Source organism: Gopherus flavomarginatus, chromosome 2 (assembly GCF_025201925.1).
Source record: "Gopherus flavomarginatus isolate rGopFla2 chromosome 2, rGopFla2.mat.asm, whole genome shotgun sequence".
Taxonomy (NCBI): Eukaryota; Metazoa; Chordata; order Testudines; family Testudinidae; genus Gopherus; species Gopherus flavomarginatus.
Genome location: NC_066618.1, coordinates 264,088,669 through 264,160,757, shown reverse-complemented (window position 1 = coordinate 264,160,757; position 72,089 = coordinate 264,088,669). Strand labels below are relative to the sequence as shown.

The 72,089-nt window shown below is 42.4% G+C and overlaps 1 protein-coding gene across 1 annotated transcript; it reads right to left on the bottom strand.

Moving 5' to 3' along the window:
• Positions 1-22,183: 22,183 nt before the first annotated feature.
• BAALC (BAALC binder of MAP3K1 and KLF4) lies at positions 22,184-69,377 on the bottom strand. Its single transcript, XM_050941437.1, has 3 exons — positions 69,097-69,377; positions 30,831-31,000; positions 22,184-25,540 (listed from the first exon to the last, which is right to left on the bottom strand). The coding sequence occupies exons 1-3, from the start codon at positions 69,272-69,274 to the stop codon at positions 25,430-25,432; spliced, it is 459 nt and encodes a 152-aa protein (XP_050797394.1). The 5' UTR covers positions 69,275-69,377; the 3' UTR covers positions 22,184-25,429.
• Positions 69,378-72,089: the final 2,712 nt, after the last annotated feature.

Here is a 72,089-nt window from a genome sequence, read left to right as displayed (position 1 = left end):
GGGTCGTGTATACTGACCCAATGGCATATCTTGAAAACTAGAGCCAATCAACAATTTTAAGCATCATTTTCGTTCTCAGTGACCCAGAATTAGTAAAGTTGGACTATATTTATTTCAGAAGCATTTTGGCTGTAAAGCAGAGTTATTAATACCTTTAACATGTTAAAAAGGGATAATCAGATAGAAAAAATAGTGGCAGGTGCTTGTTACTTTTTTAAGCTCTGGCAGTTAAAGTCTGATATGAAAGTGCAAAGATATGTATACCTATTACATGGTTTAAGAACATCAGAATGGCCAAACTGGGTCAGACCAAGGGCCAACTTAGCCCAGTTATCCTGTCTTCTGACAGTGGCCAGCAGTTCAGGTGCTTCAGAGAGAGTGAACAGAACAGGACAATTTATCGAGTGATCCATCCCCTGTCATCCAGTCCCAGATTCTAGCAGTCCGAGATTTAGGGTTTGATTATAAAGATTACCATTTGGTATCAATTCTGCAAATTAAATATTTCATAGAACGCCAGAGCATGTTCTTGAAGGCATGCAAGCATACTGATGGTATTATTTGAAGCACCGTGGATAAGAACACAATACTAGATTTATGAAAGAGCTTCCAAGAATTCAGTAGTATGGGCTTTTATTGAACTGGAAAAAGTGTCAGTAACACTCTTAAGAGAAACCGTTTACACTGCTAGGAAACAGCTGAACAGGAATACCATACGTGGCAATATAGACCAGAGTGCGCGGAACTACAAATAGAGGAAGACTGAGGATGCATTGGACAGACACAATGAAGAATGACATTGAACAAAAAGGTTTAGAGGTGAACAAAGCTGTGAAATTGGTACAAAATAGAAAGCTGTGGCCAGACTTCTGTGGCATATTCCTAGGGCACTCAAAATCATAAGCCACTATGTTACCCCTCTGCCTCAGCAAGAATGAGTTTTGCTGGGGTTTGAACCATGTGTCAGCTCCCTGCCACACCAGTCTATCCGCCTCACCAGCAAATGCCTTGAGACTCTGCCAGTCTCTTGTCTTGCAGGTAACAATCAGTGAACCCCAGTCCCTAAGGTCCCCAGAGATGTCTTTCTGCAGTGGCCAGTCCCTATCACTGGAACTGTGAATTATGTGAATTATTAAATTCACTGTCTCCAAAGACAGGGTGTTCTTTTATGTTCCAGTGTTTTTGAAGGGCCAGACTGCACATAGTCCTGCATGGGGACACAAGGTGTGGGAGAAGGCATGTGTGACAGTACCTCCCATAAGGCTTTATGGAAATATGCTTATGTAACCCTTCTGCCCCTCTGAGTTGGCAGCAACAAGGTCTGAGTTCAGTATCCAGGGGTTCCGTTTCAGTAACACAATGCATAACCGGCTCGAGCCCCCACCCAGTGACCTGGGACACTCACATACCACACCCCCCTGGTTGCCTCTAGGAGGCAATACTTCCCCTCTCGCAAGCACGGAGTCTGAGTGTAGCAAAATCTTTTTAATAAAGGAAGGAATCAATGCGGCATCCCATTGGAGAAACACCACAAACAGGGTTATAACACAAACCATAAACAAAAACCCACCTCCAAGTATGTTTAGCAATGTCCTTTTTCCCCAATCACCCCAAAGTCCAACAACCCAAAAGTCTCTGGTCAATGCCACCCCAGAGTTCAAGAGTTTATCTGTAGAGGTCCCTCCCCCCAGCCTGGGTAGAAAGGGGCACTTACGTGGTCCGGGGCCAACTGCCCTGCCTCTCCGTGGATTCTGCTTCTGCCTTCTCCACAAACTGCTCTGCTTTACCAGCCGCTCCACTCTGCTCCTCCAGCCGTCCTCACAAACTGCTCCGCTCCACCAGCTGCTCTGCTCCATGAGCTGCTCCAGTTCTCCCTGCAAACTGCTCAACTCCGCTCACTCTGTGGGCTGCTCCACCCATCCCACAGCTACTCCGCTCTGCCAGTCGCTCCACTCCACCAGCTGTCCCGTGATCCACTCTCCAGCCATCCCCACAAACTGCTCCACTCCGCCAGCTGCTCTGTTCCGCAGTATAGCTTCAGGCTCCCCCACTAGTTAGCACAGTACTCAGTGCTCTCAGCTCAGTAATTTCAGCTCTTTAGTGATTTCAGCTCTTAGTGATCTCAGCTCTTAGTAGGGGAGCCCCAGTGCTAGTGCACCATTAGCCCAAAGTGAGTTCAGCTCAGTCACCTGTATCTAGATTCTTAAGGGAATAAAAAAATCAACTCTGACATTCCACAGTGGAGAGAGGAGGGGTGGAACTGGTGCTTCTTGCTCCACAAGGAGACTGCACCACCAGGCACAGATACCTGTCCCCAGCCTCTCTCAATTCACTGGGTTTTGGAACCCATGTCCCTTGTCTAGCAAGTACCACCCAACTGAGGTTGAGTCATTTCTGTCACAAAGCAGTCCCACAGCTCGGCAGCCTGTGGTGGGGTAGGCATGCCTATGCAAAAACACTCTCTGAAATTCTTTCCACCAGATGTCAGGGTAGAGCTCATCCTGACTCTGCTTACATCCTGTAGGCGTGCCTACGCAAATACACTCTCTGAAATTCTTTCCACCAGATGTCAGGGTAGAGCTCATCCTGACTCTGCTTACACTTAAAATGTGTTTTATGCTACATATGCCATGTAACATATCTCCGTAAGGTTATGATCTACTCAATGTATTAATCCTATTTATATGCATGTATCATTTTTGTATTCGAAGTTATGAATGTTATGAATGTTGGCTGTGTACTGGCTTGATTTCTAAATAACCTTAGTAGAGCATTTGGTCAGTTCCTGGAGAAAGGAATGTTGAAATTAAGTACCTAATCAAGAAACACTTAAAGGATAATAGATCTTGGAATGCTCCAATCCACATGAGAAATCTACTGGAGGACTTTCAAGGTAGCATGTAAACAATGGATGCTACCTGTAAAAACTGTGAGTCATGCATGGACATGTGACTTGCCCAGGTGATTCCTAAACTCCATCTTGGAGCTGGACTTTGCATAGGAGTGAGGAGGAGGTCTCCACCCACAAGAGAAAGTCTATTTAAACCCCTGGGAGATCCCTCCATTTTGTCTTCAGCTGGCTAAAGAAGGAGCCTCTCCACCCCCTAGGATACTTGGAAGAAACTGGAACAAAGAGCAGTGTGCAAGGAGTGTGAGTGATTGCTGGACCCAGGCTAAAAGGAGATTAGCCTGTAAAAGGGAGCATTCTGGAACTGGTGAGGATCTTATCTGTATTCAGTTTGATTAGACATAGATTTGCGCATTTTATTTTATTTTGCTTGGTGACTTACTTTGTTCTATCTGTTACTACTTGGAAACACTTAGATCCTACTTTCTGTATTTAATAAAATCACTTTTTACTTATTAATTAACTTAGAGTATGTATTAATACCTTGGGGATTAAACAACTGTGCATATCTCTCTATCAGTGTTATAGAGGGCAAACAATTTAGGAGTTTACCCTGTATAAGCTTTATACAGGGTAACACAAATTTATTTGGGTTTAGACCCCATTGGGAGTTGGGCATCTGAGTGTTAAAGACAAGCGCACTTCTGTTAGCTGCTTTCAGGTAAACCTGCAACTTTGGGGCAAGTAATTCAGACCCTGGGTCTTTGTTGGAGCAGATGGGTGTGTATGGCTCAGCAAGACAGGGTGCTGGAGTCCTGCGCTGCCAGGGAAAGCCTGAGCAGAGGTAGTCTTGGCATATTGGGTGGTAGCTCCCAAGGGGGTTTCTGTGATCCAACCTGTCACAGCATATTCCCTCTTATGCATTTGTGCAGGGGCTAGCTACAATGTACCTGAGGAGTGGACATGCTGTTCTGTTAGGGTTGCCAACCTCCAGGATTGGCCTGGAGTTTCCAGGGATTAAATGTAATCTTTAATTAAAGATTATGTCATGTGATTAAATCTTCAGGAATACCTCCAACCAAAATTGACAACCCTATGTTCCGTGCTTTCCTCCGCTAAAGGGGGCAAAGAGGGGTCAATGGGGCACCAGGTTCCCTTCTGGTTCTACATTTTTATGATTCTATGTTGCGCTCATTTAAAGTGTGCGCAGAGCTGCCAATGCTCCAGGTTCTCCCCGGGAGACATCAGAGGAATTCCAAACAGAATCTGTTCAACCAGACTTCCTCTCGGACTCCCACTGCTGTGGGTCCCCCTCTGTCACTCCCCACCACACCACAGGCCTCTGCTCTTAGGGCACAGTGTAACCCCAGATATTCAGAACATTCTGTTCTCAGAATCCCATGTGCTGCTATGTGTCCAACTGCTGAACGCTGGTTTCACCGTGCCCCCCAAATTCTTTATTTTTTGGCACATCTGAAAGCCATTTATTTCTACTGTTATTTCTTTTCAGCAGGAAACAAACAAACCAGTTGCTGTGTCAGCATCTTGGCTATGAATCAAAAAGGAAAAAGCTAGTTGTTGAAGAACCCACTAGGCATAGAGAATTAGGTTGGAGATGATATTTTAGCCACAAACTCTTTCAGGCAGTAGGGGAAAAAATCTCAACAACTCACAGTCTAATTAAAAGGAGACAAAAGTAGGAGTTACCACCAAGAGTTCTGCCGTAATTTCTATAGCAAGGGTTAAACAATTCAGTACCACATTCTTATCATATCTACAGCAGCAGTACTATTTCCTCTGGCTGAATCGATTCTGTATTTCATGGGCAACCCCCCCTTGCCAATGATGAGTGCATTATAGACTGCAGTCTGTCCCAGGGAGCAGGGGCTAGATAATGACTGGCAGTAGCCACTGAGACAAGGTGGGGATAGGAGGTTGGGGGTTCCCCTGAGAGGGGAGACCCAGACAGAAGGGGTACTGCGGTGGGCAGAACCCCTGGGAAAAGGGCACCAGGGTCCAGCAGGGACATGGGGCCAGCGGCAGGTGAGACATCAGCCAGCAGAGGGTGCTCCAGAGCTGGAAAAGAGCTAATTCCCTGGACCAGCAGGACGCACCTTGCCAGTGAGTTGTCACCCCACAACACTCCCCCAGAACACCGTCTTTGCCACCATGGATGTTACCACCCGACACATCAACATCCCTCACAATGACTGCATAGCTGCCTGTCTCAAATACCTACAAGAGAATATGCAACACTCAGAAATCCACACCAAACACATTGCCAAACTCATCCATTTCTTTCTCACTCACAACAGCGTCTCATCAGACAACAAACATGTTGTCCAAACCATCAGAACAGCCATGGGTTTTAGGATGGCTGCTCAATATACCAACCTCCTCATGGGCCACCTTGAATTTTTTTTTGGAAAAATACACCATAAAACCAATGATATACCTGAGATACATTGATGACATTTTCATTCTCTGGAGAGGTGACCTAAACTCCCTCAGAGATTTCCACCACAGATTCAGTAACCAACCATCAATCAAACTCTCTCTAAAACACTCACACCAGCATCAACTTCCTGGATACCATGACCACCTTCAACCCCAACCCCAAACTTTTAAAACCACTATATAAAAGAAACCTCTGGATCACCACACTTACATCGACAGATCCAACAACCATCCTAGACACAACAAGAAATTGATTATCTACACCCCAGGCACTTAGATACCACAGAATTTGCTCCAAAAAGAAAGTCCAGGATACACACCTAAACATACTTAAAACCACCATCACTAAATAAGGACAGTCCACCAGAGAAATAGATCACATCATGGATCAGGCTAACCAAATACACTGGGAGAACCTGCTTCAATATAGAACCCCCCCCCAACAACCTTGACTGCATACCCCTAATTGTCACCTACCACCCCACACTGGAAATCATTTTGGGTATCATAAAACAATTACAACCCATGCTTGATGAGGACCACATCCTGAAATAAATCTTGCCCGAACTCCCTATTTCAGACCTTCAACACCGCCACCCCTAACTTCACCAAGCTCATTATCAAAAGCAAGTTCCCCACAGACCTGGACACACCAACTCCAGGCAGCCCCAGACCCTGCCAGAACAACAGATGAAAAACCTATCTCCACTGCTGCGATGATCAATACCCCTTCACAACACACCTTTCAAGATCCATGCATATTACAACATATGGTGTACCTTGCCTTGTGCATCAAATGCCCCAATAACAACTACTTGGGTGAAACCAAACAATCACTATGCTTGCAGATGAAATGTGCACAAAAAAATTATAAAAGACAAAAACATCATATCACCAATAGGTAAATATGTTTCACAACATGATAACGCCATATTTGAACTTTCAGTCCTCATCCTCAAAGGAAACCTGCGTAACATCTTCAAAAGACAAATCTAGGAACTTAAATTCATAACTTTGCTGGACACTAAAAATCATGGACTTAACAGAGACACTGGTTTTATGGCTCATTACAACAATTTGTGACACACCCTGCTGCCTATTAAACCTTAATTGCCCACTACATACTTTATTTTAAGTGGTCTTCTATCGCATGTGTAACCTCTTATGCTTAACAATCTATCTCACCTTGTATTTAGCTCACACACTCTAGTTACCTTCTCCAGACTTGAGGAAGAGCTCTGTACAGCTCACATCTTGTCCCTTCCATGAACAGAAGCTGGTCCAATAACATATTACTTTACTTTGTCTGTCTAATATCTTGGCACCAACATGGCAAACAAAGGTAAATTTTGTTTTTCTGTAGTGGAACTCACATTCTTTCCATTTTCTAATGAGGCCTATATTCCTTTGTTCACAGCAACTTTTGCACAAGCTTTCTCTGAGATTTCAGTGATGGTACTTGCACAAGAAACCATCATATTGTACAGATGGCTAATTTATGTAACCACACTATCTTATCCTCATCCCCTTCCCTCTCCACTTTCCTGCTACTGTCTGCTACACTCACTTCTTGTATCTTATTTCAAAGTAAATTGCATAATCTTTGGGACAAGGACTGTGTCTTCCTGTGTGTTTATTCAGCACCTAGCATAATGGATCCCTGATCCTGATTGAGGCTACTGCAACAGAGATCAATAGCACAGAACTAAAGTTATGGAAATCTAATATCAAATATAGTCTTTCATTCACAAAGGAATGAAGTCATTCACTTGTTATTTCAGGAAAGAGCCATTCAGAATATGGCAATAAAATAAGCTTTTCTGTAATTAGAAAATTCTTCAACTCTCTAGAAAATTAAATAGAACACGGTGTGACACTGCATCCCATATTCTTCATAGAGATATTATTATGATATGATTGACATAGTTATGATGTATTTTATGCAAGATAAGTCATGTGAGATATCATTGGAAAGGTTATGATTTGCTGAATATGATTATCCTATTTGTATGCATATATCACTTTTTTATCTCAAGTTATTAATATTGACTATGTATCTATATTTTAAATGTAGTTACATCTGAGTAATGCCCACTAGAGAAGTTTTCATTCTAGACAGTGAGTGGGGAATGGGCCATTAGGAATACAATAGGCCTTAGAAGAAGCTTATCTCCCGCCTGGGGAGCCTACAGAAAGCCTCTGAGTAATGGCTACTAGGACTCTGCAATGACATGTGATGAGACCACATGTCTCTAGACTCCATCTTGGGATGCCAGTAATTTTTCACAGATGGTCTGGGAACTAGGAATCAAGCTTTGAAACAAAGTCTTCCCACCATATGCCAAAACTATATAAGACAGAGAGTGACAAATCTGGTGTTCTTCACTCCCCACACAGAGAGACTCCTGAAAACACCTGAGGAACAAAGGGTACGTCTACACTATGGGATTATTCTGATTTTACATAAACCGGTTTTGTAAAACAGATTGTATAAAGTCAAGTGCACGCGGCCACACTAGGCACATTAATTCGGCGGTGTGCGTCCATGGTCCGAGGCTAGCATCGATTTCTGGAGCGTTGCACTGTGGGTAGCTATCCCGTAGCTATCCCATAGTACCCGCAGTCTCCACCGCCCCTTGGAATTCTGGGTTGACAGCCCAGTGCGTGATGGGGCAAAAATCATTGTCGCAGGTGGTTCTGGGTACAGTCTCATCCCTCCATCCCTGAAAGCAGCAGACAACTGTTTCGCGCCTTTTTTCCTGGGTGAACTGTGCAGACGCCATAGCACGGCAAGCATGGACCCTGCTCAGATCAATACCACAATCGTGGACGTTGTAAACACCTCGTGCATTCTCGTGCAGTCTATGCTGAACTGGGACCTGCAAAGCCAGGCGAGGAGGAGGAGGTGGCTATGGCAGCATGGCGACGAGAGTGATGAGTACATGGACACAGAATTCTCTCAAACCGCAGGCCCCTGCGCTTTGGAGATCCTGCTGGTAATGGAGCAGGTTCCAGCTATTGAACGCCAATTTTGGGCCCGGGAAACAAGCACAGACTGGTGGGACCGCACAGTTTTGCAGGTGTGGGACGATTTGCAGTGGCTGCGAAACTTTCGCAGGCGTAAGGGCACTTTCATGGAACTTTGTGACTTGCTTTCCCCTGCCCTGAAATGCCATAATACCAAGATGAGAGCAGCCCTCACAGTTGAGAAGCGAGTGGCAATAGCCCTCTGGAAGCTTCCAATGCCAGACAGCTACCAGTTAGTTGGGAATCAATTTGGAGTGGGCAAATCTACTGTGGGGGCTGCTGTGATGCAAGTAGCCAAAGCAATCATTAAGCTGCTGCTACGAAAGGTTGTGACTCTGGGAAACGTGCAGGTCATAGTGGATGGCTTTGCTGCAATGGGATTCCCTAACTGTAGGGGGGCGACAGATGGAACTCATATCCCTATCTTGGCACCAGAGCACCAGGGCACCCAATACGTAAACCGCAAGGGGTACTTTTCAATGGTGCTGCAAGCACTGGTGGATCACAAGGGATGTTTCACCAACATCCACATAGGATGGCCAGGAAGGGTTCATGACACTCGCGTCTTCAGGAACACTACTCTGTTTAAACAGCTGCAGCAAGGGAATTACTTCCCAGACCAGAAAATAACAGTTGGGGATGTTGAAATGCCTGTAGTTATCCTGGGGGACCCAGCCTACCCCTTGATGCCATGGCTCATGAAGCCATACACAGGCAGCCTGGACAGTAGTCAGGAGCTGTTCAACTACAGGCTGAGCAAGTGCAGAATGGTGGTAGCATGTGCATTTGGCCGTTTAAAGGCGCGCTGGCGCACATTACTGACTCGCTCAGACCTCAGCCAAACCAATGTCTCCTTTGTTACTGCTGCTTGCTGTGTGCTCCACAATCTCTGTGAGAGTAAGGGGGAGACATTTATGGTGGGGTGGGAGGCTGAGGCAAATCACCTGGCCGCTGATTACGCGCAGCCAGACACCAGGGCAATTAAAAGAGCACACTAGGAAGCAGTGCGCATCAGAGAAGCTTTGAAAACAAGTTTCATCACGGGCCAGGGTACGGTGTAACTGTTGTGTTTGTTTCCCCTTGATGAACCCCCCCCTTGATTGACTCATTCCCTGTAAGCCACCCACCCTCCCCCTTCGATTACAGCTTGCTTAAGGAAATAAAGTCACTATCATTTAAAAATCATGTATTCTTTATTAAAAAGTCATTATAAAAAGAGGGAGAGAAATGACAAGGTATCCTGGGTGTAGTTTGGGAGGAGGATAGGAGGGAAGGAAAAGGCTACTAAAAACATTTCAATGTAATGACAGCCTTTTGGTTGGGCTATCCACAGGGGTGGAGTGGGCAGGTGCACGAAGCCTCCCCCCACGCGTTCTTACACGTCTGGGTGAGGAAGACATGGAACATAGTGAGTGGTGAGGGTGCAACGGGGCTGCACAGGGGCTGCAGTGGCACTCTGTGACCCCGCTGCCCTTCCGGAAGCTCCACCAGACGTCGGAGGATATCAGTTTGATCACGCAGCAGCCCCAGCGTTGCATTCCGCCACTGCTGATCTTCCTGCCTACACCTCTCATCTCAAGCGTCTCTCCTATTATCACGTTGGTCCCTCCTGTCCTCACGTTCACTGGCATCTTTCCTGTAATTTGATACCACGTCCTTCCACTCATTCAGATGAGCTCTTTCATTGCGGGTCACTTCCATGATTTCCGAGAACATTTCGTCTCGCGTCTTCTTTTTCCTCCACCTTATCTGAGATAGTCTTTGGGATGGAGTAGGGAGACTTGAAAAATGTGCAGCTGCATGAGGGAGGGAAAAAAGGGAGAGAAGTATTAAAAAAGATACATTTTACAGAACAATGGTTATACTCTTTCACAGTGAACAACACTATTCACCTTGCATAGCACATGTGATTTCACTACAAGGTCACCTTTTGTGTCTTAATATTGAGTGCCAGTGGCTCTGGTGTTACAGATCTCACAAACGCAGGCCCAGGCATCAGAATTCAGCTTGCATGTGGCCATGGTAAGCCATTGTCTTTCGGCTTCTGCAGCCTTCAGATACACAGTGCCCTCCTTTCCCAAATACCAAGCAAATCCCGTTCAGTGATGCTTCTTTCCTGTTAACATGCACCAGCAGAAGCCACCCCCCCTCCAATTCTGTGGGATGATCGCTTTACCCCTCCTCCCACCGCATGGCTGGTATCATAGAAGATCACTGCTAATCATCTCCCTTTCCCCCGTCCCCCGCGTGGCTGGTAGCAGGGAAGATCCCTGATAGCCAAACGCAAAAAAGCTCAGCGCTATTCCCCTCCTCCCACTTGGCTACGTGCAAGGAAGAATTTCTTTTAAGCAACAGGCAAACAGCCCAGTAGGAATGGCCATCTCTGTCCCCTTATTTAAATTCCTGAATTTCAACCAGGTTACCCTGAACGATATCACTCTCCTGAGGATAACACAGCGAGATAAAGAACGGATGTTTCTTGAATGCCAGCAATCATTGGGACCATACGCAGCTATGCTTTGTCATGCAATGATACCCGATTACTTGCTACATGCATGGCGTGGTAAAGTGTCCTACCATGGTGGATGGAATAAGGCTTTCTTGCCCAGAAACCTTCTGCAAAGGCTTTTGGAGTACCTCCAGGAGCGCTTCATGGAGATGTCCCTGGGGAGGATTTCCGCTCCATCCCCAGACATGTATGTCATAGTATAATTCCCAGATTTGAACTTTAGTGTCCAAAATATGGGTACTAGCATGAATTTCCCTAAGCTTAATTACCAGCTTAGATCTGATATGCTGCCACCAATCAGGATTTAGATAGAGCGCCTGATGGACTCTGGTCTCCCCCAAAACCTTCCCTGGAGACCCCAAGACCCAGATTCCCTGAGTCTCACAACAAAGGGGAATAAACCATTTCCCTTCCCCCTCCTCTCTTCCTCCCAGCTTTTCCCACCCTGGGTACACTAGGGGAGATAGACAGATTCAAGCTCCGTGAATCTAAACAAAGGGATTCCCCCTTCACCCTTCCTCCTTCCCCTCACCCAGGGGCAATACAGATTCAAGCTCCGTGAATCTAACACAAAGAGGAAATTTATCCTTCCCTTCTCCCCTCCAATTCCCTGGTGAGTACAGACTCAATTCCCTTGAGCCTCAACTGGGGAAAAAATCAAACAGGTCTTAAAAAGCAAAACTTTTAATAAAAAGAAAAAAATACAAGTTATCTTTGTAATTTAGATGGTAAATATTACAGGGTCTTTCAGCTTATAGATAATAGAAAGAAAGCTTTCTCCAGCAGAAATACAATTTAAAATACTTTCACCCAAATACACATTAAAACTCTACCAGCCAGATACACAGTTGCAAATACAGAAAAATAATTAAAAAGACTAAACTGTCTTTCTACTTCTGTACTTACAAAATTGGAACAGAAGATTAGAGAGCCTGTACGTATGTGTGGTCACTCTCAGAGCCTAGAGAGAACAAAGCAAAACCCAAAGCTACAAAAAAGGCTTCCCTCCACCGAGATTTGAAAGTATCTTGTTTCCTGATTGGTCCTCTGGTCAGGTGTTTTTTTGGTTCCCTGTTTGTTAACCCTTTACTGGTAAAAGAGACATTAACCCTTAACTATCTGTTTATGACACATGTTAACAAACTTTTCCAATAACTGTACTGGCCGTGAATGCATCCCAAGTCCTCAGGGCAAATCAATCATTAAAAAACGCTTGCTTTTAAACCATATTTTATATTTACAAAGGTACACTCACCAGAGGTCGCTTCCATGGCTTCACTGTCTGGGCTAGTGGCTTGGGAGGGTTGGGAGAGTAATTCTGTCTGGGTGAGAAAAAGCTCCTGGCTGTTGGGGCTAACGGAGTGCTGTGTGCTCTCTGCAAGCTCGTCCTCCTCTTCCTCCTCGTCATCTTCCCCGTCCGCAGAATCCTCAGGCATGGCTGAGATTACCATCCCCACCTCGGAATCCAGGGACAGGGGTGGAGTAGTGGTGGCGGCCCCCGCTAGAATTGCATGCAGCTCAGTGTAGAAGCGGCATGTTTTCAGCCCTGCCCTGGACCTTCTGTTTGCTTCTTTGGTTTTCTGGTAGGCTTGTCTGAGCTCCTTAACTTTCACTCTGCACTGCACTGAGTCCCTGGTGTGGCCTCTCTCCATCATGGCCTTGGAAATTTTTTCAAATATTTTTTCATTTTGTCTTTTGGAACAGAGTTCTGTTAGCACAGAATCCTCTTCCCATATAGTGATCAGATCCAGTACCTCCCATGCGGTCCATGCTGGAGCTCTTTTTCAATTCTCAGGAGATTGCATTGTTACCTGTGCTGATGAGCTCTGCGTGGTCACCTGTGCTGATCAGAGCTCCACGCTGGCCAAACAGGAAATGAAATTCAAAAGTTTGCGGGGCTTTTCCTGTATACCTGGCCAGTGAATCCGAGTTGAGATTGCTGTCCAGAGCAGTCACAATGGTGCACTGTGGGATACCGCCCAGAGGCCAATACCATCGATTCGCAGCAACACTAACCCTAGTCCGATATGGTAATACCGATTTTAGCGCTACTCCTCTTGTCGGGGAGGAGTACAGAAACTGATTTAAAGAGCCCTTTATATCAATATAAAGGGCCTCGTAGTGTGGACGGGTACAGCGTTAAATCGGTTTAACGCTGCTAAAATCGGTTTAAACATGTAGTGTAGACCAGGCCAAAGACTGAATGGGGGGAAGTGTTGGAGCCAGGCTAAAGGGATTTTAGCCTGTGAATAGAACACCTGGGGATTCTAAGCTGTAAGCAAATGCAGCTTGCCCTTTAAGAATCTGCAGCCTGCTTGTATTATCCCTTAGGGTGAGAATCTGCTATTCATGTCCAATCTATTTAGTGTATTAAGTTTAGTTTGCAATTTTGTTTATTTGCTAGGTAATTTGCTTTGATCTATTTGCTATCACTTATAATCACTTACATTCTATTTTTTATAGTTAATAAACTTGTTTTTGCTTCATCTAAATCAGTGTGTGGGAATCAAAATTGAGGGTCAGAAGGCTGTTGCACATGCCTCTCCACATTGAGGGAGGGGGTGAATTTTATGAGCTTACGTTGTAGTTCCCTGTGCAGTGCAGATAGTATAATTTGGGGTTTATACTCCAGAGGGGGTGCATGCCTGAGGAGCTGGGAGATACCCCAGCTGGAGTCTTCCCATGCAGGGGCTGGTCAGAGCACCTGCATGTAACTGCAGCTCGGTGTGTCCCTACCTGTATGTATGCTGGTGAAAGTGCAGGCTGGAAGGCTCTTTAGCTTGTCACAGCAGTACAGTGTTAAAGAGAGCCCAGGCTGGTGCATCAGGGGGCTCAGTGGTACCTCAGTTCCAGATGGCACCCCGGGGGGGACCCATCACACAGGGTTTCTCAAGCTTTGCCATATCATGGATAACAATTTTCTCAGGGGTCTCCTGCCTTCCCAGTTTGCCATCACAGGCACCCCCATTCTCCATCTACCAATCCTGTGAGCGACTTCCCTTCTCACTAGCAACTGCATAGCATCTCTGTGGCAACTACAGCAACTGCCTATGTGGAAAAGTATTAGGAAAACATTTAATTTATTTTAGCTGATTTTAATGTGAGTGGTCCATGGATCACAGTTTGAGAACCTCTGAAATAGAGTATTCCAATTTTATAAGAGGGGAGGGACTATTTGTATCTCCCTAGTCATTACTTCTATTTCTGTAGTATCTATCTGCCAGAAACAATATTACTGTACACAATATATATGTATATATATATATATATAGCTACATTAGTCTATTTTTGTTTTCAAATTCAATATAAATATTTAATACACATTTGTATATATATATATATATATATATATATATATATATATATATATATATATATATATAATTTGTATACAAATGTGTATTAAATATTTATATTGAATTTGAAAACAAAAATAGACTAATGTAGCTATATATATAAACCTCATTTGCAAATAAAATGCAAGTACAAAAATGCTCCTTTTATTCTAGTTTACATTGCTGTTTAACTAGATTTTTCATTATTTCCAAATAAAACAAAGCCTTCTTCTTCAAACAATATTTATGTGCACAAATTATACATCTCACTCTTTTCATATGGCATGTTAAACAGATTTCAGTTAAAACATATTAGACTGGTATCTCAGATTTAAGAACTCACAACTAAAAGGTTCACAAAAACATGTATGTTCTGCATAACATAGCTGCACATTAAAGACATTACATATACATACACAACATATATATATAACAAAGTTACTAGGAATATCAACATATCTTATTTTATATGAGACCTTAGTCAGACAATTTAAAAAATGCAAGTTAACCCTAGTACCTGTATATTGCTTACAAAACAATCATACTTTCCTCCCTTTTCTATGAATGTTCAGCTTTGTAGCACTGTAAAGGTGTGTGCCTTCCAATCAGCAGTGTTAATGGTGATGAAATTACTAAGTATTTTGAGAAAGCATATGCCTAAATGAAGCAATGATGTAACTGAGCATAACCCCACTGACAGTTGGGCTGAATTTTGATACTGGTAACTGTGAGATCTCTCATTCTGCATTATCTTGATGCAAATTCTACTGCAAATTATAGTTTTGAAATTTTCTCTGAGCAACTCTGTTTCACTGTTCAGAAAAATGTAAATCTGCATCTTGGGTAAAATCGCAGAAGAAAATCCTATCTGTGTGTTTTCTCTGGATCATGCAGTTCTATAACTCACAGACCAACTTGAGCTAATTTCCAGGGGAAATTAAACCTGAATTAATACAAGTAATAAAAACTCACCCCAGAGACAGGAAAGTAATTTCTTCAGAAGGGATGTTTTTCAAGTGTGATTTGATTCTCCTGTACAACTGCAGATTGGGGAATAAACTAAGTGGAATGATTCCTTGCAGTTGGAGTTAAAGAGAGGTGTTGGGAGAATTAAATTCGAAGCTTCCTGTCACAGGAGAAACCAGAAGTAGTTGTGGCAAGAGAGGGGAAGTTCTTTTATTTTAGAGGAGAATGCCCTCTACCGCAATCATTTTGTGTTATAAATTTGACCCAGTTAACATTTAAAAGACCCCCTTTGATTAACAGATTTGCTGAGAATGTTCATTCATCGAAATGATACCTCTGAGTAAGGATGTCAGGATGTCTTTCTGAGCATGCTCACTGCAATCACCTCTGATCATTGGCAGTTGACCTCAATGGCTGTAGAAATAGGAACTCCTATTTAAATGAATTACCATAGCACTGACTACAGTAGCCAACAGTCAGATTAATTATTGTCTTCCTGCTGCCTATAAACACATATTTGATATTGACAGGAAGAAAAATATACGCAATTTAATCAGAGCACGTAGAAATTCCAGAAAGCTTAATAAATAAAGCTTAATTAATAAAAACCCATCCCAGAGACGAGAAAGTAATTTCTTCAGAAGGGATATTTTTCCAGTGTGATTTGATTCTCCTGTACAGCTGCAGATTGGGGAACAAACTAAATGGCATGATTCCTTGCACTTAGAGTGCAACCACCAATAGTACACAATGGTCAACAACATGGTCAGAGGCAGCATGTAAATTTTTTAAAAGATGAAAAAACAGATCTGTACTTTTTTAAATTAAAAAAATGAACACTGTGTTTCAGTTATTATTATTATTTATTATTATTATTGGGAGTAAGTATTAATATTATGGTTAGCATTCACAGACCATAATCAAGACCTTTGTGATCTGCTTCTCCCCACCCCATTCATTTCCTGTCATAACTGCATTGTTGTTCTTTTTCTGTTTAAATGCTCTCCATGCAATTCCAAATTATCACTTTTTTATTGAGAACTGTGTATCACCCTTTACTCCATAAACTGGCTTTTGATTTTCTCATCCTTTCCCCGACCAACTCTTTTGCCCAACAGACACTTTAGGATATCACTACAGCATAGTTTCACCATTTATCTTTTAAAATTTTAATACAAAAAGGCTATATTGTATATAAATTCTGTGACAGGAAATTCAGAGTTCCTGGCAACACTGCATCATTAACTCAGACTACTGTGCAATCAGCATGAAATAATGGGTGGAAGTCCATATGCTTCAGTGATACGCACTCTGTGCAGCCTTATTGACTTCAGTGGCATTGGCAATGAAGTCAATAGGGTTACGTGGGGTGTAAATCATGACAGGTTTAGCACAATGGATTTTTGGCTTATATTTCAATGTTAGGGATAAACTCTGCTCTCAGTTGCACCTCTATAAATCAGTGAAACTCCATGGGTCTGATCCTGGTGCCACTGGATCCAATGACAAAACTCACACTGACTCCAGCGGGAGAAGTTACTGGGTCCAATAACTTCAAAAGAGTTCCTCGGGATTCATATCCCTGCAACTGAGAGCAATGTTTGGCAACTGCTGAACAGTGTGTGACTTCATAGCCATGCACTGGAGGTTCCTCAAGGTAGGCATTGCTTATCTTATTGTAATTCAGATACAGAATAAACTTTATCCACCATAACCAGCTGCTCTGACTCTGAGAATGCCTTTGCATGTTGGTTTTGCTTCACTACTTTTAGGTATGCCACAGTAGCTAATACTGGGTCATTAGTGTAAACAAGTTATTAGTGGCCACACCATAATGGCATCAGTCTTCTGTACCATTTTCTCCCCACCTGCCCATAAAATCTGGGTCCTTATGGAGTTCCTATTTCTACAGCCATTGAGGTCAACTGCCAATGATCAGAGGTGATTGCAGTGAGCACGCTCAGAAAAACATCCTGACCTCCGTACTCAGAGGTATCATTTCGATGAATGAACATTCTCACCAAATCTGTTAATCAAAGGGAGTCTTTTAAATGTTAAGTGGGTCAAATTTATAAAACAAAATGATTGCTGTAGATGGCATTATCCCCTAAGAAAAAAGAACTTTCCCTATCTTGCCACCCTGTGATAGGAAGCTTCAAATTTAATTCTCCCAACACCTCTCTTTCACTCCAAGTGCAAGGAAACATACCACTTAGTTTATTCCCCAATCTGCAGCTGTACAGGAGAATCAAATCACACTGGAAAAAACATCCCTTCTGAAGAAATTACTTTCCCATCTCTAGGATGCATTTTTATTAATTAAGCTTTATTTATTAAGCTTTCTGGAGTTTCTGTGTGCTCTGATTAAATTGCATATATTTTTCTTCTTGTCAATATCAAATAATTAATCTGACTATTGGCTACTGTAGTCAGTGCTATGGTAATTCATTTAGATTTTATTGAGTGCATGTTTTTAAATATTTTAATTATAACATTTGCATAGCCACTGTAAGCTAATAACAAATAAAATAAATCACCAACAAACATAAAGCACCTTTCATTTATGTTCATTTATATTAACTATTTCTGAAAGTTAGAATTGTTGCTTGATAAATATTTAAGCGGGCTATCAAAATATAAGTGTTTCATTTAAATATGCTCTTTCTGTTTAAAGTTACCTACAATAAGAGACACAAGAGAAATTGTCTCTGCCCTTTCAGAAATATCAGCGAAATAATAAGGGAAATGTTACTTTTAGGACTTCAGTTGTATCTATCAATATGGGCTGGACTTTACCATCTTCACACACTTTGAGTAGTACCTTACTCCACAAGTAGCCCCATTGTCCTCAGTGGGGCCACTCGTAGAGTAAGGTATTACTCTATATTAGTAAAACCAACAGAATCTTGCCCTATGTGAGCACAAATGCAGTAACTCATGTAATACTCCTCAAGAGCCCAGTCTTATTCCTTCTGAAGTCAATAAGAGTATGACTAAGTCATTAAAGAACAAAACTTTTGCATCAAATTTCACTAAAATTAATGCAGCTAGCTTAGGAAAGCAAACACGTACTGTAGGTTCTTTTCAAGTTACCCGTTACATTCATGAGAATTGTCATATGCTACGTAAGAGATTTTACAAGTTGCTTGTAATTAGACATGGATTCAGACCACGCAATCTGGATCCAATCTTCTAACCTGCTAATGTGGAGATTCAGAGTTTGATTTGGTTCATGAGATCTTGAACTAACCCAAACAAGTCATCATCAGTAGGGATGCTGAAGTCACTCAGAACAATCAGCCTTGATGACTCCTCCACTACCACCACCACAGTGAAGAACTTGGTTAGCTTAACAGGGACTCCAGGATGCTGTAGGAATAGCAATAAACTAACAAAAGTTCCATCTTAGCTCTGTCCCAGGACTTGCACACTAAAGGGATGAAGACTATTAGATTTAAGAGTAGCAGCCATGTAGGTCTGTATCCACAAAAAGAACAGGAGTACTTGTGGCACCTTAGAGACTAACAAGTGCCACAAATACTCCTGTTCTTTTAGATTTAAGTTTGGAGTAGAAGCCCTCCTACATTTGAGGGAAGCAACCAACATGGCTACATTGTCTTCTCCACTCAACTATCTGTTTCCTATGCCAATTCAGCGGCATACCTGCTTATTTTGTGAAAAAAATATGCTTTTACTATTTTACACTCATATTGACACTACAGAACCAACATAGTTCAAGAAGAGTGAGCTGAGTTACATTCTAGCTTGTACATTATCAACAAAATTGTTAACTAAGCTCTGGTTGCAGAATTTTATAATCGATAGTGATATATGTGCTAGGAAAAATACAACCTGACTTTCAAATCCCAAGTCTGAGTGTGACAGATTGACAAATAAGGGAAAACAGATTTTTACCTGTAAACTGTTTAAATTTGATGTGGAATCATTGAAACACAATGCAGAAATCCAATCATCATCACATGATCATTTTTCAAAGAGTAATTGCAATTTAGCCATTGAGGTTGTCCTGATTAGACTGGTAATATCTGGATTCTCTTCCCGAAGCAGTTTCTAAGCCGTAGTGTTTGTAAAGTTATTTTGACTACAATTCTCATGTAACAGAACTAAGCTGAATTTAACCACCGTTGCTGTCACAGGTTTGACTGAATATGCTTTTCTTTTGCACAGATTTTCTCCTCATTCATTACTCAAGGGTGAAAATCAAGGCTTTTCTCTTACACAGTCTCTCTCTCTCTGCTCTGTAGCGTGATTACTGCCTCACCCCACTCTGCAGCATGTCTGAGCCAGCTTAGACACTTGTTCCTCCTGTGCAGCTCTGCTTCAGGCTACAGTAGGGTGACCAGACAGCAAAAGTGAAAAATTGGGACAGGGGGTGGGGGGGGGGTATAGAAGCCTATATAAGAAAAAGACCAAAAAATCAAGACTGTCCCTATAAAATTAGGACATCTGATCACCCTAGGCTACAGCCTACTAGAAATTGAGCCTGTCTACCTTTCAGCCCAAGGACTCTTGCTTAGCCAGATCGGAGGCAGCAGCAGCATAGGATATGTGCCTTCTGATCATCAGCCATAAACCACTTCTCTGCCAGGGAAAGAGGATCAGGCTCTGAAAGGCAGGAAATAGGTCTCTCTCCACCCCTCCCCCACTCCACAGGCTGGGTCCATGTTAAAGTCTTAGGAGCACTTCAGAAAGTCTGTGATGAGAACAGAGGCACATGAGGATTCCACTCCCCATGAAGGTGTGCTGTCATGGGATTACAGAGAGGTAAGTGAGAAATCCCTTCCTAGTTTCAAAATTCACAATTATCCTGATTTATTGAATAAAACTCTGGATGGTACTAGTTTACTATTTACCTATTTACTTGGGTGCTAGCCAGCCTCAGGGAGCAGACAGGCAGCCTTTCAGGGACATTTAACAAGCTACTCCCACAATCAAGTTATGTGTAGCAGGACCCTTCCCCCATGCCAGCTGAGTAGTGTGCCATCTCCCCCCTGTAAACAGCTAGGAGAACAAGTACCACACATACATCACAAGAAACAAAAGCAACCTACCGGACTTTTTCAGGACAGGATGTCAGTCAAAGGCTTGCAAGGAACTCATTAATATTAATAAAATATCTTCCCCTTCCAGCCTTATTAGATATGATGCCCTCAAAGAAGGGACCTTTGTAGGAGCCCAATAAAGACATCAGATTAAACTAAATCATGATCTAAAATGTTTATATAAAATAAAGAACTTTCATGAATTGGGGGAGCCTAAGGTTGGTGCCACGGTATCTCCACCAGTCAAAAATATTGTCTCAACTTCAGAAGGGAAATTCCTTCCAAAATACCCCATAGACACAATGACACACTGCACAGCAATTCCAAAGCCTCAGCTATAGCCTTTCAGACCAAAGGTTTTTCATATATTAAATAAAGAAAGCCTATTTTGTGGCAAACAAGTGGCTCATTGTCTAGAGGTATGATCCTTGTTTGGAGTGAGGTGTCTTGGGTTCTGTGCTGGTGAAAACCTTGATGTGATTTGTGAGCAATGGATTCCAACTTGGTGACTACAACGAAGCCATGTTACACCCATGGATAGCCATTGCTCATCCTAAATGATTATCTTGTCTGTGTGAAAATTTACTGAAGAGGAGCTACTGGGGGAAACATTGAGAAATTACTGGGATTGCAACCCTCACTGTTGAAACCAGCATAGCAACTCTTCCTTTGGATCCACCCTCTGCACCCAGAGTCTAAGACACAGCAAGGCTCAGGTCACATGTAACATTGTCTATATCAGAGATAGTCAATTTATTTTTTGTCAAGGTCCAAATTTCTTGGTCAAGGTATAGTCAAGGGCCAGACTCCAGAGAAAATAATTTAAAAAAACAAATAATGATAAGTGAATACAAAGATTTCAGGTCCATTCAAAAGCAACTGGTGATCTGGATTTTGCCCATGGTCTGCCTATTCACTACCCCGGTCTATACCCATGCATAGACATTATACCAGTCACTTCCCAGTCCAGAGAAACAGATCCATTCATAAATGAATAGCTTCTGGAGTGGACTCATAACCACCAGTTCCTCAAAATCAAGAGAAGCTTTTATCCCAGTGTAGAGAATTGCTCACTCAGAGGTCAAAACTGACATAACTGGCTGTAATTTTACCATAATGTTAAAGGTTTGCAAAGATTGAAAACTTCATTGCATCTATCATTTCCTGAGAGGTCATCAGTAACCAATTATTTCCAGTGACTAGGATTCTGATGCCTTTCATCAACTTCATCTCAAGTGTGTTTCTCAATATGCACCTGCTGAAATTCCTTCGAATGATATAGAACCATGCACTTTATGAATGACACCTAATTTTGCATTGCATCTAGTTGCACTTTAACCATTAAGGTTGATTTTTAATTATAGATTGGGAAAATTTGGATTCTCTTTCTGATACAGTTTCTAAGCAGGTATGCAAACATATTTTATGAACTCTGGGACTGCAATTCTCTTTTGTGACAGAACCATGCTGAGTCTGGCCAATGTTGCTGTCACACATTTGACTGAATATGCTTTTGTACCTCTTCTAAAGAACAGCAATGAAAAATTCAAGGGGACAACCACACGGACACAATTCCTTAGACACAGACTAACCCAATGTGCTTCTGACAAAAAAGACAAAAAAGCTAGATATAATTTTCAACGAGCTTTGGCCAGAACCTAGCACTCTCCACCCTGAGTTTACCAGTATCTAGAAGTACATTAATAATAGCACGTCCCAGTGCTGGTACCCTGGCAGAAGGTTTACATTTATCAAAGCTTTCTACATACATCCCAAAAACAAAAATAAACTGCTTCTGGACTAATAGACTAGATATAAATTATTTTCTTTCACAGTTTCTTGATAGGCTGAATAATCTGCTGAATGAACCGTTGTAAGATGTTCTGACTTTCACACTCTTTCATCTATAGAAAATATGCATCCTGCTTTTGCGTGATAGATAGATAGAATACAGGCAGATGGATCCAATACTGGGCATTCAGAACAAAGGCAAAACTTCTCCATCGGAAACTTTAAACTTCCCTACCAGGAACAGTGTATCTGTAGAATGCTTTCTCTTCTCCTCCTGTCAACAAAAATCCTATCATATTATGTCCACGGTGTAAAATAAAGCAGTTAAAAACAAAGTATCTCACAGAGTTCAGCTCATCTCACATTGTCAGAAAGTGAATGGATAGTTGGGGTTATAATCTATTACCTTATATTCTTTGAAAGTCACACATGGACTGAAGATTTCTGAGACCGCCCCAGTTTGAGCGTTTATAGTAGTTGTCTTTCTGAGGGCTGGTCTACACTATGGGGGAAAATCGATCTCAGATACGCAACTTCAGCTATGTGAATAACGTAGCTGAAGTCGAAGTATCTAAGATCGAATTACTCACCATGCTCACAGCGCGGAATCGATGTCCGTGGCTCCCCATGTCGACTCCACAACTCTGTTCGGGTTGGTGGAGTTCCAGAATTGATATAAGCATGTTCGGGAATTGATATATCGCGTCTAGATGAGACGCGATATATCGATCCCCGAGCGATCGATTGCTACCTGCCGATACGCCGGGTAGTGAAGACATAGCCTAAGTAATAACCATAAGAGTGTATGATCCAAAGGGTATCCAGCCTTTAGAGAAATTTTTTTTTTTCCATAGGCCTTTATGAAACAGTCGTAACTTAGTGAATAGCACAAGACACAGAATTTGAATCTGGATTTCAAAAGCCATAAAATTCATGGGTGTTTGGATCAAATGTTTTAGTTTGGGCCCATCTGTAGAGAAAAAGATGTGTGGAACAGTTTACACATATTCCCAATACATATACAAGGGTCACAAAAATCAAGTAATGCTTGTGGTAGAATCTTCACACAACACCTAGATTGTAACCTTTCTTTTCCATGTCTTGATTTCCTGTTATGCTGGGTTTAGTCATTAGTGAGTTCCACATTTAAATTGTAGTACTATGAGTAGCTCCAGTTATTTAATACAAAAAGTTCCTCTGAACTCAGTTTACTGTTATTGGACAATAGATCTTCAGTTTCTGAGTATGGTTAACACAAGCTATACAGAATTTAAAAAACCCCAAAATAATAAAAACAGTGTTTCCATTTAAATTATTAGATTACAAATTATTTTGCTACCTGAAATCCTTCTCTTCACTTTGTCTCCTTTGCTCACACCCCACTCCTTACTTTCTCCCATACCAGTGGAACAGCAAACGTGCGTAAAGCAACCTCTCTCTTCTTCAAAAGACACTTTTAAATCTATTTGTTCCCTGACGCACCACGGCTACACGGGCCACCAACTGCTCCTTTGCTGGATTGGATTGTACTATACTGTCTCTGACTGTAAGCCCTGTGAGTCAAGAACGTTATTGGTTTGGCACAGCTGTCCCACGGGCAATACCATCTATATGTTATGCTCTACATAAATAACAGAGAATCATTCATTTGTACTTTCAGTTAGATTTGTATACTGCCAAAGACAACAATGGCCACCCATTGCTAAGGAAGAATATTGAGTTACAACAGCCACTGCTTATTTTAAGGAGTGAGTCTAAGAGGTACAGAGCAAGATGGCAAGTTCCATTAAGTAGGTGAGATAAATGTGAGTAGCAGCTGTTTTCACCTACACCACTCAACTTTCAATGCTGCTTAGTTTATGGTACATAAATGCACAGCTCAGGTAAAACAATGAGTTGAAAAGAGTTGCTAAGAATGGGATCTTTGGCCCCCTCCTTTGAAAATCTACATATTATAAATGGTTTTAAAACTATACAAACTCTACTGCATGCAACATATTTCTGGCAAAGACTGGACTTCACTTTCTATAAGAATTATAAAAACAATTACTTATTTAAACATTCTTTACTGCATATACTTGCTGTATTCCAAGTAAAGTAATACATACTCATAAACCTGATGTTGACTTCTTAAAAGACTTCTCATGTGGAATACATTAGGATGCCATTCCAGAAATCTATTTATGATTGTGTTTGCCTAGGTATAAAAAAGAAGTACCTTATGCAGCTCAGACATTGATCAGTTTCTGCCCACCTCCACCTATTATAAGTCATGAGCGTTAACGGTTGCTGAATAGTTTATTGTAAACGACACCTCAAGGATGCTCATAGGTGTATAATGAGTGAGTAAAATGATTTTACTGCTCTTATCACCATAAAAGTCCAAAGTCAAAACCACAGTGGGTTTATATCAAACTCATTACTTTGTTGTTAAGAGGGTCTTATATTAATTAGTGGTCTGTACAAAAGTTTACATTGATTTCTTGGGAATATACTTATGCTAAATATACAGTACAGTGACACAGGATATAATGCAATTAAAATGTATGTTCTGCCCATTTTCTATATATTGAAAGAACAAGAATATAAGCTAAATCAATTAAATTTAATTATCAAATAAAGATAATCTTCTTGCAGTTGTAATCATTATGAAATTATTTGGGGAAGTCTGCTTATTTATATATAAAGTTAGAAAGTGAAGAGTGTCTTACAAAATCTTGTAAAACAGTTCTCAGTTTGGTGTTTCTGAAGGGAGAACTGAGCAAGAGCCAAGACAGAATGTAAACTGAACACTACCTGTGAGCTAAAACTGGGTACTTTGGATTCATTAGACTGGTAACAACATGAGTATTATTGCTTTCAAGACCTAAACTCTTCTGATATAGAAACTAACTTGAAACAAGGTAATTTAAGCAGAAGACAATATGACTCATGGATCACATATATAGTTTAAAATTGGAAGCCATTTGTGTTTCTTTACTTCTGAGATATCTGGGTTTGAGTTTTTATGAAAGTCAGATCTTTAACTTTATAAAACAGAAGGTAACACATTCAGGCTACTTACTAGTAACACAGATTAATTATTCTTTCTCTGTTTTAAAGTGAGATGAACTGCAGCTCTAATTGTCCAATCCCTAACAGCAATGCAGCATAGAAAATCTACAGTTAGATAGCACAGGGCTTGGATAGAAAAATGGCACATATTTTGTTATATTTTTGTACAGTGCCATTGCAATAGATAAATACATGTCTGAACATCCAACAGTGTTTGCAGCTATTTACTGCTAGTTAAAACGTTTCTCAAGGCACTCAGCAGCCGCTGCCCATTGCTTTCAACACAGAACATCTTGAGATCTTCAAATCTTAAGTGATTAGTCATAGTTAAAGTGCAGCAAAGTATTGTTAGGTCCATCTTCACTTTTGCTTTACTCCTTTAATTGACACGATTCTTTGTGATTCTTCTGTCGCTGTCAATTTGTCTGATGCTTTTTGTAACGTTAATAGTGACTTCTTTTGTGGACATTTTCTTGGTGTCCCATTTAGCCTGTTAAAAAGTTTAAAACAATATAATGAGTTCAACATTTGGCAGCAAATTGTGAGACATTTACAACAGCTATCTGAAGTTTGTCAAAATAAATATGTTAAATACACAGAAAGACCAAGTGTTCTCCACCCACTTTTGTGATTTGGGGTATATTTTTTAGTTAAGCACAATAGATATATATCTGGCCTCATCCAAAGCCCGTTGACATCAAGGGAAAGACTCCCATAGATGTCAGTGGGTATTGGACCAGGCCAATAAATCCTTTTGACCGACATTAACCCTGCTGCGCATGCACCTCTATGCACAGATTGAAAAATGTATCCCTTTCAACAATGGGGCTAGTTTTAGTGAATGGATGGCATTGGGGGGCTCCCATTGAAGCCAATGGGATTTGAACATACATTGCTCAGGGCAAAGTTTGGCTTGAGTTTTCTTTAGGTTTCTCCTGCTCTTAAACCAGAATAAGTTTTTCAAAATTATAGTTTAGGTTTGTATAAAAGAGAATTAAGTCTTATATACATGGTACAGTTCTGTATCAAATCACTTCCAAAGAATAAAGAACTTTACAATACAGCTCTCATGGAAGAAAAGTCACTCTATTTAAAAAAAAAAAGGTTAAAATACATAAAAAATTAATAGTTTATTTTATTCACTAGCAGCTAACCCAATCCTGGTAATACCAATTGTCCCTTAAAAATAGAATCAATTACAAATAGTTTGATTCCCTAAAGTTGATGGGTAAACTCTCTTTGATGTCAATGGGAGCTGGACTGGCCCTAATCCTCAGGTTCTAGTCACTTACAAATAAGTTTTACACAGGTACTCCTCTTGGTGTCCTAACCTTTTTGGATCAACCCAGAATATGGGGCAGCACCAGAAAGCAGTTGTGTCTTAAAGACATCACTATGAACACACATCATCCAAAGCTCCCTTTTCCAGGAGAATGCTGCATCAGCCCTTTGCAAGATGCAGCAGCATTCCCCTCTTGCATCCAATCAGCTCTGCTGGCCAGCCTGAAGAGGTGGAGTCCTTGCTGGTACGCTGATACCATTGCCTGTCATGCATACCTTAGCCTCTGTTTGCCAGAAGCTGGGAATGGGTGACAGGGGATGGATCACTTGATGATTACCTGTTCTGTTTATTCCCTCTGAAGCACATGGTATTGGCCACTGTCGGAAGACAGAATACCGGGTTAGATGGACCTTTGGTCTGACCCCGTATGGCCATTCTTATGTTCTTATGACCAATATTGTTGCATTATTTCCTTATGCTGCCCCATCTGTCTATCTGTCTCTTGTCTTATGCCTGGATGATGCTGCTGTTGATGATTGATGATGATTAGTAATAACATCTATTACCAAAGCACCCAGGGGCCTTTGTCATGGAACCCATTGTGCTATACAAATGTAGAACAAAAAGACAATCCATGCCCCAAGGAGTTTATAATCTCAGTATAAAACAAGAGACAACAGATGGATACAGACAGACAGTTTGTAAACTTGCTGGGACAGATACCGTCTTTTTGTTCTGTGATTTTATAGCACCTAGCACAATGTCCCTGCCCTCAGAGCCATGATCTAGGTAGGTCTGATGCAGCCATGCAGTGCGGGATCCTGCACAACATGGGATTATGTGCAGGACAAGGCCATGAGCTTTTAATGCTTATTTCCCAAAGACGTGCTTTTCTTTCCATGCTATAAATTTGGACTCCTTTGACCCTTCTGAAAGTTTTGTACAAGAAGAAAACGCACAATTTCTCTGACAATTTGCTTGACCTCCACTTAAGTAAATATATAAAAAATGTCATGAGAATCTGGGGTGTTCTATCACTGTGATGTAGGAGATGTGTCGCTTTCTTCTGATTTACTCTATTCTTAGTAATCAGCAAGAAGTCCATGGGCAATTCTATTTAAAACCAGATGTAGTGATGTAACCCTGGCTATTTACTCCCTGAAGAAAAATTCATGATGCAATATATTGTCTTGTGAAATACAGGAAACAGAGGGCCAAATCTTTGTTACCCTGTGGGCCAACCTGGGCAAGTAGAGCCAGGAGGATTTGTCCCAGAATGTCTGTGCCATCATATAGATAGTAGCTCAGATGGTCCATTTTTAAATGAGGTTGTGTCAGAGTGATGAGGCCTAATAGATGAGTCAGCTCTCTGATCACTGTAGTCTCAGTTAGTTTCCTCAGCAGTATCTGATTGAGGAAATAGGGAGGAATTAGCTAATCAGGTGGGGACACTGGTTGAGTAAGAAACTAATTGGCTCATCAGATGACTAGCTTGATAAAAGGCAGGAAGGAAGTGTTATTGGCCAGGGCAGCTGTGCCCAAACTGAAGAAGATCCCAAGGAAGGGAGATCCCTTTTCCTTCCAGAGCCCTGATGAACAGGGGTCTGATGGTAATAGGGCTACAGGAAGTAGAATAGTTGTACTGAACTGTAGAGGTGTTGGTTAAAGGGACTTCAATAAATTATATGGAGTGGACATGAAAAGAAATAATAGTAATGGAGATATACCTATCTCCTAGAACTGGAATGGACCCTGACAGGTCATTGAGTCCAGCCCCCTGCCTTCACTAGTGGGACCAAGTACTGATTTTTGCCCCAGATCCCTAAGTAGCCCCCTCAAGAATTGAACTCACAACCAATGCTCAAAGCACTGAGCTATCCCTCCCCCCTTAAGAGAAGAGAGTCTGAGCAGTTTCTGTGGTGAACAAGGAAAGGTGAGGCATATGTCCCATTACAGATGTGAACTGTCCTTCGCCATTAATCTCTGCTCATACATATTAATCTTACATATTAATCTGATTATTTTAATAGGAGGCGCTGTGTTTTTCCTCAAGCTGAGCTTTAAATAAAGTACATATTGGGGACATGTACAGTATATATAGTCACCATGCAAAATAAAGATTCACCTTTTAGAAATCTAGTGACAGCAAATGCTTCACTGACCTACCGCAGTAGTCAATTCCACAGGTTGACTGTACACTATTTGGAGTAATATTTATTGTAATTATCTAAAATTTACTGCCCTTTATTTTCAGTGATTGCCTCCTTGTATTTTATGAAATCTTCAATCTGCCCTTCATAATTTGAATAATTCATTCAAGTCTTTTTCTGCCTTTCCAGACTAAATAATTATTGCGTAGTTTATATATATGCATGCCTTCTCTGGACCTTTCCAGTCCTCACTCTACCTTTTTTAAGGTGTGCTAACCATATCTGGACAAGATAAATAAGTGCACACCAGCGTTTGAAATGGTCTTATAATATTATCTCTCTATTTTAATTCACCTATTTGTCTTTTCAAATGTTGCTATGTACCTGGCAAACATTTCATTAGCCACTCACAATGAATCTGATATTTTTTCCTGCAGATTATCTAGATTATAGAGCCAATGCTGTCTTCACTTCCAAAAGTGTAACTCCCACTGAAGTCAGTGGTTGTTACACCCATGTAACTGAGGGCAGAACTGGGCCCCTACATTTGCCAACGTACATTATATTTACGCAAGTTGAATTGCATCTGCCATTGTGCTGCCTAATCATCCAAAGTGTTCACATCCATCTGGTGTTTCTCACAATTCTCCATAGATTTTGTTAATCAAAATAACTTAATGTCAGTCAGCAAACTTCAACTCCCAGTGCACCTCCTCCGTCGAATCTTTCATACAATATAGTTAATAATCCAGGACCCAACATTAACCCCTTGAGTGTCCAACTGTTGCACTTCCTTCATTATTTTATTAATTGTTTTTATTATCAATTTCTTTTAGGCCCATATCCTTTCCACCATACTGACATGCACCTTTGCTGGCACCGCAGTTTGATTCAGCAAGACAACAGAGGACTAGATATTGTAATAAATAATAATACCTAGCTTATATAGATAGATAGCACTTGTCATCAGTAGATCTCAAAGAGCTTTATTCCCAATTTACAGATGGGGAAACTGAGGCACTGCATGACCAAGTGACTTGCCTAGGGTCACCCATCAGCCCAATGGCAGACCCAGCAATATAACCCAGGTCTCCTGAGCCCCAGTCCTGTGTGCTGTGCACTAGGCAACACTGCCTCCCAATAGAGATAGAAGGCAAAGTGAAGTCAGTGAGAATACTCACATAAGTCAGATGACCAAGATTTGACTTAGTGTCAACCAACTTCTCTATGCACATGGATATAACAATAAAAAGATTTGATTGCATGCATCTTTGTGTGCCAGAAAAAGTTGGAAGAATGCATTTCAAGCCAATGATAGAGGGCCCAATTAAGTAATCCATACTCATGTCAGTAGCCTCATTGCAGTCAATGGTCACATGATTTAAGGATTGCAGGAATTGGTCCATCATCTCTAGTAACACCAAATAAAATGAAAGACAAGATGAGTGGGATAATATCTTTTACTGGACCAACTTATGTTGGCAAGAGAGACAAGCTTTTGAACTTACACAGAGCTCCTCTTAAAATGTTTGTATTCCTGTTGCTAAAAAAATAAGAATAATAGATTAGCTCTATCATTTGTAGAATCGAATTCTGAAATGTTGCCAAATATCTTACAAATTGGATTTTATAATTACATTGATTCTGTTACACCATATTCAATTTGACTGATTAAATTTCTCCATGGACTCATGATTATGACAAGCATTTGCACTTTTTCATTTTCAGCAATCCCCTTATGGCGCTTGAAGTCATGTTGACGTGGAATGTGCCCCTGTACTCCTGCTACTGCAATAACTAAATGGAAAGACACAATGGGGTCTAGGTCACAGGGGAATATTTCCATGCTGCAGAAGCAATGAAGGATGAATAATACAGTACAAGGAGGTTTAAAATAAACACACACATACTATTGTGTTTGCTATTAATGAACATTAGAAGTAAAGTTGAGATGTTGCTTCCATTCTAAACTCCCTTTTCCAGTTGCTCTCCATTTTCTCAGACAAATTCCTTTTGCGCTCAAATTCCCCTGCTTGTTCTCCCATCTCAAAGGTAAATGTTTGATAGAACCTGTCTGATGATCCTACTGTGCAGTTGGGTAGGGGCCTCTGGGTCTGTCCCCTGTCAGCACTTAATCACCAGTCAGAAGACGTAGATTCAGAGTCTGCCTCTGCCCAGATCTGCAGCTTCTCATGCAATATGCTGTGGCTGCAATGTAAGTATTTTACTGTATTTCAAAATGTTAAATGGGTTTTGACTGTAAAATGAAGAATTGTAATTATCACAAAAATAATTGTAGTCCCATTGACACTAGCCCTGAGAGTCACGGAACATAATTATAAACAGACCTCTGCTGTTCTGAAGCCATTGTGTTTCTGTGTCATAGTTCCAGGGGCATGGACCGTGGGTTTTGTGCATTGAGTACCACAGCTAGTTTTCTTCTCAGTGTTAATTATTCCACTTGCAGTCGAGGACATGGTAACACAGGTCTGAGTTGATTTTTCATCCTCCAGCATACCTAATAAGAATACATGAAATCACATTCCAACAACAGTTGACACTAACAGCCATCGTTCCCTTGCACAGTATCACTATTTTGTAACTTTTAACTAAAGAATACCGTCAACTTGAAACCTAGTTTCTATAAAACAAGGAGTTAAAAGTTTCAGATAGTAAAGCTGCCTCTGTGTCTCCTATCTATTTTTGTGATTTTTACCTTCACATTTCTCTGTCTTAAAAATGCCTCTCCCGTCATTGTCACTGCATGAAAGACCCACACAAACAAAATGGGACATGAGTTAACATGGGCCCAGATCCTGCAAGCCACTGAACATGAGCAGACCTTCTCTCTACCTCAGAGCCCTGTTGACTTCATGGGTACAAGAGTTTGCCCATGCAGAGAGGCTTGCAGGATCAGGTCCTAACTCACTATACAAGGAAACAATGATGCTGACTGTATAGAAAGTACTATCAAATTCATAAAAAGGAAGACATTGGAAAAAAACTAGACATCTCTCCCCTTGAATCCCTTCTAATCTTAGTAATCTTAGGGGTTATTTATAAAAATGGTAGGTAAGAAATATTCCGATAAAAATATTATTTTTATTTAGAAGGGTACCATTAATTTTTATGAGGATTTATTGCATAATAGTCACAAACAAACATATTTTATCAAAACATTGTGTACATCAATAGTCAAATTATTAATATTTTTTTCAGCTCTGGTTGAAGGTACTGCAAGGCAAACATAGAGCAATATGATATGGGTTAGCCTAAAAGAGTTTCTTCATCTTATTGCATGAACAGAACTAAGCTATCATTTATAATAAGCCTACTTCATTAAACTTGTAGTTGTAATGCTGGGTCTCAAATCTGAGTTGTGGATCTGTCCAAAGTTATAACAACAATGAAAAAAAAGAACAAGGCTGGATGTGTCACTTTGGCTAATGTAGCTTTCATTGTTCAAAAATGCTTAACAATTTCTATTTATAAAGAGGCTTGCTTACATGCCAACAGAAAAAAATTATAATCTTATTTTATGGCTGTACAAGTGTTGTGATCACTGGATGGAGAAGTAAGGGTGTGTACACAGATATAAAGGGGAAATAAATGTGAAGAGGAACTATACAGAAAACATTTATTGCTGTTTGAACTGTGTATGGCATCACCAAACCCAGTCTCATAAATCAGATATGAATTCAAGTGTAGCATTAAGGACACTATAAATGAAAGAGATGTAGTTCTGTATTCTCACCCAGAAATCTGCAGGGAACACACCAGGCAGGAAAAGCTGCCTTATCAATAGAAAGACTTTTCAGTAACAGGTTTCCAAAGAAAGTGACCGAGAGAAGTAAAGTTGACTGAAATAGCAACAGGGGACATACCAAAACAGCTGTCCAAACTGCAAAAAAAGGTCCACCCAAATTTCCAGTCTTGATGCTGAAAGTGATGAAGGTGACTTAATGTGTGAGAAATATGAATAAAAATATATTATTGCATTTTCCTAAACTGTCAGCAGATGGTGACAGAGCGTCTATGTGCCAGTTTCTCTCTAGGACTGTCAGCTGAAAAGAAATTAAAAAAAAAAATCCAAATAATCTTGGTTTGTATAAATAAAAAAATGGAATTGGCTTTTTTTTTAACATTAATAATGCATTTTATGTAAAGAAATATGTTTAAAAGTCCTTAATGCTTGGAAGTTGTCATTTTCTGTGAGAGGAAAAAACTGGTGTTTCTCTCATCTCCTTATCTGCCTCTAACAAAGAGCTTCAGAGTTGATCCTGGCAATCACAGGCAGATGAGCCTGACATCATACTGGGCAAAGTGGTAGACACTATAGTAAAGAACAGAATTATCAGAGACATAGATAAACATGATTTGTCGGGGAAGAGTCAATATAGATTTTGTAAAGGGAAATCATGCCTCTTAGAATTCTTTGAGGGAGTCAACCAGCATGTGGATAAGAGGGATCCACTTGATATAGTGTACTTGGATTTTGAGAAAGCCTTTGACAAGGTCCTCATCAAAGGCTTTTAAGGAAACTATGTAGCAATTGAGATAAGAGGGAAGGCCCTGTCATGGAACAGAAACTAGTTGAAAGACAGGAAACAAAGGGCAGGAGGAATAAATGGTCAGTTTTAAGACTGACCATTGAGAGAGGTGGATCTCAATGGACTGCCGCCCATGGATCTGTATTGGGACTGTGCTGTTCTGAAAAGGGGAAATGAACATTGAAGTGGCAAAGTTTGCAGAAGACATTAAATTATTCAAGATAGTTACGACCAAGGCAGATTGTGAGAAATTACAGAGGGATCTCACAAAATGAGGTGACTGGGCAACAAAATGGCAGACGAAATTCAACATAGATAAGGGCAAAGTAATACACGTTTGAAAAAATAATCTCTGATATACATTTACAATGATAGGTTCTAAATCAGCTGTTACCACCCAACAAAGAGATCTTGGAATCATCACGAGGATAGTTCTCTGAAAACTTCCACTCAGTGTGCAGCAGTGGTCAAAAAGGCTAACAGTGTGCTAGGAACTATTAGGAAACGGATAGAAAATAAGACAGAAAATATCACAATACCACTAATAAATCCCTGGTACACCCAAGCCTTGAACCAGTTCTGGTTGCCTCCTCTCAAAAAGGATAGAGTGGAATTGGAAAAAGTTCAGAGAAGGGCAACAAAGATGATAAAGGGCTTCCGTAGAAGGAGAGATTAAAAAGATTAGGGAGGTTTGTTTTAGAAAAGAGATGACTAAGGGGGATATGATGGAAGTCTATACAATCATGACTAGTGTGGAAAAAGTGAATAGAAATGTGTTATTTACCTTTTCACACAATACAAAAAGCTGATGAAATTAACAAGCAGCAGGTTTATTAAACAAGAGGAAATACTTTTCACAGAACACACAACTAACCTGGGGAATGCATTGTCATGGGATGCCGTGATGGCCAGAAGTATAACTGGGTTCATAAAAGAACTGGATAAGTCCATCAATGGCTATTAGCCAAGATGGTGAAGGATACAACCTAATGTTCAGAACAACTCTAAATTTCTGACCCCCAGAAGCGGAAGATGGGGGTGGATCACTCCATAGTTGCCCTGTTCTGTACACTCCCTGTGAACCTTTGGTATGAGCCACTGCCAGAGTAAAGATACTGGGCAAGATGAATCATATTCTGACCCAGTGTGGTAGCTCTTACATTCTTATTCCACAGCACTGACACCTTCCAACATTCAGCAATAAACATCTCCTCTCCTGCACCACCATGAAGTCTACTCAAGCAGCTTGCATTTTAAATCTCAGACCTCCCTGCCACTCTCCAGACTAAGGTGTGCAGCAGAGTAGTAATAACAAATTTAAACATTTTATTAAAGCTAATGTTAAAAAAATTATATAATACATATGTTGGGAAAAGAGTGTCTGTATATCTAATATTAGATTATCCACAAATATAAAGTTAGTTTTTAAAAGTCATATGCTACTTTTTTTCTTGGCCCAGTCACCTGGCATGGGTCAGGGTTACAAAGGATTCTAGACTATTGTTGCACACTCAGATGATTTGCAGGAAGGGACCTGAGGAGCCAGTCAGTTATTTAGGAACAAGGGCTCAAGAACTATTTATGTATTTATGGCATAGCCTATGGAAACAAATGCAGGCTTGTTAGCCAAGAACTCTTAAGTTCTATGCCCCCCTCTGGTACTGACTTAGTGAGGCCTTGTGTAAATTGGTTCTACTCCCTGCTTCAGTTTCCCCATCTGAAAACAGAGCTAAGGATACTCATTTATCTCACAGAGGTGTTGTAAGCATGACTTACTACAGCTCTTTGAAGATGCACAGTGCTATAAGTGCTAAGTATTAATACCTACATTTGGACATTTCAAACATATGGTGTGATGGGGTGTCCACCCCACACGAGGCCTGAAGGAGTTAAGGTAGCTAGATGGTATAGTTAACTGCCTGGCCTGCACCTGGAGGAGGAGCCAGGGAGTAAAAAGATGGGTTTCAGAGGGGTAGCCGTGTTAGTCTTGGAACAGATTTATTAGCATAGATGTATCTTTCTTGGGATTGTGGAAAACCATAAACAGTGGAAATGGGAGATTTGGTTCATTTGTGTCCTCTGTTAATTTGCTGCTTAAATGCCACATTCTGCTGAGATTAGACATTCTGTCCAACACTTATCTGAAACTAACCAATTATCAGAATCTGGGACTGCAAATATCAGTTCCATTCTCTCTTTCCATTGAGCCCAGTTATCAGTTACATTGCCATTATCAGGGTCTGTTGATGTACTGCAGGCTTTAGCCTTGTTTTAGTCTGACGCCATTATGTTTGCTTTTCTAAAAGTAAGAAACTATTTTAGAACCCTTGTTCATCAACAAGGGAATGATTTACTGAGCCGGCTATTACACTATGAAAGACAGGCAGCATGCTGTTTCCTGGGACGAACTGTTTGAAAGCAACAGCTACTGGAGAACTGTCTGAGAACTCAGGAGGCTGAAGAAGCCATGTTGTAAGCAGCCACAACAAACCCTGAGTGAGACCTTATGTGGCAGAAGATCCAGACATAACAAAGCATAAAACACTCACAAGACTAGAGAAAAACTGACTCTTGGAAATTCTAGCACAATCCGCTGCAAGTTTAAGGACTTAATGTATTCACTTTCCTCTTCATATATTACTGGTGTGAAGGAATCAGAACAACAATCCATTAGCAATGGAAGCTAGAGCACAAGATTGTGTTAACAAATCAGAAAATGAAACATAATTTAGATGTTGGCTATTTCATTAATTCATATCTGAATCCTAATTAGAGAACAAACAAGGTCGTAAAGAAAGGACCAGGCACAGAACTTCTTGCTCTCCAGATAGCAAGCATTTGCCAGTGTTATAAAAGAAGTAGAATACTGCCATGTCAAAAATAAAGGAATGACTGGTTACATTTTTTCCCTCTCTCACCATCTGGAAGTTGCAAGCTGTTAAGGTGGAAACATCCTGTATCTGAGTCTCGCCTAAGTATAATTTAAACCAAACTGCCGAGGCATTTATGTCATCATCATCATGTTGATAAATGCAAAGTAATGCACATTGGAAAACTGTATATATAAAATGCTGGGGACTAAACTAGCTGCTACCACTCTAGAAAGAGATTTTGGAGTCATTGTGTCTCTGAAAACATCTGCTCAATGTGCAGCCGCAGACAAAAATGGCTAACAGACTGTTAGGAAAGAGATAGACAACAAGACAAAAATAACAATGGCAATATATAAAGCCATGGTATACCCACGGCTTGGATACTGTGTGCAGTTCTGGGTACCTCATCTTAAAACAGATATTAGAATTAGAAAAGTACAGAGAAGGGCAACAAAAATGATTAGGAATATGGAACAGCTTCCATACAGGGAGAGATTAAAAAGACTGAAACTGGTCAACTTGGAAAGAGATGACTATGGGAGATATGACAGAGGTCTATAAAACCATGAATGGTGTGGAGAAAGTGAATAAGGAAACGTTATTTACCCTTTCACATAACACAAGGAGTCACCCAATGAAACTAATAGGCAGCAGGTTTAAAACAAACAAAAGGAAGTAATTCTTCACAGTCAACCTGTGGAACTCATTAGCAGGGGATGTTGTGAAGGCCAAAAGTATAACTGGGCTCAAAAAAGAATTAGATATGTTCATGGAGGATAGGTCCGGGGTGTCCCTAATTCTCTGACTACCAGATGCTCGGACTAGATGACAGGCAGTGGATCACTCGATGAATTGCTATGTTCTGTTCATTCCCCCTGAAGCATCTGGCACTGGTCATTTTCAGAAGACAGGATATGGGGCTAGATGGACCATTGTTATGACCCACTATAGCCGTTGTTATGTTCTTATCATAGTAATGTCAGAGTGCCTGTTTTCACACACCCCTTCCTCTCTCTTCACTTGCAGAGCTCTCAGAGCAGCAGTGTCCCACCCTCAGGTATCAGTTGACATAATTTATTTAGACTTTCAAAAGATCATTGCCAATACTCCTCACAAGATGCTACAAAAGAAGTAAAGTAGCCATCAGCTGAGAAGCAAAGTATTGTCATGGATGATACTGGTGAAAAGACAAGAAACAAAGAGTAGGAATAAAGAGTGAATTTTCATCATGTCAAAAGGTTAGCAGCAGGATGCCTCAAGGTTCTATACTAGGTCCAGTGTTGTTTAATATATTTATTAATGACTTGGAAAAGTAGTGAACTGTTAGGTAGCAAACCTTGCAGATGACACTTACTTAGGCTGGTCAAGTCCACATAGGGTGACCAGACGTCCCGATTTTATCGGGACTGTCCCGATATTTGCTTGTTTGTCCCACATCCTGACCGATGTTCAGTTGGGACACTGGACAAACAAGCAATTTTGCCCTCCGCTCCAGCACACAGGCGGAGCCCGGAGGGGCTCGTGCCCCCTAGCCCCGACACTGCCCTCTCCTTCCCCCATTGGATCCCTCCCCAAATCCCTGGTCTTCCCCAAGCGTGCCATTCCTCCTCCCTCCCAGGCTTGTGCCGATCAGCTGTATGGCGGCGCAAGTGCTGGAGGGAGGCCCGGGGGATGCAGGGGAGCACGGGGTGAGTGAGTCCGGCCTGGCCTCCAGCGCAGGCAGGAGGGTGGGGTGGTACCTGCAGGGGCAGCCCCGGATCTGGACTGAGGAACTGGCTCCCTGTACGTGCCCATGGGTGGGGGTGGGGGGGCAGGAGCTGCATGCGTGAGGACTCCAATGGGGCTTCACCTCCCACCACGTGGAGGCAGCAGCAGCCCCGTTCATTCCCCTGCGTGACCCGAGTGGGATGGGGGGGCTGGGGCCTACTGCCCCCACTCTGGGGCCACCCGCGGTGCTCTGTGGGGCAGCTGGGTGCAGGCCGGGCCCCGGCACACTCAGGGTGATGGGATTGCGCCGCCCGGCAGGGCGGGCTGTAGGGAAACCCCTCCCCGGGGTGGAGGCAGTGGCAGCCCCGTTCATTCCCCTGCGGAACCTGAGAGGGACTAGGGGGCTGGGGCCTGCTGCCCCCACTCCAGGGCCGCCTGTGGGATTGCACCAGCTGGGCACCTTCCCCTATGGGGGGAGGTGGAGAGGAGGCGAGCTGGTGTTGGGGGGGGGGGGCGCTCTGGTGGCTTATTTTTTCCCCTCTGATGCCCTCTGCATCCCGATATTTCAGTTTTGTCATCTGATCACCCTAAGTCCACAAAAGATATGAGGAACTTCAGAGGGCCTGACCAACTAGGTGATGGGGCAACATGGTGGCAGATGAAGTTCAAAGTTGATGAATGCAAAGTAATGCACATTGGAGAGAAACATTTGAATTATTAATATACTTTACAGGGTTACAAATTATCTGTATCAACTAAGGAAAGTGACCTGGGCATCGCTATGTACAGCTCAATGAAGATCTTGGCTCTATGTTCAGCTATGGGCAAAAAAGCAAATAAGGCTACATAAGAAATAGAATGGAGAATTGTGATCTGTATGAAATGCTGAAGCGACATTTGCACCTTCTTCTGTCCCAAACCCCTGAGAAGTCCCTTCTGTACAGAACACCATTGGAAGAGCTTCCACTACATGCCAGGGAGAAGGCATTCTGTGCAAACAGAGGGAGATCTGCTTGGGTGTGTGCCCCTTCATATATATTCATGGAGGGGAGACTCCACCTACCTTTGCAAACCTTTAGGGCTCAGTGCTGCTTTCTGACTGGCAGCATCATACCACAAAGCTTGGGAAAGCAGCAGGAAGCTATATATCTTGTGTGTATACAAAATAAATAAATTATCAAGATATGGCCAATCACCACTCTTCTTATGTGTCACGCCCTTTGGACTAATCTCTGTATGTTCGTCTTACATTAATTTGTCTTCAGATCATGGACAGGACCACCTGTTCTGTTTGGAAAGTAGCTCATGCATTTTCAACACGAGTAATATGAAGTGTATGCATCCCATGCAGCGCAATCAGTGATTTTTCAATATATTACAACAGGTGATACCTAATGAAAGACAGAGGACAGGATCATGCACTTATAGACTCTGCTCTCGCAGTGAGCTCCATGTGGACTCACCCCTGTGCTTGTGCAGGTACAGACATTTACTAACATGGAGCTTTTTTGCAGATTTTTGGGACAGGGATTTTTCCCCCACTGATATGTCAGGATACAGAATAACGCCCTGATACTGATATGTTTGGGTGTTGTAACTGTCTTGCAAATAGACTTGATGTTGCACCCTGTGATGGGGTGTACCAGGCCCAGAGGCACCTGCTGAAGGCCTCAGGATACTGCCACACACTATCCCAGAAAGAAGCAATATAGAAGTCCCCAGGCTGCCTAGAGTGGCTGCAAGGAGCAGCCAATCAGGGCCCAGGAGGGCCATGTAAAAACAGCTGCAGTGCTCAAGACAAGCAGTTGCTGCGTGGAGCTGGAGGAGTGTGGGTTGCATTCTTGGATGGCTGAGGGAGGTCCAGGACTGCAGACAGAACAGCTAAAGAGGACCCAGTAGCATATACTTGCTATTCAGAGGGTTCCTGGGCTGAGAGCAGGAGTAGTGGGTGGGCCTGGGTTCCCTCCCCACATTAGCCATGGGGGAGTGGCCTGAATATTGAAACGGTACACACTTTCAGAAGGGGAACTGAACTGCTTAGTGGCTCAGCTGGAGATCTGGGGCCAGAAGGATCCAGAGAGGGCAAAGCCATTGCCTCCATGGAGAAACCTTGGGGTATGGCTCAATATCCAGGCCAGGTAAAGACTGTCATACTATTAAAGGACTGAGCCTAGGAAAGGATGCAGGACATTATGGAGGGCCCTGAAGTAGGCCCAGCTGGACTGTATGCCGCAGAAGGGATTTGTTTTGTTGCACGCCAACTATGCATGACTTGGTCAAAGGGCTGAGTCTCCAAAGAACTACCTGAAAAACCACTGACAGGAGTCACCACAGACTGAGAGTGGAGCAGATGCACACCTGGGCTGGGGACACTCACAAGAGGTGGGTGCTACCCTGTTACACACCCCATGCACTGATACACCATCATAAAATAAAGAGACAAATATCATGGCTATATTTGTTCTGGAAGGAAAATACAGATGGTACCAAACTTAACAACATGCCTGTGATCACAACACCACACACAAAATAACAGGCTTAAAATTTGTCTAATCATCTAGCACAGAAATTTGAATTTAAGTTGTGGTCTTCGTTTTAAGGAGTGGAATGACTTTCCAGGTCCAGGAGAGCAGTAAAAATTAAAAAAAAACAAAAAACAAAACATATTTCAAAGTTAAATTGGGGCCAGTCAGCCTTGACAATAACCCTTTTATTAGGCCTTAAATAATAAATACTTAGTACATAAAGAGGTTTATGTTATTAAAGAACTCTGCAAACACTTACAACACCTCTGGGAGGTTGGTAAACATTACTACCTTCATTGATTTTTCCCAAAGCCACAGAGGAATCCAGTGCCAGACGGGGCTAGATCCCAGCATGACCTTCCGGCTCCTTGTCCTGCACTCTGGCTCTTATTTACTGGATACAGTAGTCATCTAACATGACCTCTTCCTTCTGCTGATGTGCCCACAGGAGGAGGGCAAAGAAGAAGGAAACAAAAACAGTTCCCTCCTGATTCTTCTATTTTGGGGTGGCATTTGCCTTCCCTTTTTCCACCTGGAGGAGCAGGCGTTCAATCTGCCACCCTCTGTGGCCAGGGCCTCCTGCATGGCAGCCTAGTGTCTCTTTGCTGCCTCCCAGTCCTCTGTGGCTGCCTCCTCTGGAGAGTGTCCTCTGGAAGCACCTTAAGAGTGAAAATGGATTCCACAGTGCAGGGAGAGGGAGCAGAAACATTAAACAGTGTTAGGTTTTATTAACTTTTCTGAGTACTCCCACAGGGTTTGGGCAATGTTGTTCTCATAGCCTTAAATATAGCAACACAAATGGTTCTGCAATAATAAGTCAATTAGTGATAAAAAATTACAGTGTTTTGAATGGGAGAAAGTGCTTCTGAATCACTCAGCTGACATGTTCCTTGGTTGCTATGGTGAAAATGTATTTGTTTAAACCAGTTAAAGAAATACTAGGGATTCAATATTCCTTCTGTATTATCCAAGGGTTAAAACAATAATATTAATGTAACTTTGGGGATGATTGTTTTTCTTGTTTCTGGTTATGAAAGTACTAGAATATAACACTAATTTTCATTTGTTATTTTGCTGACATCCTTTTAGCTGTAACTCTTCAATCAACAACTCTTACCAAGGATTTCCTATTGTGCACCTTGGAAATAATCCATAGGCAAACAAAACAGGGTCCATTTTCATTATTCAGCCACTGGAAAATGTATTTACATTATCAGAGATCTCAGATCTCCACTTGTTACCATAGTAAAGTTTTCCAACAGTAACATACGTATAATCCTGGGTTAATATTGCATTTATGTTCTGCACATCCATATGTCAAATCAATTATTTTACTCTGGTAAAGAACAGCAAATAGGTGATTAATTCTTCTTTAGAGAGGGAGGTAAACAATAATTTTCAGTTCTAATGTCTTAAATTACAAAACAATGAATTTTTTTTTTTATCTGAGAGGTTATACAAGACCTATTCTGACCTGTAAGAGTCACCATAGCATCCCCTCACAACATTTCCCCTTTCTGACTTTCCTCCTCACCTTCAGCCATGTGCTGGTGTGACGATGCAGTTCTGGTGGGACCCAACTGAGAGTGCCAGTTCAGGACCAATTGCTCAAACAGGGCAGTCACAGCCCAAGGCTGGGGTTTTTCCACCTCTAAGGCAAACCAAACCAGCCAGACAAAAATGACTTCGGTTTCACCCCACTGGCTAACCACAAGTCACACAAGCAATTTCCTTAGACACTCCAGTCTCCCAGTATCACCACCAGTGCCACTTGTCCTGGGGATGAATGGTTATGAAAACCAACACCCCAATAAAAGAAAAAGGTTCTCTCGATCCCAAAGGACCAAGCCCCAGACCCAGGTCAATATACACATCAGATCTTACCCACAAATCACGTTGTTGCCAATCCTTTAGAATCTAAAATCTAAAGGTTTATTCATAAAGGGAAAAAGGTAGAGGTGAGAGCTAGAACTGGTTAAATGGAATCAATTACATACAGTAATGGCAAAGTTCTTAGTTCAGGCTTGTAGCAGTGATGGAGTAAACTGCAGGTTCAAATCAAGTCTCTGGAGAACATCCCCCACTGGGATGGGTCATCAGTGCCTTGTGTAGAGCTTCAGTTTGTAGCAAAATCCCTCCAGAGGTAGGAAGCAGGATTGAAGACAAGATGTTAGGCCTCAACTGGAGTATTGTGTCCAGTTCTGGGCACCACATTTCAAGAAAGATGTGGAGAAATTGGAGAGGGTCCAGAGAAGAGCAACAACAATGATTAAAGGTCTTGAGAACATGACCTATGAAGGAAGGCTGAAGGAATTGGGTTTGTTTAGTTTGGAAAAGAGAAGACTAAGAGGGGACATGATAGCAGTTTTCAGGTATCTAAAAGGGTGTCATCAGGAGGAGGGAGAAAACTTGTTCACCTTAGCCTCCAATGATAGAACAAGAAGCAATGGGCTTAAACTGCAGCAAGGGAGATTTAGGTTGGACATTAGGAAAAAGTTCCTAACTGTCAGGGTAGTTAAACACTGGAATAGATTGCCTAGGGAAGTTGTGGAATCTCCATCTCTGGAGATACTTAAGAGTAGGTTAGATAAATGTCTATTAGGGATGGTCTAGACAGTATTTGGTCCTTCCATGAGGGCAGGGGACTGGACTCGATGACCTCTCGAGGTCCCTTCCAGTCCTAGAGTCTATGAGTCTATGAGTCTATGGAGATGAGGCATCAGCCTTATACAGGCTCTTCCAGGTGTAAGAACACTTCTTTGTTCTTACTGTGGAAAATTACAGCAAAATTGAGTCTGGAGTCACATGGGCAAGTCCCTGCCTACTTTGCTTAGTTACAAGGCGTATCTGCCTCCTCTCAATGGGTCAATTGTGTAGCTGATGGTCCTTAATGGGCCATCAAGCAGGCTAAGCAGAGCTAACACCAACGTGTCTGGGGTGTCACCCAGAACTACAGCACCAATTTGAAATACAGACAGTATACAGCCAATACTTATAACCTCAACTACAAAATGATACAGACATACAGACAGCATAATCATAACCAGTAACCCATAACCTGGTCCTAGACACCTTATATGACCCCCTTTACACAAGATTTGGTGCCACTACAGGACCTTGGTTGCAAACCATGTTCTATATGGTCCCAGTTTATATCAATAATGTCACAGCTGGACTCTTTTCTGACTGATGAGGATTAGATCTCACTTCTTCTGGAGCCCATAAGCATTATTTATGAGTGTGCTGGAGTCACTAGAAATCTCTTCAGGGTGTTTGTAGCCTTTTATTTTATTTAAAGTGAATTTAGTAATGTGGTATTATGCCACTGTAGGTTTGGCTCTGGTGGCTAGTTTCAAGCTCAACAGAGTGAAAGTCACTTCTGCTACTTGCTTCAGATTTAGAGTCTCTAGGAACACATAGTGACATGCATACATTCTGAAGTACAGGGTCTAGTATGTTTTACAAGTGTTATTAAAGTTGCAATTAAGGTCATGATTACCCATGCATATGGAAATTATGTAAAGACCTATGGACAAGTTACAAATATAGTCAGATTCGCATCCTTAACAATATTCTTAAGGTCTGATGGATGCCTTGCCAATTGATCATCAGTAGAAGGATAGTTCCTGTTGGAGTTTTCCTATACGGAACTCATTTTACCCAGTCTGGGAGCCTTCTTTTATCTTGTGATTCTGACACCTACACTCTGCACAAGTGTGTGAAGGTGTCCACCCTCTTTTTCCTTATTTGTATTTGTTCCTTAAAAATAATGGTGTACCTAGGGCCAGTGCTACCGTTAAGGCGAACTAGGCGGTTGCCTAGGGCGCCAAGATTTGCGGGTGCCAAAAAGCAGTGCCCCCAATTTTTATTTTACAGTGGTTCTTCCTTGAGTGCATGGTCGCTGCTCCACTTCTCCCACCTCCCAGGCTTGCAGCACCAATCAGCTGTTTGGCGCCGCAAGTCTGGGAGGGGAGGAGAATTAGAGTGGTGGCGGCATGCTCAGGGAGGACATGGAGCAGAGGTGAACTGGGGTGGGGAGGTGCTGCATGGCTCCCGGGGGGGGGGTGAGCTGCCATGGGGGAGGGCGCATCAGGGCAGGGGGGGAGCTGCCGTGGAGGGGGGGGGCGCGTCAGGGCGGAGGGGGAGGTGGGGAGCTGCCGCAGGGCTGGGGCGGGGCGAAAGGTGGAAGTTTCGCCTAGGGCGCAAAACTTCCTTGCACCAGCCCTGGGTGTACCCCATTTTTCATAGATTGGTTATAGTTCCTTTTATTCTCTTTAGCTTTTATGCATAACATATAGCCTGCGGTTAGGGCCCGTGTTAGAACAACGTGACTACCAGGTATCTTGTAGTCAAAATTACTCTTACAGTTAATTTTTAAGCCATTGACACATCTTTTCCTGTAATCTTGTAGCATAGGGTCATTCTTTGGTCACTTTATTTATGTCAAGCATTTCTTAGGCATAAGGCCTAGTATGGCCAAGCTGACATTTTACATGTCTGTAGGCCTTGCGTTTCAGCCCTACTTACTTAAATACCTAATGCATTCTTATCCCTTCTGACTACTGGTCAATTTTATACTTCTATAATCCTACAATTTAAATCTATTTAGCATACAATTATTATATATTACATGATATGTTAGTTATTCATAACATCACACAATAAATGAATGATAAAATGAAGTAATTGGCTACAGTAGTCCATCTTCCCAGCAGCTGAATGTGTTGTTCAGGTAGCAGAGAACTTGATTCATTTCACAGTAGTACACTGTGCTACTCCGTACCATTAGGCTAGTCCCAACCACCTTATTGCGCTGGAAGTCTGCAAGATATAGAGTGCTCAGATCTTCCTGATATGAAATCCACTGGTGCAATAGAGGCAGTGTGAAAGGACTGGTAAAAGGAAGGCAACTGATGTGGGTTAAGGTTTGCAGGAATTCCAGAAGTGAGACTTTAGGAAGGATTTGAATGAGAACAGATTGTAGGCTTTGGGGTGCTGGAGTGAGAAGTAATTCCGTAGGATCAGCAGCATGGGAGGCACAAAGCTGGGAATGGGAGGATATGAATGGGGTGTGAAGGTTGGTAGCTGCAGGAACTGAAACACAACAAAATGTATTGCTAGAAGAATGGAGAGTCAAAAATCAAAACTAGTGGGATGGGGCAATTATTTTGCTCTTCTGCAGATGGCCAGCCTTTCCCCTGGATGGGTTGCCCTGCAACATAGTCAGAATACATGATCTTCCAGGAAGACCTAAAGGGTCAAGATAACTTTTGCTTGATGAGGTACATGAGATTTTAACACTCAACCAGCTGAGGGCAAATCAGAAAACTTGACTCTTCAATCAACTGACTAGAAGGATTTAAAAATAAATTCAACAACTTTAAAAAAAAAAAACCAACAACTTGACCTCCTGCTGTGACTCTCACAGTCACAAACTCCCTCAGTACAAAACTGCACCTTCATTTACCCATTTCCTTTTTAAAAAGCATACACTGTTACTGATCATAATAGAAAAAAAAGGCAAAATAGGTTTTAGATGCTAAAGAAATAATTATAAGTACTTAAGCCAACAGCCAAGAAAATTGTTGGAGAAGAGCAAATTACTGATTACTGTACAAAAAAGGGGCAAGCCATCGTTTCTATGCAAGTCCACTGGTGGGAAATGTACATACTCACACAGCATGTAGCATCACTGGCATAATCGCTGAGAATGCTGTGTTTAGCTGTTAACAGTCCCTCAATGTTGAGCTGTAGTATTCTCAGGGCTAGTTCAAAGGCTTAAATGTTGGTAGGTGGGCAGAATTACATCAGGAATGTTGGCTGGCAAGTGACCAAGATTCAGTCCTGGAAAGGACTTCAAATGCTGTCTGCTGGTTGGATCATCAGTTTCCCTGGTATGAACCGGGTACTCATGGGTTGCACGAAAAAATGCTGAACCTCTTTCTTGTCACTTGAAATATGAATCCCACCCAACTACCTCAGCATAATCCTCGATAGATTTCTTACATATCTTAACCATCTGAGGAAAACTGCACCTAACGTGAGGACTCAGAACATATCTTCTAAGCAAATTGGCCAGGACTTCGTGGTGAGCAAATGCTCCAGTTCTTTGATCATCTGAGTTAGCTCTCTGTTACTCTGCAGCTGTACTCTGGCCTGGCTCCATTCGTCTCACAAGAAGTTGGTTGACACACAAATACATTCAACTGTGCACACTGTAACTGGGAGGATTCCATCCACACCAGCACTGTGGCTCCCTGAGGTAGCCACTGATCCACACATCCATTGTGAGGATGCTACAGCCTCAATGGTTGAGAAGATCAGGGCAAACCCAAACCTACCACCATACACTCCTCTTTGACTACCCAAAAGCACACCTGTCTTCAAAGCACCCATTGTGGGCCCACTTGCCGTGCCCAGATTGCTCATGGGTCCTTCTGAACACATATCGAATGGACCAGGGTCAATATGCAGCCATCTTCATGCCTGAGCACAGGTGCTGGAACTAGGGATGCTTGGGGTGCTGCTGCAGCCCCTGACTTGAAGTGGTTTCCATCATATACAGGTTTACAGTTTGGTTCAATGGCCCTCAGCACCCCCACTAGACAAATCGTTCCAACACCCCGCACCTGAGGCCAATGAGAGAATCCTACATATGGCTGTGGCCAAAGACAGACAATGTCACACAGCACTAAAAACTGCCCTCTGACCAGATTTGAGGGTGGTCTGAGGGCTCTGCACTTTGCTAATAAGGGTGCTGCAAAGTGGCTTGGCAAGCTCTGCATCTGATCAGAAAAACTGGCATAATCCAACAAAATAGCACTGCTCCATCTCTGTCCAACAGGAGGCCTGATGTAAAAGAAAAATTAGCAGCATTGCTGCACAGCTTTTCAGTCCTGGCATTAACTGAATCTGAGCTTAAAACAAAAAACAACTTTGAACCTCAGAATTTCTTACACTGCAATTGAGTTCTTTTGCCTTTAAGGTGTGCACTACACTGAAAGTGGGACTGGACTGGTTATTATGACTGTTTTGCGCCTATAATGCTGTTCTTGTTACAGGTATCCAAACCTCTGTCACCTTGAGACTGGATTACAATTATGTGCTCAACATGAGGCTATCCCTAAACACCATTAGGAAGTTTCAGTAACGCAGAATGCAGCAGCCTTAGCAGTATTTACATATGAAACACATTACACGTGTACTCGGTGATTGGGACTAACTTCCATTACATTTCCAAGTTCAATGTTAGGGGGGGGGGGGTGTGTGTGTGTTTTATCTGTATATCCCACATGGCTCAGGACCCACTAGCCTCTCTCCTGGAGATACCAAGACAGCTAGGGAGGCCCTCTACTGAGGGCCTATGCACAAGGCACATTCAGTGAATTTGTTTTACCCATGTGCAAATGACTACACAAGGTGGAAGGCCATGTGGAATCAGTCCCACTCCATCTACTTTGAAATGCAGGGGGAATTTAGGGAGACAGATTGTAATTATACAAATTGGAATTCATCTGGGATTTTGTGAAAAATGGTATGGTCTGTTGATGAACCACAAATGATGAGGGTCCTGATTATACAACCCATCCTAAAGTCCCCACCTCTATCAGCACAGTAGCTCAATACAAGACCACTGATTTAGGGAAGAGTACCACCAACAGAACTGTAAACCTCACTTAGTGAGGCACATGGGGTTTCCTTGAGAATCTCCCATCTGAGTGCTGAAAAAATCCAGCCTTGCTCAGGGCAAGACCTGATAAGATTACAACTCGAGTTTGTATAACGGCAAAAACAATTTCCCTTCCATCAATTGTGTCAAATATTTAAACTAAAATTTATTCATTAAGGGTTTCTGATACTTATTTACCAAAAATAAACAAATAAAAATATTTTGGAGGAGATAGAGGAATATTATGTATTTAGAGGAGCCCATCAGAATACACTAGGTATTTCTGACAAATATATATTTAAATGAACAATATTTTAAAAGAAACAACCCCATAACATGTAAAAATGCTAAATGGCCATGCAGCACAAACTTCCCCCACACCCCCTCAAAAAATTATCCACTTTCCCTATTCATCACCCGTAGCCACATTTGCTTCTGTAGCATCCTTTCCAATATAGGCCACAGACTAACAAAGCACTTAAACATGTGCTTAATTTTAAGCATGTGTGTAGTAGTGTCATTGACTTCAGTGGATGACCTGAGTAATTATAGTCTGGTAAACTGACATCCATCTCAAGCAAGATAATGGAGAGGTTGATATAGGACTTGACAAAGAATTAAAGGAGTGTAATATAATTAATGAAAACCAACATAGATTTATGGAAAATAGATACTGTCAAACTAACTTGATTTTTTTATGAGATTACATTTTTGGTTGATAAAGATAATAGCGCTAATGTAATAGATTTTTGTAAAGTGTTTGACTTGATATCACATGACATTTTAGTAAAAAAATTAGAATTATATAAAATTAACATAGTACACATTACATGGATTAGAGACTGATAGGTCTCAGTGTAACCGTAAATGGGGAATTGTCATTGAGTTCGGGAGTGTTAACATTTTTACCAATGACCTACAAGAAAACAAAATCATCACTGAAAAAGTTTGCAGATGACACAAATTGGAGGAGTGATAAATAATGAAGAGGACAGGTCACTAATAAAGAGACATTTGGATGGCTTGGTAAACTGGGAGCAAGCAAACAATATGTATTTTAAGACAGCTAAATGTAACATATACATCTAGGCATAAAGAATGTTGGTCATACTTACAGGGTAGAGGGCTCTATCCTGGGAAGCAGTGACTGAAAAAGACTTGGTGGTCTTGATGAATAATCAGCTGAACATAAGCTCCCAATGTGATGTTCTGAACAAAAGAGATACTGCAATCTTGAGATGCATAAACAGTTGTCATAAACAGATAGCTAAGGGTTAATGTCTCTTTCACCTGGAAAGGTGTAACCTGAAACACCTGACCAGAGGACCAATCAGGAAACAAGACTTTTTCAAATCTGGGTGGAGGGAAGTTCGTTTGTGAGTCCTTTGTTCTGGTCTTGTGTCTGTCCCTCTCGGCTATGGGAAGGATTTTTCTATCTCCTGCTTTCTAATCTTCTGTTTCCCAGTTGTAAGTACAGAAAGGACAGTGGTTTATATGTTTTTTTTTGTATTTACATGTGTGTAGTTGCTGGAGTGTTTTGAATTGTATTCTTTTTGAATAAGGCTGTTTATTCATATTTCTTTTAAGCAATTGACCCTGTATTTGTCACCGTAATACAGAGAGACCATTTTTATGTATTTTTCTTTCTTTTTACATAAAGCTTTCTTTTTAAGACCTGTTGGAGTTTTTCTTTAGTGGGAAACTCCAGGGAATTGAGCCTGTGCTCACCAGGGAATTGGTGGGAGGAAGAAGTCAGGGGGAAATCTGTGTGTATTAGATTTACTAGCCTGACTTTGCATTCCCTCTGGGTGAAGGGGGGGTGGAAGAGAGATTAGATATCCTGGTGCTTGTGTTTTCCAGGACTGGAGACTGGGAGGGTGGAATCCCTCTGTTTAGATTCATGGAGCTTGCTTCTGTGTATCTCTCCAGGAACCCAGGGAGGGAACACCTGGAAGGGAGAAGGGAGGGGAAATGGTTTATTCCCCTTTGTTGTAAGACTCAAGGAATTTGGGTCTTGAGGTCCCCAGGGAAAGTTGTTGGGGGGACCAGAGTGCCCCAAAACACTCTAATTTTTTGGGTGGTGGCAGCTTTACCAGGTCCAAGCTGGTAACTAAGCTTGGAGGTTTTCACGCTAACACCCATATTTTGGACGCTAAGGTCCAAATCTGGGAAATATGTTATGACATGGTGTGCAGCATTGTGGGAAAGATAGAATCCAGAAGCTAGTAGGAATATTATATTTTTCTTTTCTCTGCTAGGGGCTTTTAAGCAGAGAGAAACAGTTTGGTTTCAAAAGGAACCAGAGATAATTTTTTTTTCTGCTCTCTCTGGCAGTTTTGGCTTGCATATTAAGCAAGGAACTATTAAGGAACTATTATGGGTCTTTTGTCACACAATAGCACTCCCATTAGGGGGCAATTACCAGCACAATACACATGCAAATAAAGTGGTTTTTCTGGTTTACTTTACATTGAAAAGATTAGCTAAAGGAAAAAAGGGGAAAAGGCACTGTTGCTAGGCAGACCCCAGCAGGCAACAGAGAACCTGCAGTTCAGAATATAAACACCGGAGGGCACCCCAACACAAGAAAACAGGAACCATGCCTTCCAAGACAAAAATGGAGGCCGAAGAACAGATCAAAGAAGCAGAACACAGGCAACAACTGGAACAAAGAGAAAAAGGTGGAGCTGAAAGAAAGAGAAGAACAGATGGGAGTGAATATGAAAGTTGTAAGGTGGATAAGGAACTGGTTAAAGGGGAGACTCCAGAGGGTCGTATTGAAAGGTGAACTGTCGGGCTGGAAGAAGGTCACCAGTGGAGTCCCTCAAGGATCGGTTTTGGGACCGATCTTATTTAACCTTTTTATTACTGACCTTGGCACAAAGAGCGGGAATGTGCTAATAAAGTTTGCGGATGACACGAAGCTGGGGGGTATTGCTAACACGGAGAAGGACAGGGATACTATTCAGGAAGATCTGAACCACCTTGTAAATTGGAGTAATAGAAATAGGATGAAATACAACAGTGAAAAGTGCAAGGTCATGCATTTAGGAATTAATAATAAGAATTTTGGATATACGTTGGGGGCGCATCAGTTGGAAGCGACGGAGGAGGAGAAGGACCTTGGGGTACTGGTTGATAGCAGGATGACTATGAGTCGCCAATGTGATACGGCTGTTAAAAAAGCAAATGCGATTTTGGGATGCATCAGGTGGGGTATTTCCTGCAAGGATAAGGAGGTGTTAGTGCCGTTATATAAGGCGTTGGTGAGACCCCATCTGGAATACTGTGTGCAGTTCTGGTGTCCCATGTTCAAGAAGGATGAATTCAAACTGGAACAGGTTCAGAGACGGGCTACGAGGATGATCCGAGGAATGGAAAAGCTGCCTTATGAAAGGAGACTCAAAGAGCTTGGCTTGTTTAGCCTGGCCAAAAGAAGGCTGAGGGGGGATATGCTCGCTCTATATAAATATATCAAGGGGGTTAACGTTAGGGAGGGAGAGGAATTATTTAAGTTTAGTACTAATGTAGGCACGAGGACGAATGGGTATAAACTGGATATTAGGAAGTTTAGACTTGAAATTAGACGAAGGTTTCTGACCATTAGGGGAGTGAAGTTCTGGAATAGCCTTCCGAGGGAAGTAGTAGGGGCAAAAGACTTTCCTGGCTTTAAGACAAAGCTTGATAAGTATATGGAGGGGATGTTATGATAGGATCGTTAATTTGGGCAATTGATCTTGAATTACCACCAGACAGGTCTGCTCAATGGTCTGCGGGGAGATGTTGGATGCGATGGGTACTGAGTTGCTGCGGAGAATTCCTTCTTGGGTGCTGGCTGGTGACTCTTGCCCACATGCTCAGGGTTTAGCTGATCGCCATATTTGGGGTCGGGAAGGAATTTTCCTCCAGGGCGGATTGGCAGGTGCCCTGGAGGTTTTTCGCCTTCCCCTGCAGCGTGGGGAACGGGTCGCTTGCTGGTGGTTTCCCTGCAGCTTGAGGTCTTCAAACCATTTTTGAGGATTTCAATAACTCGGTCCTGGGATAGGGGTTGTTATAAAATTGGATGGGTGCGGTTCTGTGGCCTGCCTTGTGCAGGAGGTCAGACTAGATGATCAGATTGGTCCCTTCTGACCTATGAGTCTATGAGTCTATGAGTCTATGAGATCAAACAGGCAGCCCATAAAAGAGAACAAGAAGCCAAAAATGCAGCCCACCACAGAAAACTAGAAGAAGAAGAGGTGGCCCACTGCTGAGACATGGAAAAACAACAAAAAGAAATGGAAAAACAACAAAAAGAAAATGAAGAGAGGGAAAAACAAAGAAAACATGAACTGGAATTAGAAAAGGCTAAGCAACAGAACCCAGCCAATCCTAACAACCCTTCGCCAATTATGGTTCCACATCCCAAAAAATTTCCCACTTACAAGGCAGGTGATGACACTGAGGCCTTCTTGGAAAATTTTGAAAGAGCCTGTCTTGGGTACAGCATCTCTGAAGATCAGTACATGGTAGAATTGAGACCACAGCTCAGTGGACCTTTAGCAGAGGTGGCGGCTGAAATGCCTAAGGAGCAAATGAATGACTACAAACTTTTTCAGACCAAGGCCAGATACAGAATGGGGATAGCCCCGGATCATGCCCATCGGCATTTCAGAACCCAAAAGTGGAAACCAGATGTGTCATTTCCCAAACACGCCTACTACATTGGGAAAACTTATGAGGCCTGGATATCAGGACACAATGTTAAATCCTTGGAAGAACTGCACGTCCTCATACAAATGGAGCAGTTCTTGGATGGTGTTCCTGAGGACATAACATGGTACATACAAGATGGAAAACCCAAAAATCTCACCAAGGTGGGGGAGATTGGAGCCAGATGGATGGAAGTAGTAGAAAGCAAGAAAGCTACTGTCAAGGGGAACGAATACCCCAGGGGGCACACCGACCAAAAACCCTACAACCGGGGACAGCCAAACACCCCACATACAACCCAAGTAAAGCCACAGACGCCCTATTCTTCCACCTCACCAGTCTCCAGTAACTCACCTCGACCCAGTGACCAATCAGTTGGAAGATGCTTTAAGTGTAATGAACTGGGACATATCAAGGCCAACTGCCCAAAGACCACCAACCGAATGCAGTTCATTACACCACCATCACACCAAAGATCCCCAGGCCCAGATGCCTCTCAAACACCCTTGGAGCGAAGGGAAAATTTGAGAGTGGGCGGAAAGAAGGTTACAGCATGGAGAGACATGGGGGCACAAGTGTCAGCTATCCACCAATCCTTCGTAGACCCCAAATTCATCAACCCAAAGGCCCAAGTGACAATTTACCCCTTCATGTCACAAGCTGTAGACTTGCCTACAGCTGAACTGCCTGTCCAGTACAAAGGCTGGTCAGGAATGTGGACTTTTGCAGTTTATGACAACTATCCCATCCTCATGCTACTGGGGGAAGACTTGGCCAACCAGGTGAAACGGGCCAAGAGAGTGGGAATGGTTACAAGCAGCCAAACCAGGCAAGCTTCCAAACCCATTCCTGTTCCTAAGCCATCCACAGGTGCCCCGTCTGTGTTACCAGAGACCCAGACAGAGGTAGTGGACCCAGATTCCATGCCAACTACTGAAACAGCCACAGCACCTCCAGTCCCAGGCCCGGAACTGGAACAGCAACCAGCATCAGCAATTGCAACCACATCTTCAAACTCAACGCCAGTGGGCGCCAGCGAGCCAGAACTGGCAGAAGCAACAGACAGCCATACCCAAAAGGCTCAGCCCGAGCCTGAAATACCCTCAGGTGCACCAGCGGAGAGCAGTTCACCAGCAACGGAAACAACCCCATCACCTACATCACTTCCAGAGGGACCAAGCCCAAGTCCACAGTCTGAGGAAGAACTGGTGACCCCAGCCTCAAGGAAACAGTTCCAGACTGAGCAGGAAGCAGATGACAGCCTTCAGAAAGCTTGGGTGGCGGCACAGAGCACCCCACCACCTCTCAGCTCTTCTAATCTATCCCGGTTTGTTGTAGAACAAGGACTTTTATACAAGGAGATTCTTTCTGGTGGACACCGGGAAGAATGGCAGCCGCAAAAACAGTTGGTGGTTCCAACTAAGTACCGGGGGAAGCTCTTAAGCTTAGCCCATGATCATCCCAGTGGCCATGCTGGGGTGAACAGAACCAAGGACCGGTTGGGGAAGTCCTTCCACTGGGAGGGGATGGGCAAGGATGTTGCCAAGTATGTCCGGTCTTGTGAGGTATGCCAAAGAGTGGGAAAACCCCAAGACCAGGTCAAGGCCCCCCTCTAGCCACTCCCCATAATTGAGGTCCCATTTCAGTGAGTAGCTGTGGATATTCTGGGTCCTTTCCCAAAAAAGACGCCCAGAGGAAAGCAGTACGTACTGACTTTCGTGGACTTTGCTACCAGATGGCCGGAAGCAGTAGCTCTAGGCAACACCAGGGCTAACACTGTGTGCTTGGCCCTAACAGACATTTTTGCCAGGGTAGGTTGGCCCTCCGACATCCTTACAGATTCAGGATCTAATTTCCTGGCAGGGACCACGAAAGAACTGTGGGAAACTCATGGGGTGAACCACTTGGTTGCGACCCCGTACCACCATCAAGCCAATGGCCTGGTGGAAAGGTTTAATGGAACTTTGGGGGCCATGATATGTAAATTCGTCAACGAACACTCCAATAATTGGGACCTAGTGTTGCAGCAGTTGCTGTTTGCCTACAGGGCTGTACCACATCCCAGTTTAGGGTTTTCATCATTTGAACTTGTGTATGGTCACGAGGTTAAGGGGCCATTACAGTTGGTGAAGCAGCAATGGGAGGGGTTTACGCCTTCTCCAGGAACTAACATTCTGGACTTTGTAAGCAACCTACAAAGCACCCTCTGACACTCTTTAGCCCTTGCTAAAGAAAACCTAAAGGATGCTCAGGAAGAGCAAAAGGCCTGGTATGACAAACATACCAGAGAACGTTCCTTCAAGGTAGGAGACCAGGTTATGGTCTTGAAGGCGCAACAGGCCCATAAGATGGAAGCATCATGGGAAGGGCCATTCACGGTCCAAGAGCACCTGGGAACTGTGAACTACCTCATAGCATTTCCCAATTCCTCCCTAAAGCCTAGAGTGTACCATGTTAATTCTCTCAAGCCTTTCTATTCCAGAGACTTACAGGTTTGTCAGATTACAGTCCAGGGAGATGATGCTGAGTGGCCTGACGGTGTCTACTACGACGGGAAAAAAGACGGTGGCATAGAAGAGGTGAACCTCTCAACCACCCTGGAACGTCTGCAGCGGCGACAAATCAAGGAGCTGTGCACTAGCTTCGCCCCATTGTTCTCAGCCACCCCAGGACGGACTGAACGGGCATACCACTCCATTGACACAGGTAATGCTCACCCCATTAGAACCCCACCCTACCGGGTGTCTCCTCATGCCCAAGCTGCTATAGAACGGGAGATCCAGAACATGCTACAGATGGGTATAATCCGCTCATCTACCAGTGCATGGGCATCTCCAGTGGTTCTGGTACCCAAACCAGATGGGGAAATATGCTTTTGCATGGACTGCCGTAAGCTAAATGCGGTAACTCGTCTGGACAACTATCCAATGCCACGCACCGATGAGCTATTGAAGAAGTTGGGATGTGCCCAGTTCATCTCTACAATAGACTTAACCAAGGGGTATTGGCAAGTACCGCTAGATGAACCTGCCAAGGAAAGGTCAGCATTCGTCACCCATGCGGGGGTGTATGAATTTAATGTCCTTCCTTTCGGCCTTCGAAATGCACCCGCCACCTTCCAGAGGCTGGTAGATGGTCTACTAGCAGGACTGGGAGAATATGCAGTTGCCTACCTCGATGATGTGGCCATTTTTTCGGACTCCTGGCCCGAACACCTACTACACCTGGAAAAGATCTTTGAGCGCATCAGGCAGGCCGGACTAACTGTTAAGGCCAAAAAGTGTCAAATAGGCCAAAACAGAGTGACTTACCTGGGGCACCAGATGGGTCGAGGAACCATAAACCCCCTACAGGCCAAGGTGGATGCTATCCAAAAGTGGCCTGTCCCAAAGTTAAAGAAACAAGTTCAATCCTTCTTAGGCTTGGCCGGGTACTACAGGCGATTTGTACCACACTACAGCCAAATCGCTGCCCCACTGACCGACCTGACCAAAAAGACCCAGCAGAATGCAGTTAAGTGGACTGATGAGTATCAAAAGGCCTTTACCCAACTTAAGGCAACGCTCATGTCTGACCCTGTGCTCAGGGCCCCGGACTTTGACAAGCCATTCCTAGTAACCACGGATGCATCTGAGCGTGGTATAGGAGCAGTTCTCATGCAGGAAGCAACGGATCACAACTTCCATCCTGTCGTGTTTCTCAGCAAGAAACTGTCTGAGAGGGAAAGTCACTGGTCAGTCAGTGAAAAGGAATGCTATGCCATTGTGTACGCCCTGGAAAAGCTACGCCCATATGTTTGGGGACGGCGGTTCCAGCTACAAACTGACCATGCTGCGCTAAAGTGGCTTCATACTGCCAAGGGGAACAACAAGAAACTTCTTCGTTGGAGTTTAGCTCTCCAAGATTTTGATTTTGAAATTCAGCACATTTCAGGAGCTTCTAACAAAGTAGCTGATGCTCTCTCCCGTGAAAGTTTCCCAGAATCCAGTAGTTAAAAAGTGTTCTTAAAATGTAAAAGTCTGTTAGTTATATACTTAGTGGTATACGTAAAGGTGCATGTGTTGTATTAATCTGTTTATTTTAAAGTTCTAGGAGGAAATCGCTGCCAGTGAGCTTTCCCACTGTCTGCAATTTGGGGGGCGTGTCATAAACAGATAGCTAAGGGTTAATGTCTCTTTCACCTGGAAAGGAGTAACCTGAAACACCTGACCAGAGGACCAATCAGGAAACAAGACTTTTTCAAATCTGGGTGGAGGAAAGTTCGTGTGTGAGTCCTTTGTTCTGGTCTTGTGTCTGTCCCTCTCGGCTATGGGAAGGATTTTTCTATCTCCTGCTTTCTAATCTTCTGTTTCCCAGTTGTAAGTACAGAAAGGACAGTGGTTTATATGTTTTTTTTTGTATTTACATGTGTGTAGTTGCTGGAGTGTTTTGAATTGTATTCTTTTTGAATAAGGCTGTTTATTCATATTTCTTTTAAGCAATTGACTCTGTATTTGTCACTGTAATACAGAGAGACCATTTTAATGTATTTTTCTTTCTTTTTATATAAAGCTTTCTTTTTAAGACCTGTTGGAGTTTTTCTTTAGTGGGGAACTCCAGGGAATTGAGCCTGTGCTCACCAGGGAATTGGTGGGAGGAAGAAGTCAGGGGGAAATCTTTGTGTGTTAGATTTACTAGCCTGACTTTGCATTCCCTCTGGGTGAAGGGGGAGTGGAAGAGAGATTAGATATCCCGGTGCTTGTGTTTTCCAGGACTGGAGACTGGGAGGGTGGAATCCCTCTGTTTAGATTCACGGAGCTTGCTTCTGTGTATCTCTCCAGGATCCCAGGAAGGGAACACCTGGAAGGGAGAAGGGGGGGAAATGGTTTATTCCCCTTTGTTGTACGACTCAAGGAATTTGGGTCTTGGGGTCCCCAGGGAAAGTTGTTGGGGGGACCAGAGTGCCCCAAAACACTCTAATTTTTTGGGTGGTGGCAGCTTTACCAGGTCCAAGCTGGTAACTAAGCTTGGAGGTTTTCATGCTAACATCCATATTTTGGACGCCAAGGTCCAAATCTGGGAAATATGTTATGACAACAGTGGAATCTTGAGTAGGATTAGAGAAGTTATTTTACCTCTAAACTTGACACTGGTGCAACCAGATCTGGAATACTGCATACTTGTAAATTGGAGAGGGTTCAGAGAAGAGCCACAAGAATGATTAATGGATTAGAAACATGCCTTACAATGACAGACTCAAAGAGTTCAATCAATTTAACAAAGAGAAGGTTAAAGGCTGGAAGTTGAAGCTAGACAAATTCAAACAGGAAACAAGGTACAGGTGTAACTTTTTAACAGTGAGGGTAATTAACCACTGGAACAATTTACAAGGGTCGTGGCGGATTCTCTATCACTGACTACTCTTAAATCAAGCCTGGATGTTTTTTCTGAAAGAACTGCTCTAGGAATTATTTTGGGGAAGCTCTATGTCCTGTGTTATACCGGAGGTCAGATTAGATGATCATAGTGGTTGCTTCTGGCCTTGGAAGCTAAGAATAAATTGAACCAGTAGAAAAGCTTTTCAGAAAAATCGGCTTTACCAAGTAAATATTGCTTAAATACTGTCCCTACTCCTCAACCCAAACATTTCTGTTACTTCTCCTGATCTACAAATTTCCAGCTTCTAATATAGGTCATTAACATAATGCCATCTTAATTTCACAGAGGTGCTGGTGTCAGTCTGATTGCTGGAGGGATAAAACTGAGAGTGGTGTGAAAGATTGCTACACAATATCTGTAGAATGGGATGGATGTTTTCCATTTATGGCCCTGATCCAGCAAAACAATGAATCTATGAACTAGCCACATGCTTAATATACTGCAAGACCAGAAGAAACCATTGTGATTGTCTAGTCTGACCTCTTGTACAGCACACACCATAGAACTTTTCCAAAATAATTCCTGGAACATATCTCTTTGGATATTTTTCTATCTTGATTGAAAAACTGTCAGTGAACGAGAATCCCCACGACCCTCGCAGGTTTTTCCAAAGGTTGATTACCCTCACTGTTAAAAAGTCATGCTTATTTCCAGCCATTGGATTGTGTTATACCTTTCTATGCTAGACTGAACAGCCCATTATTAAATATTGGTTTCCCATGTAGATAGTTATAGACTGGAATCAAGTCACCCCTTAACTGTCTTTTTGTTAAGTTAAACAGACTGAGCTCTTTGAGTCCTTAACCTCCAACTGCCAAAAGCTGGGACTGGATGACAGAGTATGGATCACTCAAAATTGCCCTGTTCTGTTCATTGCCTCTGAAGCATCTGGCATTGGCAACTGTCACCAGACAGGATACTTTGCTAGATGGAGAATTAGTCTGACCCCGTATAGCCATTCTTATTTTCGTAGTCTATCCTTTAATCATTCTCGTGGCTATTCAACGAACCGTCTCCAATTTATCAACATCATTCTTGAATTGCAGGCACCAGAACTGGACACAGTATTCCAGCTCTGGTTGCACCAGTGCCAAATATAGAGATAAAATAACTTCTTTAATCCTACTCAAGATTCCCCTGATTATGTGTTCCAGAATTGCATTAACTCTTTTGGTCAGAGCATCATAGTGGGAGCTCATGTTCAGATGATTATCCATCACGGCCCCCAAATCTTCTTCAGTCACTTCTTCCCAGGATAGAGTCCCCCATCCTATAAGTATGGCCTACAATATTGTTCCGAGATGTATAGATTTTCATTTAGTTGTATGAAAATACATATTGTTTGCTTGTGCTCAGCTTCCAAGTTATCCTGATTATTCTGAATAAATGACCTCCTCCCAAATTTTTGTGTCATCTGCAAACTTTATCAGTGATCATTTTATGTTTTCTTCTGGGTCATTGATAAAAATGTTACATAGCATAGGGCCAAGAACTGATCCCTCCAGAACCCCAATGGAAACACACCTTCTCAATGACTATTCCCCATTCACAGTTACAGTTTGAGATCTATCAGTTTTTAATCCATTTAATGTGTGTCATGTTACTTTTATATCTTTCTAATTTTTTAATCAGAATGTCACGCGGAACCAAGTCAAACATGTTACAGAAGTCTAAGTACATTACAGCAACACTATTACCCTTATCAACCAATCTTGTAGTCTCATCAAAAAAAGACATTATGTTAGTTTGACAGGATTGATTACCATAAATCCATGTTGATTTGTTTTAATTACATTAATCTCCTTTAATTCCTTATTAATATATTCCCATTCTATTATCACTCTATTATGCCCAGGATTGATATTAGATAATTACCTATAATTACCTGGGTTATCCCATTTACTTCCCCAGTGCTCCATGACTTATTGAAAATTAACCTTATCAATCAAGTTAGCTCCTCAGCCAGCTCTTTCAAAACTCTTGAGATGCAAGTTATCTAGACCTGCTGATTTTAAAATATCTAACTTTAGTAGCTTCTGCTTAACATTCTCTAGAGATACTGGTGGAATGGTAAGAGTGTTATCATCATATGATGAGACTACATCATCTGTTTTTCCCCAAATAGAGAATATAAATATTTATTGACTATTTCTGCCTTTTCTGCATTATTATTGATAATTCTACCATTATAATTCTGCTAATGGACCAATACCATTGTCAGAATTCTGTTTGTTCCTCATATATTTTAAAAACTTTAAAAAATTGTCCTTACCTCTGCTAGCCATAAATTTCTCCTTTTGTCCCATTGTTTCCCTTATCATTTTCTACAATGCCTAACTTCTGATTTATATTCCTTACTATCAACTTTCCCTTTCTTCCATTTATTATATAGCTACCTTCATTTCCCTCTAAACTAGGTCGTTGATTTTTTTAAACTAGCATGGCCTTCTTCCTTAATTGTGGCTCTTCGGGCATCTAGTAGGATGTTTTTAAGTGATTCCCAAATTATCTTTCATATTTTTTCTACTTAAATTCTTCCAAAATTACGATTTGGACCATAATTGTTTTCAGCTTTGTGAAATTGGTCCTATTAAAGCACTGTGTAGGGGGGTGGGTATGGGGAGGGAGAGAGGGCTACATTACATTACTGGTCTGAACTTTATTCTGTTTGCACATTATAAATGTAATCAAGTCATGATCATTTGTATCTAAGCTACCATTAACTTTTACTTCTGTGATCAGTTCCTCTTTATCTGCTAGGACAACGTCTAATTTAAATATAAATGTAAATATAAGTTAGGCTACAAAATGGAAACCTTAACTGGATTCCAAGTTGAATGCTATCTATATCTATCTATATCTATATATTTGAATGAAGAATGCAAATATTCAATGTAGTGCAAATTTCAGTGGGTTTGCTCCCATCATTTATTGCACACTATATCCAGTTACCTATTCTTTTCATATACTGCCATTTAAGGTTATTTATAATTCCCTGATTCATGGGCTGAATTAAAGATGTGGTTTGTTTTTGGCAGGAAAATCAAGGGAGAAAGGTGGTTATGCTGTGCATCAGTGTTATTTCTTTTTGGTCCCTGCAGTACTTCCCATCAATCTTTGGTGGACAGTCTGTGAAAAATTGAATTTGCTATCACTGAACTAAGAGGTACATATGTGAATGACATATTCGGATTAATTCCTCTGAAGCAGCAGGGTCTTACACTCTTTCAGATTGCTTTTGGCTTGCTTTTACATTTAATACTGTGTTTGTACTTACAGTACTGGCAGCACAGAGGTTTATTTATATGTTCTTCCGTGGGTGCTGAATATTCTGCAAGCTCTGGTGCCATTCAAAGCCTATCTGGAGAACATCCCCATCAAATCATGATTTTAAGGAACTGATTTGCAAAGGGGTCTCAACCCACAAACTATTCCAACTCATCCTTTTATGCATGTACAAACATCTGTACTAACCCACTGTACAAATAAAATTTACGTAGGTTTTGCATATTACCTGCATGCATAGATATTAATGCTTGAAAAGTGTGTCTACTCAACTGTGCGTACACATAAAGTGGCCACTTTCTGAAAACTAGACACTATTTTCCTAGCATTTCTTCTTCCTTTCTTCCTCCTCCCTTTTACTCTCTTCTTCATTGCTGAGAACTGGGCCTGTTCAATACAATATATCCCCAGCAGAAGTTATGGGTAATGGAAGTTGAAAGAGCGTGTAGAATAAAATCCATTGACAATAAAAAATGGACCACATTATCTAGTAATTTAATAGAACAGTAATGTTTATACTAAAGTTCTGGAACACATCTACACTCAGTAAAGATGTCCTAATTATCTACTGGTCACTACAACACTTGACTGTAATAAAATCACCCCTTCGTATTAAGCGATTAAACATCAGAGTAATTATTATGACATATTCCTTATATATTCCAGAGTTTAAATGAACATAAGAGATGGGGGGGAGGAAAAGAAAGGTATAAGAACATAGAGCGGGGTATTGATATGCCTTTATTAGGCATTACCGAACCTGGACACTGCATTAATGAGCTCTCTAGCAGAAACTGTTTATTGTAAAGTATATTAAAAGATATAATGATTTAATAAAGCATCTTTCTTTTTCACAAGATGAGAATTTCATTTGCAACCTGATTGTTGTTTCCTCACTTACGTTAAACTTCTAATTTCATGTTTACCTGGTGAATGGAACAGCAGACAATTGCAGCTGTGGTTATAACCAATACTGCTCTGTTGTTATGGCAACTAGTGTTCAAACAGCCCTGGTTTTCTACAGCTCCTTTCAGTTTCTCCTACTGTAAAGCAACACACAAGGGAAGGGCAACTTTCAGAAACTTCCATAAAAAATCTGGCCAGTGCTTTGAACCCCTTTTTATTTCAAGTATGCTGAATCTTAAGCAGGAATCCTCAGCCTAATTGCCAAGGTGATATCTATCAGCCTTTCCTGGTGCTGTGAGTGATCACACATTTGTAGAACAACTATATCATTCTCCAGTTAGTATTTTACATAAGTAAATGTAATAGAACAATTTTTTTCATAAATACACACAAATGCATCTAAATAGAGACAATTATGCCAAATATCAGTCTGATACTGTTGGTTAGCTGATCTTAATTTATTAATTTTTGGTGTCACTGTTGAGTTTTCCCTCCTATTATTCTGGTGCAATTTCCCTAACATGTTCATGAAGGGCCCAATCCTGATCCTGTTTAAATGAATGGACATTTTGGCCAATGATTTCAGAAGAAGGATTCGGCCCACGATATATACATTTTTCTGCTAATAAGTCTATTTTTGCTAATGTCATGAAAATGTTTTCCTCTACAGCAGAGGTCCTCAAACTGTGGTCTGTGGACCACCAGTGGTCCATGAGCTCCATTCAGGTGGTCTGCAGATAGTTCCCTCTAAGGTGCGCGTGTGTGCAGCCACACACGAGAGAATGAAGGGCCACCCACTTGATTAGTGGAGCTGCGCAGGCATGGCTTCACTAATCAGGTGCCTGGACCCTGGAGAAGATGCACATGTAAGGTGAGGTGGTGGTCTTGGGGGGAATAGGAGGTAGGTGGGATGGAGCAGTGGGGTGAGAAGAGGGGCTGGAGGGAATTTGGGATGTGCAGGGCTGCAGCGGCCAGAGTAAATGGTGACTTTCCCCAGCTCCAGGACTGCAGCTGCCAGGGAAAGATGGCCCTCCTTCCCAGCCCCAGCTCTGGGGCTGCTGTGGTGGGGAAGAGACCCCCCGCTCCTTCCCAGCCCCAGCTTAGGAGCTGCTGCAGTGAGGGAGAGAGGGAGAGACCCCCCCACTTCTTCCCAGCCCCAGCTTGGAGGCTGCCACGGAGGAGGAGAGAGGGTACATCCATCGCATTAGAAAGGTAAGACTACTGGTATTAATATGAGTTGTGTGTTTTAATTGGTAGAACAAAAAAAACATTAATTAAGGGGTTTTTTATATAGTGCTTTTATCCAAACACTTTACAATAGTTAGCTAACAGTACAAACAACATTTGGAAAGATCATTATGTGGTCCACTGAGACCCTCAGCAATTTTCAAGTGACCCATGAAAAAGAAGTTTGAGAACCACTGTATGTCAGGCTGATTTGCATAAAATATACTGTGGATAATGTTCTTTGATATGTTACAACTGTAAAGTATACAAAAACTAATACCGAAAGGTTTATTTGTTTTTTCAAGTCAAACAACAAAATTACTCAAGTAATTACAAATAAGTCTTACTTGTATCAATGAACTAGTGTTTGATTGAGGTACAGAATAAGAGTTCTAAGTCAATCAATATGCAGCTTTTCAGCTCTGCCACAATAGATATGCTCTTCTTGGCTACACTCACACTTTACAGCGCTGCAACTGGGGTGTGAAAAAACACCCCCCTGAGCGCTGCAAGATACAGCGCTGTAAAGCGTCAGTGTAATCAGGGCAGCAGCACTGGGAGTGCGGCTCCCAGCGCTGCACGCTACACCCGTAAGGGATGTGGTTTACATGCAGCGCTGGGAGAGCTCTCTCCCAGCGCTGCCGCTCTGACTACACTCAGACTTACTTTGAAATTCCAAATGTAGCCATACCCTAGTCAAAGTCATTTTCTGGAATAAGCAAAAACTGAGTTTAACATGGCTGCTGGTTTAGGAGTGGGAATAGAATGACTTAAAAGAAGCTACCTCTGAGCAATAATACTGAGTTTGGTTTCAGCTGTAATTTAGTTAATGGACCTCTTAATGGTTTTTGATGGGGGTTTGTGTTTTGCAGTTAATAGACTGTTTACATGTACACTAGATGTTTATCACAGTTTTTGCAGCAACTTATTCATAAATATGAACTGAGACATTACAGTTTTGGTGTTTATTTGAAAATTATTTATCCTGTGGTTTTCTTGTGAGGGATTAGCCTATTGGTGACCGAGTCTGACCCTGTAAACCCTTACTCGTGCAGTTCCACTGAAGTCAATCAGGCAACTAAAGGGAGAAGAACCAAATGTAAGGAGTTGCATGATGAAGCCCTATGTGTTTCTATGGAAAAATAGTACTATTATTATTCCCAACTATAGCCCGAGCATTGGCGGAGGCTTGGGAAACAAAGATTCTATGACAAGTTCTTAGTTTACAATGAAATGGAGGCTCTTATCAGTGTTCTGCTAGAAAATCTCATTTCTCACTACTGGAAACCACTCAACCTAAGTTTAGACAAGTTTGTCTTTTAAAAGGTTTCTTTCAATGTGGATATGGAAGTGGATATTACCGCAACTGAGGTAGAGGCCGTACTTGAACAGCTCGATGGGACAAAGTCGGAGGGCCAGGACAATCTTCATCTGAGGATATTAAAGGAACTGGCGCGTGAAATTGCGAGCCCATTAGAGAGAATTTTTAAGCAATCGATAAACTCGGGGGTTGTGCCATATGACTGGAGGATTGCTAATGTAGTTCCTATTTTTAAGAAAGGGAATAAGAGTGATCCAGGTAATTACAGGCCTGTTAGCTTGACATCTGTAGTATGTAAGGTCTTGGAAAAAATTTTAAGGGAGAAAGTAGTTAAGGACATAGAGGTCAATGGTAATTGGGACGAAATGCAACACGGATTTACTAAAGGTAGATCGTGTCAAACCAATCTGATCTCCTTCTTTGAGAAGGTGACGGATTACTTAGATAAAGGAAATGCGGTAGATATAATTTACCTAGATTTCAGTAAGGCGTTCGACACGGTTCCGCACGGGGAGCTGTTAGTTAAATTGGAAAAGATGGGAATAAATATGAAAGTTGTAAGGTGGATAAGGAACTGGTTAAAGGGGAGACTCCAGAGGGTCGTGCTGAAAGGTGAACTGTCAGGCTGGAAGGAGGTCACTAGTGGAGTCCCTCAAGGATCGGTTTTGGGACCGATCTTATTTAACCTTTTTATTACTGACCTTGGCACAAAGAGCGGGAATGTGCTAATAAAGTTTGCGGATGACACGAAGCTGGGGGGTATTGCTAACACGGAGAAGGACAGGGATACTATTCAGGAAGATCTGAACCACCTTGTAAACTGGAGTAATAGAAATAGGATGAAATACAATAGTGAAAAGTGCAAGGTCATGCATTTAGGAATTAATAATAAGAATTTTGGATATACGTTGGGGGCGCATCAGTTGGAAGCGACGGAGGAGGAGAAGGACCTTGGGGTACTGGTTGATAGCAGGATGACTATGAGTCGCCAATGTGATACGGCTGTTAAAAAAGCAAATGCGATTTTGGGATGCATCAGGCGAGGTATTTCCTGCAAGGATAAGGATGTGTTAGTACCGTTATATAAGGCGTTGGTGAGACCCCATCTGGAATACTGTGTGCAGTTCTGGTGTCCCATGTTCAAGAAGGATGAATTCAAACTGGAACAAGTTCAGAGACGGGCTACAAGGATGATCCGAGGAATGGAAAAACTGCCTTATGAAAGGAGACTCAAAGAGCTTGGCTTGTTTAGCCTGGCCAAAAGAAGGCTGAGGGGGGATATGCTCGCTCTATACAAATATATCAAGGGGGTTAACGTTAGGGAGGGAGAGGAATTATTTAAGTTTAGTACTAATGTAGGCACGAGGACGAATGGGTATAAACTGGATATTAGGAAGTTTAGACTTGAAATTAGACGAAGGTTTCTGACCATTAGGGGAGTGAAGTTTTGGAACAGCCTTCCGAGGGAAGTAGTAGGGGCAAAAGACTTTCCTGGCTTTAAGACAAAGCTTGATAAGTATATGGAGGGGATGTTATGATAGGATCGTTAATTTGAGCAATTGATCTTGAATTACCACCAGACAGGTCTGCTCAATGGTCTGCGGGGAGATGTTGGATGGGATGGGTACTGAGTTGCTGCAGAGAATTCCTTCTTGGGTGCTGGCTGGTGACTCTTGCCCACATGCTCAGGGTTTAGCTGATCGCCATATTTGGGGTCGGGAAGGAATTTTCCTCCAGGGCGGATTGGCAGGTGCCCTGGAGGTTTTTCGCCTTCCCCTGCAGCGTGGGGCACGGGTCGCTTGCTGGTGGTTTCTCTGCAGCTTGAGGTCTTCAAACCATTTTTGAGGATTTCAATAACTCGGTCCTGGCAGAGGGGTTGTTATAAAATTGGATGGGTGTGGTTCTGTGGCCTGCCTTGTGCAGGAGGTCAGACTAGATGATCAGATTGGTCCCTTCTGACCTATGAGTCTATGAGTAATTTCATCACCTGCAATGCTTAATAATGTTACCTGTATTTTTATCTCTCTCTCCCTCTTCAATATGAAAGGCTGTTTGGTGCTATCAAAGGCTCAGCTTTGGACTTCCATGAATTGCTACTGAGTATATTTTACCACTGTTATGATCCTAGTCAGAGCACAGAGGATCTGTTCGTTTACAGTTTTCACTATTTCATTTACTGGTTTATAACAATTAATATTGTCCTGTATTTACTCTTGTGAGAAATACAGAGATGTTCAAATTTATTAGTTTATTTAAACATTCATGTTAAAAAGATGTAAAAAGACTGATAAATAACCTAAAGAAAATAAACTAAAACAGGAAGAAAGGGAAGGTGAAATATGGAGGGAGGCAGAAGATTTAAAAGAAGACACAGTAATGAATTGCGATTTCATTTAATAAAAAGTTATGCCAAAACGTTATGAAATATCATAGCTTTGTCTACACACACATTTATCTATAGTGCAAGTACATAAATAGAGTTAAATATACTGTCAGAAAGAAGGATATTCTAGCATTCTGAAAATATTTTTGACAGATATTAATGCCAAAGAAGGAGGTAGATTATTTATTGTGGTACATGGGAGTATTACTAGGAATGACAGGATAACCAAGAAAGGGAAAATCCAGGTTTGAATACTAGGAAAAATTCTTGACAGTGAGATATAGCTAAGAAATAGCCTCCCAATAGAATTAAGTTAACTCTTATTATTATTATTATTGTTCTGTGATAATACCTAAAATGTAGTAGGAGCAACCCTGTCTCATATTGGCACATCACCCCAAGAACTTATCATATTGAAGGAGGTGGTGGTAGTTCCATCAGCTGAAGCATTTAAAACTTGAGAGGACAAAACACAAAAATACATATATTAGAGAGACAAGATGGGTGAAGTAATAGCTGACCTGAAGAAGAGCTCCATGTAGCTCCAAAGCCTGTCTCTCCCATCAACAGAAGTTGGTCCAATAAGAGGTATTACCTCACCTATCTTGTCTCTCTAATATCCTGGGGCCAACACAGCTCCAACAATACAGAAAAATGTGTTGTAAGAACAATCCCAGACTGCCAGAAAAACAGAAGAGTAACTTAAGTGTTTTCTCTCTCTTGTCTCTATGATCCCATAGGCAGATTGAAATGCCCTGAGAATCTAATTTATCTAACACTTGCATATTGAATCTCACCTCCCCTTTCTCTCTCATCCTGTCTTTCACCATTGTAAATTCTTAGATCCACTGCTGGTTAACAATGTGACAAATGTTAAAAATAAAAAGTCAAAATTGCAGGTCAATTGCCTTATTTCACACTGTTAGGTCAATTTCATTTTCTGCAACGTCATGGTCCATTGAATTTTGTTTTCAGAGGGTTTTAAGGAAGGGAGGATTGGCTGATTTGTGCCACTTTTAAAATATACTCCTCAATGCCTTGTTTTGCATGGTTATTTATTCTGCACCAAGAGACCATACAGCCACATTCTCTTCCAGTGGGATTATCACAAAACTAATGCCATTTATATGTTCTCTCTCAAAAAATTAAGCATCATTATCAAAGTGTGGTAGGTAGAGAACAATCTTTTTCTAATAAAAGCGCAGGAATGTGAAAGTTCCTCCTTTTCCATGTCCACTGGAAACTACAAGAAACTATATAGGTTATGAGGCAGTGAAGGGTTTTTTTTGATACAGGTGCAGTGCTGCTGTACAATTCCGAAGTTTTTAAAGTGCAGACTTAGATGCCTGCATTTCCTAATAGGCGTAAAAAAGCATCTTTTCCCAAGGGGAAAAAGAGAAATAGACTATATATAATACCGCTTTGGTGCTAGTTGCAAACCCGAGTCCACGCATTTGATTAAACTCTTAACAGAACAATAAAGAGATTCAGACAGGCCGTTTGTCCGTCCATCCTGGGGAGGGTGGATTCAAATATCTTGTGTTTCACATAACTGAGGACATTTTCTATGTGCCAGATGTTAGGCTTCAGCGGGAATTTCCAATAACTGGGGCTAGCTTAATTGGGGCAGCACCGTGGTATACTCGTGCGAGACAGAAATGGCCCATACTTCACAGATCGCTAGGAGGAAGCCTTAACAAGCGATCTCCCCGACCCCTCGCTTTTGTCTTATCGCGATGTACAGATGCTGTTCGCCGGCCAGGTTCGCAGCAGATCAGCCGGAGCCGCTGGTTTAAAGCCGCTTGTCCTGCCGCCCCAGGGTCTGCGGCTCACGAACACGGGGCTCCCCCGGGGCAGATGCTAGGAGCTGTGCCCGCTCCCAGGCTCCGGAGGGAAGGGGGGACGATGGCTGGCCAGCCAACCCGCCCCAGCTCAGAGCCGGCGGGGTACCCCAGCTCGCCCCGGGGACCGAGCCGGAGGGAGGGGGGCGGGGCAGGAGATGAGGGGCTTTGACTGCGGCCCCGGGGACCCTCCCCCCAAGCCCAGCCCAGCACTCACCCGGGTGCGGCGCGCCCTGGTCCCGCAGTCCGGCCTCGGCGCGGGCGCTCTCGTGGCCGCAGGCCGGCGGCGGGGGCTCTGTGTCGGTGTTCGTCAGCCAGGTGGACTCGGTCTCGCGGGTCCAGCTCTCGTAGTAGCGCGGCTCGATGGCATCGGCTCGGCTCCCCCCGCAGCCCATCCTGCCGGCACCGGGACTGCTCGGCTGCAGCCCAGCGCCCCGGGCGCGGCCAGCACCGAGTCCCGCCTCCGCCAGCCAGCCAGGGGGCCGAGACCCCGCGGGGCGCCGCTCCCGTCCTCCCCGCTGTGCTGTCTGCCAGGCAGCCACCCCTCCCTTCCTCTCCTCCCCCTCCTGCTGCTCGGCCTTACGGTCTCCCGCCTCCCCCGCCCGCCAGCCCCGCTGCTCCCTCCCCGCCGTCTGCGCCTCCTCTCTCCCCGGGATTTCCTGGCGGGAGACTGGCTCCGCGCAGCCCCGGCACACGCGGCAGTGCCTGCGGCCGGGGACGCCTCTGGAAGAGGTTCCTCAGCGAGTTGTCTGATCTCCGCAACTCCTCAGCCTCCAGCCCATGAAGAGGCGGGGATGGGAGAAAGCAGCAGCCCAGAGATGCTGGTTTCCTACATTAACGGGTGATGCAGTGTTAGTATTCGGGACTGGCCAAAACAAACCTTGGGCGCCCGGGCGCCCCATTTCATAAACCACCTTTCCTTTTCCTAGCATCGAGGGCAACAGCGACCGGCTCCCGATTGCTGCATTAACTCTGTTGCTGCTGTTAAAGAGGCAACGTTTGTAATTCAGTCCACAGTAATCAGCCCTTTAATACCAGCCACCACTCCACAGCTCCTTCGTGCCCTGGAATGAGCACTTCAACCCCTTTCTCTCAGAGCAACAGAGAACAAGTCACTACATTCATGAGGAAGGGTCATTAAGACTTTCGCTGACAGAGGCCAGCAATCATATCTGCCACAGTGAATAGTGACCGAGGAGGGAACCGCTGAAATTAATATGGTTCTGACTCATTATTATTTGATGTTTATATTACCACAGCTCTCAGAGGCCCCCTTGTGTGAGGAGCTGCAGGAGAGAAAGGCTTTTCCCCAGATAATTTATCTCTTGTATAATCATTCATCAGTACAGGGCTGCAAGCCAGGTATCGGATACTCATATTTAAAGATCATCTTTCCTCCTAAAGTCCTTTATAAAAGGGAATACAAATTATTCACAGGGATCACTTCATCCTGCATACTGAAATGCAGAGGCAGCACACAGCAAAACTACACAATTATAGGCAAGGGAATACATCCAATAAGAACCGTGGGGAAATTTAGGTCACCAGAATATAATTAACAGTTGGAATTAGACACACTAAACCACCTATGTCAGCAGCCCTCAAACTGTGGTATGAGATCTCTAATAAACAAAAGGGATCAGTTTTACATCTCATCCGATAGTGCCTTCTGCTTCAGAAGTGACTCAGAATGAAGAGTGCCATCCGTATTGCTGAATCACACATAACAGTTCCAGTAGCAGCCAACCACATAGCAAGCTCTCATCCAAGTACTGACTCACTACAATCCTGCTTAACTCATGAGATCTGACACATGGTGTCATTGCAGACATTTCTGTTCCTAGTGGGTACAATTAAAGGGAACCCCCCCTTCTGACTCTTTGCCTTACCCAGTGGGCCAGATTAGCTATCCAGAACAGTGGAGTCTGGTGACACCCCATATGCCTCTAACCAGGAGGTTCTAGAGCAAGGCTCCTCAGGGAAATGTTTAAGATTTTGTATGAAAAATTGTGCAATACTGTGGATTTTAATCATGTTTCAAATCTAAGTACATTGTGCTCAAGTGGAAATACTTTCTAGACAGCAGTAGAGTGCTGGGTCCTGAAGAAGGCACACACTTGGGTAAAATCTTTTTTAAGCCCTGCCTCATTCCCTAGTCATCTTCAAACATAAATGGCTTCCTATGTGGCCCTGACTCATTCCATAGGTGTCTTCAGTCATCATAGAGAATGCTGTTCCATATGTTCCTTCAAAGACTGAAGCTTCCATTCAGTTTGCTAGCACAAAAGAAGCAGTGACAGAACTGTGGGAAGGTTATTTAAAAACAAAAAAAAATGTGTTAGGGTAGAATTAGTGTGCATAGGTGAAATAGGTTTTTAACCATTATGACTTGCTCATATCAAAATTAATTTTCACCAGATCAGACCACTTAAAGGTGATATCTCACTCTGTGCCAGATTTCTACCAACTGTTACTGAGTCTCTGAAGCTATTTTTAAAAACCTCTGCATTTTTCTTATGTAATGTAAAAGTGTATTTTTCCTTCACGACCTTCAGACTCAAATGGCTAAGTAGTTTTACCTCAACTTAAAAAAAGAGAAAGAAAACAAGACAGACAAGACCTGTTAGCTTTCAGACTCACAGATGAAAGTTTGACTAAGATCATAAACAGTTAAAAAAATTGGAATGGAAAAGCTTAGACAACCTTAGCTAACAACCAACATTCACAAACTCTACTAAGTAATATAAACAACATGTTAAGTTTTGTACCTTTAGCAGTATCCTTCTTTTAATAAAACTGGCCTATTGGAATCAAAGATACCTCCACATCAAAACCCATTTCTTATTGGGTAAGGAAAAAGTCTTCTGGCAAAAATCAGATTTCTGGCCCATGGGGTAGCACTAAAACAGAACTTCCAATGTGTGCACTTCAGATTTAGTTCCTGAGCTAAAAAGGGACTTCTGGGACAAATACAACTTTCTGAGTGGTCCATGACCGTGTCTGGAAAGCACAACAACATGTCAAAAGCAAATGCAGTCTTTTAGTTGGTTGAGACAAGCATAAAGGCAAAGATTAATGATACTTAATAAGACAACACAATAGCATTTATTTTATTCTAACCTGAAAAAAGTCATAAAATAAACCTAACTGTATCCTGAGAAGTGTGGGGAAAGAACTTACGTATTACATAAAGGAGAAAGGTTATAGTGT

What these genes read in the sequence shown, in the direction of transcription:
- BAALC (XM_050941437.1), bottom strand. Translation starts at nt 69,274, where the DNA reads ATGGGCTGCGGGGGGAGCCGAGCCGATGCCATCGAGCCGCGCTACTAC. An exon ending in CCAGGGCGCGCCGCACCCGG is followed by an intron (nt 31,001 to 69,096) that starts GTGAGTGCTGGG and finishes TATTCTTATTAG; the next exon opens with GTATGCTGGAGGATGAAAAA. An exon ending in ATGGCTTCAGAACAGCAGAG is followed by an intron (nt 25,541 to 30,830) that starts GTCTGTTTATAA and finishes ACTTTTTAACAG; the next exon opens with GCTAAATGGGACACCAAGAA.